This window comes from Callospermophilus lateralis, chromosome 15 (assembly GCF_048772815.1).
Source record: "Callospermophilus lateralis isolate mCalLat2 chromosome 15, mCalLat2.hap1, whole genome shotgun sequence".
Taxonomy (NCBI): Eukaryota; Metazoa; Chordata; class Mammalia; order Rodentia; family Sciuridae; genus Callospermophilus; species Callospermophilus lateralis.
Genome location: NC_135319.1, coordinates 42681170 through 42733217, shown reverse-complemented (window position 1 = coordinate 42733217; position 52048 = coordinate 42681170). Strand labels below are relative to the sequence as shown.

At 45.0% G+C, this 52048-nt stretch overlaps 2 protein-coding genes across 2 annotated transcripts; one reads left to right on the top strand and one right to left on the bottom strand.

Annotated features, from left to right (window-relative positions):
* The first annotated feature begins 3276 nt into the window (after positions 1-3276).
* Positions 3277-10514, top strand: Nodal (nodal growth differentiation factor). The gene is made up of 3 exons (XM_077105515.1): positions 3277-3472; positions 7933-8636; positions 10362-10514. Exons 1-3 carry the CDS (start codon positions 3277-3279, stop codon positions 10512-10514), a joined length of 1053 nt encoding a protein of 350 aa, XP_076961630.1.
* Positions 10515-14514: 4000 nt separating this feature from the next.
* On the bottom strand, positions 14515-38997 carry Eif4ebp2 (eukaryotic translation initiation factor 4E binding protein 2). Its single transcript, XM_077105503.1, has 3 exons — positions 38596-38997; positions 22373-22558; positions 14515-20872 (listed from the first exon to the last, which is right to left on the bottom strand). The coding sequence occupies exons 1-3, from the start codon at positions 38738-38740 to the stop codon at positions 20841-20843; spliced, it is 363 nt and encodes a 120-aa protein (XP_076961618.1). The 5' UTR covers positions 38741-38997; the 3' UTR covers positions 14515-20840.
* Positions 38998-52048: the final 13051 nt, after the last annotated feature.

Genomic DNA, 52048 nt, shown 5'->3' with positions numbered 1-52048 from the left:
AGAGGGCTGCCTGCACATGAAGGCAGCTGGTGTCAACCGGCTCATTAAATATGTGTCCTGACTCCCTGAGAATCTGGTCTGAGTTAACACGAGGAGACTCACCACACACGCAGATTTGTTCAATGAATAAATAAATGAATAACCAAATGCTACCCGCATTACGTTCTTTACACACGTTTCCTACTTAGGACATTTCTGTTAGTGATATGTTATTATAGATCTCCATTTTACAGCTGAGCAAGCGGAAGCTTCAAGATGGTAAGTGACCTCACCCTGGTGGGAAGTGAGGTAGAAGAATCCAGACCCCACGTCCTGGAGACCTAACCTAAGTTCAAGCAGGCAGCCATGCCAGGTCAGCCCCATGGAAAGCGGTTGAGAACAGCAAGGGACTTTGCCCTCATCCTCCATCCGGCTGGGATGAGCTCAAAGGTTATCTCCCAGGTCAGGTGATGCTCTGGTCAGTTTGTCTGGGGCAGGGAAGTGAGAAGGTGCCACTCCCCACTTGGGAAAGGGACACTCACTTGGGCTCTTCCTTGCAGGAAACAGACCCTCAAATAATTAACCTCCTTTAAGATTGAGAAGGATGACTGTTAGCCTCTGTCTCGAAGGGCACCAGAGAAGTGGGTTCTCCACAGGGCCAGACCCAAGAAAGCTTCAAGACGGATGAGCTTTGTCAGACGGTCCAGTTGCTCTTGCTGGTCAGAGAGAAATTCCAGGCCCCCTGCTCGGCTGTGGGCCAATACACATCAGAAATGAGGTCTGTCTGCAGTGACCAGCCCTAGGAAAGGCAAGACTTGAGAGATCAAATACTCTTAGAGGATGAGGAGGTGGCTCAGGTAGAGCACTTGACTAGCATGTGCACGGCCCGGGGTTCCAACCCCAGCGCAGCAAAAAACAGAAACAAACAAAAGACCCCCGTCTTAGTGGAAGGCACCTACTCACCCCTCATTTAGCTAATGGGGAAGCAACAGGGGAAGCAACAGGAGCTGGGTGATGTGCAGTCCTACCCTTCACACGCTGTTCCCGCTCATAAATTTGTGTTCTTGAGTAATTTACCTTGTTCCTTCTGAACTTCTGCTTTCTCATCTCTGAAGCGGGGACAAGGATAAATTCTGTAATTTTCACTCAATTATGGAGCACCAAACTATGTGCCACCTTGTTCAAGGGACACAGGATGCAAAACCTTTATCCTTGATTTCAGGAAGATTCTAGCCAGGATGGAAAGGAGAAGCTTCATTTCTTTGGTCTCTTCTCCAGTGGACAAGGCTGCCCTGGGTGGATCTGCCCTGTTTACAGCAGGGTTGCCAGGTTCCAGGACGGATGGTGATCTGGGAGCCCTGGGTTGCGGAACTGACTCTGTCTCCTGTTGGAACCCCTCCTGTGGTGCCATTTTTGCTGTCCCTGTCTGGGCTAAAGGACCCCACAGGACTAACCACAGTCTGTTTCTGATTTATATGTGCATATGCTGAAGGTAATCTCTGCCTCTGGGGAGGGGTCTGATTTAGAGGGCCAAGTCTCCAAATTCCTAGTGAGCACCCAGGTTAGGGATATTGGACAACCAAGGACACCCTTAATAATCCCCAAATGTATAATCCTTTATAATCATATCAGCTTTCAGAGCTTGCAAAGTATTTTTACATTCATTTCCTTTAATCTGCATGGGAGGTGGTATCTCCAGCTGTTTTACAGAAGACAACTGAATTTAGAAAGGGGAGTTACAAACTGCAAGTAGAACCCTAGCCCACCCAGGTTCCCAGAACAACTAAGAATCATTGGGGTGCTTGCTAAATATGTAAATTGCCACTCCCTCACTCCAAATTCTAATTCTGAATATTGGATGGGATTCAGTAATCATTAGTGTAACAAACATTTCAGGAGATACTTATCCTCTGGCAAGTCCGGACACAGTGAAACTTATGGATTTACTTCACACAGGTTTTTTGGGTCCTGATTTCATGTATATCAGGAGAATGAGATGAACAGGGCAGTCCTAGCTTTGAGGAACCCACAGATGGTTGGTGTGCAGACTGACCACAGACTATGGTTGGAACCTCAGGTCTCTGATTCCGGAGCAGGGCCCTGTCCAGCTGGGTGGGTCAGCCCCTCAGGAGAAGCCAGCCTTGGAACTCCCGGGTGAACCTGCTGAGCCTCTTCCCATTTTCTAACCCTTGCTCAGGTCTGATCTGTTGTTCTTTGTTTTCGGCTGGAGGCATCCTGTGAAACAGCAGCCGGTATGTGGACACCTGGTGCTGAGTCTTGCACAAGGTCAGCTTTCAATGAAAAGGAGGAGCAGGGTGTGGAGCAGCAGAGAAGAAAGCCCTCCAGGAGGAGGAAAACAGACTGGCCGGCAGGAATTTACATTTCTTTAAAGGTGATTCCAGTCCTGTCCTTCCTTTGGGAGGGAGCCCAGGCAAGGATCACTCCAGGGTAGGTGAGGTAAGCAGGGTCCAGGGAGATGGAAGGGAGGGGGCCTGAGGTCTCCGGTGGCCTTGCCACCACTGGGCAGGGACTGCAGGACATGGTAACGCCTTTTTTTCCTGAAGTGATGCCTGTTCGTGGGGGGAAGGGGAAGAGACTGCTGTTACCAGAATAAAGAAGCCCCCCCTACCCCCAATCACCTACACCCCAGGTTCCAACTTCAGATAGAAAAGGCTTCGTCCTGGTCCTTCCTGCCCTCCCTTCCCCAGGAGAACACTGCCGTATTTGAAGCTGGCATTTGTCCCCAGGGCCCTTCCTCTGGAGCTCACCTCTGTTGCTGTAAGTATCCAGTACCCAATCGTTTTCCCGTAGGCTGGCTCCCCAGACAGGCCCTGCCGCAGAAAGCAGGGAAGCTCCCCGAGCTCACCTGCACAGTGCCCAGAAGGCGGCACCCAGCTGGGCTGGGTCACAGCCTCCCAGGTGTGTGGAGCACCGCCTGAGCGCTCCACATTCCCTACCTGCTCAGGAGAGGACGGGGCAGGGGTCCCAGGTGAGGCGGAGGAAGAAAGCCTCAATTCTGAACTGGGGGCCTGCTGCCTCAGCCACAGGGACTCTTACTGAGAAGCAGGGTGCCCGGACCTGGTGTTTGGATCTCAGGCCTCCGCCGGTTTTGCAGGCCGCCGTCCCAGGTTCAGATCTCTCCATCCCCCAGTCGAGGTCCCTCCTCCACCCTCCCCCTCCAGGGGGGTTATAGGTTCTTAAAGCTTCCCTGGTGGGCGGAATGGCGGGGGCGGGGCGGCTGTGCAGACCCAGGATATAAGGGGCGGAGGCGCTGCTTTCAGGTCCAGCCGGCCCATCATGTACGCCCACCGCCTCCAGTTCTTCCTCCTGCACGCCTGGTGGGTGCTGCTCCAGGCAGGCGCGGCCACGGTGGCCCAGGTACCCCTACGGACACTGGGGCAACCCTCGTCGCCGTCCCCTCTCGCTTACATGCTGAGCCTCTACCGCGACCCGCTGCCCCGGGCGGACATCATCCGCAGTCTGCAGGCACAAGGTAGGCTGCGCCGCCGCACCCTGCCGCGCCCCAGGGCGCCTGGGGTAGCCACCCGCCTGCGGGCTCCGGAAGTGCGCTGGGGCTGCGGAGGGGTGCTGGGGACCCGGTGGACCCGGGCGTACCGAGCCCAGGGCTCGGAAGACGCGTCCAGGGTCAGGTTGTGCGTGTTTTTCTGTATCGGCAGGGCTGGTGGCACGGACGAGTGGGAGGGGACTCCAGCGTTCCCGGTATGAACCCCGACAGGGACCACTGCCATCCAGGTCCAGATCTGGGGTGCGCAGAGCGCAGTGCTGGAGGGTGGGAGCCAGATGGCGCAGCTTCTCACCGCCGCGGTGTGAGAAGTTACGCACCTGGGAGCCTCCGTTTGCGCCTCTGTAAAAAGGTAGAATGGTGCCTTCTTTGTAAGACCGTGGAAAGGGGTCGGTGACAGTCACATCACACAACACAGAACTGGGCACAGTAATAACAAAGGGCCATCACTGCTGTGACTATTTTTGTCTTGTCGAATCTCCTTTTTCTTTTTGTGAACGAGGGTGAATGGGTGGCGGAGTCTGGCGGCGGGAGTGTTCCAGGCTGAGGTGTGGCATCAGGGATTGGGGCTCGCAGGTCCAAGATTAGGGATGGAGTGTCACGAAGCCGAGAATTAAGGCAGCCTTAACCCGGGTCGGGGAGACGTCAAGTTTCCCGGGTGACCCAGGACTCCCAGCCTAAATTTGGATGCGGGTGTGCCCAGTGACCCAAGAACATCTTTGCAAGGACCAGGCAGTGCGTCTGGGCCCCGAGCGCAGCGGGCAGTTGGGTGCCGAGGAGGGGGAGCCCTGACCTAGGACCTCTTCCCCGGCGCAATCCACCTCCCGACACCTGGGCAGCCTCCCTGGCCCGCGCCTCCCTCCGCCCGCGGGGGCCAGACCCTCCGCCCGCGGGGGCCAGACGGCGCTTCCCCGGGCCGGGGCGCAATCCACATCCGCTAATCTGATCTGACCTGCCGCCCGCCGGTCCTCCGGGGCCTGGGGGCGGGGCTCCTAGCTCCCTGGCCTGGGCGGCCGCGTCTGCGTTGACACGGCTGGCCGACTGGTGACCCTCTCCGGAAGGGTCATGTGGGGACCGACCAGGCTGGGGACACCTTGGAGGGCGAGGCAATGGGAAATTTGTCCTGGCAGTTCCTCCAGAAGACCAGAAGGTGGCCGGGGATGAGGGATGGGAAAGGGGGAGGGCACACCTTTCTAGTTCACTTCCTTCTGGAAAGTTCTTGAAAATGTGGTTGGTGATTCCACAGACTGGGAATCTGGAAAACTGGGTTCTGCTCCCTCAAACCCTGCTTCCCAATTCCATGTGTGTCCCAGCAAGTCACCCTACTCCTCTGGTTTTCCTTGTGTAGACTAGGGGACTGCTCTCTGGGGAGGGGGTGTGTCTAAATTTCCACAATAAAATTCAGTACAGTTGGCGTGGGATTGCTTCGTTGTGTGAAAGCTGCTGGAAGAGCCTCCAGGAGCGGGGCGGGTGGGGAAGGGCTGTCCTAAGCCAGCTGCCCTCTGTCCCGGTTGTATTTGTCGAGCTGTAGCTCAATACTGCAAAATGGGAGTTGGAGTCTAACCAAATTAGGTTTACATCTGTTTCACCTCCCCCCCAACCTCACTTTCCTCACCTTCAAAGGGTGCTAACAGTGGGGAGGGTTTGAGGAGAGGGTTCTTGTAAAGCTATTGGAAGTTGAGCCCAATGACCACACCTGTAATCCCAGCAATTGAGGAGGCTGAGACAGGAGGATCACAAGTTCAAGGCTAGCCTCAGCAATTTAGGAAAATCCTGTATCAAACTAAAAAATAAAACGGGCTGGGAATATAGATCAGTGGTAAAGCACCCGGGTTCGTTTTAAACGCCCCCTCCCAAAAAACAAACAAACAAACAAAAAAAACAACCTTGGGAAGTAGCTAATGGTAATGACCCTTAAGCCCTCTAGGGGCCGAGCAAGGCACCAGACTTCTTCCAACAGGAAGGAGCGGTCTCTTTCTTGCCCATCCCTGACACTGTCCATCCCACTTACAGGAAGACTATGTGACCTGTCTAGGGACCTCCCTACCTAACTTCTGGACACTGACAATAATGAGGAAGTTTGAAGACAGCCAGTGCTTATTGAAGTTAGGTAACTGCTGGGCAAAGCACTTTGTGTAAAGTTAATCATAACACCCAGTAGGGTGGACACTGTTACTGTTACTGTTTCCTTTTACAAAGAGGGAAACTTGGGCCCAGAGAAGGGAAGCAACCTGAGCAGTGTTGAACAGCAAAACAGCGAATGGTAGAATTTGAACCATCTTGGAGAAACTCTGGGGCTCCTGCTGCTCTTAGCCATTAAGTACTTTCCTCTATAACACCATTTGTATACACTTGAGATTAAATATTTTAAAATTGCAGGCCTGCTGGTTCAGGTGGCCAGGAGTTGCCACAGTGTCTCACTGTCCCCAGATGGTTAGCTGATGCAGCAGTGGGAATGCATGGATGGGCGTCTTTCCCACACCTCTGGGAAGAGCTGCTAGTCAGGGGCCGGTTATTGCCCCCCTACAGGTGCTAATTAGGAGAAAAGTGGAAATTAAGTGAAAAAGGGCAGCTGAGAGGAGGCTGAAGCTAGGAATTACCCTTTTATGATATAGGTCACATTCCAGAGAAACTTGTTACGAGATGGTAGATGCTCTGTGGACAGTAAAAAATAAACTGCTATGTGTGCCACTGTATCTAAATCGGTAACTGCCATGGCTTCCGGGATCTGTGCATGAACCAGCTATAGGTCGCCTGATTTTGTTTCTAAGGAATAACCCCTGATTTTCTTAACAATAAACCATGACATCTCTTTGTTTCCCAGGGTGATAAGACAGAGGTGAGCAGTGTGTCATTATTCCCAATGCAAAGAAGAGGGAAAAAAGTTAAAGATTATTATTATTTACTCTTTTTTTTTTTTTTTTTTGGTACTTGGGATTGAACCCAGGAGTGCTTTACCAGTGAGCTACATCCCCAACGTTTTTTTCAGGTTTTGAGATGGGACCTAGCTAAAGTTGCTTAGAGCCTCACCAAGTTGCTGAGGCTGACCTTGAACTTGCAATCCCCTGCCTCAGCCTCCCTACTGTGTTGCTGGGATTCAGGTGTGCAACCACCATGCCCAGCAAGATTATTAAGAGAGCTGAAATCCAGAAATGTGTGCTAGTTCCAGACATCAGGCAAAATTAGTACAAGACTGAAATGAATGGAATTTGCCCCCCCCCCCATCTCACCTGGTCTGGGCTTGGCTGTCTTGGCCGGTGGAACAAGGCTGTGTGTGGTGTGTGATTGCTGTGTGTGGCCCCAGGTGTGTGAAGGACCTGAAGCCCGGAGGGTGAGCATCTGCAGCTAGATAGGAAAGACCAGCTGAGGTCTCTGAAAAGCCATGCCTCAAATACCTTTAGAAACCTACCTGGAGTCCTGCTGAAAACGAAGTTTCTGCCTTGCTCCTTAGGCACAGGCTGGGGAGAGGGTGGTCAGCCATGGGCATCTATTTCTCTGAGGTTTTCATGACACTTGCATCTAGCTAAATGTGCCTGTGAAACAGATCACCTTGTCCAATGAGAAAACAGCTCAAGAAGATGACTTGTTCCAAGGTCACAGGGCAAGTGGAAGCCCAAGTTTAGCTTAGAAGGTCCAAGCTTTCTTTGGCCTTAGACTGCAAGGGGAGAGAGGAGGGGAAGACAGAACTCACACAGTTTGTGTGTGTGTGTGTGTTGGTGGGTGTGTTTGCAGTACTGGGGATGGAACCCAGGGCCTCATGCATGATAGGCAAGTGCTCTACCACTGAGCTACATCCCTAGTCCTTTATTTATTCATTTTTTTAGTTGTAAATGGACACAATACCTGTATTTATTTATTTATTATTTTTAGGTGGTGCCAAGGATAGAACCCAGGGCTTCACATACTAGGCAAGCGCTCTACCACTGAGCCACAAACCCAGCCCACCCCTAGTCCTTTTTATTTTTTGAGACAGTGTCTCACTGAGTGGCTGAGGCTGACCTCAAACTTGTGATCCTTCTGCCTCAAACTCCTGAGTCCCTGAGATCACAGGTGTGTGCCACCACACCTGGCTAATTTTTATTTTTGAGACAGGGTCTTGCTAAGTTGCCTCGGCTTGTGATCCTCTTGCCTGACTGATCCAGTTCTTACCAGTTTGTTTCCAAAAGGACACTCACTGGCGGAGCAGTGCTTTGGGGTTTGGACTTGGCAATCAGGAAATTAAGATGTACTCTTGACTCTCGACTGTGTCACCTTCCCAGATGGACAACCTCTCTGGGCCTTAAATTTCCTCATCTTTAAAATGGACTCAAGACCATTACCTCCTCAGGGCGGGGGTGAGAGTAAGAGATGGTCGACATAAGTTAGGGTTCTAACATGGGACTGAGGTGGGGGACCCCCTCTCACTCTGCTTCTTTTCTGGTTTTTCCCAGATGTGGAGGTGGATGGGCAGAACTGGACCTTTGCTTTTGATTTCTCCTTCCTGAGCCAAGAAGAAGAGCTGGCGTGGGCTGAGCTCCGGCTGCAGCTGCCCAGCCCCGTGGACCTCCCCGCCGAGGGCCTGCTCACCATTGAGATCTTCCACCAGCCAAAACTGGACACAGAGAAGGACCCAGGCAACTGCCTGAGGCGTCTTCGGATGGAACTGTTCACCATCACTTTGTCCCAGGTCACCTTTTCTGCGGGCAGCATGGTCCTGGAGGTGACCAAGCCCCTCTCCAAATGGCTGAAGGACCCCAGGGCGCTGGAGGAACAGATGTCCAGTCTGTCCAGAGAGTGCTGGCAGCCCTCCCCCACGCCCCCTGTCACTGGCACCAGCGTGCTCCTCCTGCTCTACTCCAACCTGCCCCGGGAGCAGAGGCGGCTGGGTGGCGCCACCTTGCTGTGGGAAGCTGAGAGCTCCTGGCGGGCCCAGGAGGGACAGCTCTCCCGGGAGAGGGTCCTGAGACACCGGCGGCATCACTTGCCAGACAGAAGCCAGCTGTGTCGGAAGGTCAAGTTCCAGGTGGACTTCAACCTGATCGGGTGGGGCTCCTGGATCATCTACCCCAAGCAGTACAACGCCTACCGCTGCGAGGGCGAGTGCCCTAACCCCGTGGGGGAGGAGTTCCACCCCACCAACCACGCATACATCCAGGTGTGACGCCAAGGCAGTAAGCCCTGGGGACATGCCGTCAGAGAGGGGGACAGGACTCCAGCTCTGCTGTCGAATTACCACTTACCACGTTCAGTCTATTATAGCCATTCAAGCACCTACCACATGCCAGATCCTGTGGGAGGGCCTAGGAGGACTCGGGGACCACCCTATAGAGCCCATGTGGAGTCATGCCATATGTCGGGGGGTTACCCTTGACACAGGCTTCCCTAGGACTTCTTGTCTTTCATAAAATTAGGGAGGGTCTCGGGTCCCCTCTAGCCCTGACATTCTGGGAAGGAGTCTTTTTGATTCCTACCCATTAGCTGTGTGAAAGCTGCTTATTCTCTTGGATCTCAGCTTTCCTACCTGTGAAATGGGGAGGGCAGTGCCATATCCCATCGGGTTGCTGTAGGGTTCATGAGATTATTGGCACCCAGCCTATATAGTAGGCGGCAGGGACTAGATGTGTTTGATTCATTAGTGAAACGGTGGCTCTGTTTGTGGGGCCATGGTGACAAACAACACTGTTACAGCCCTTGTACTTTTGCTGCCTCAGACTGTAGCTGAGTACTCTTTTCGCAGGAGTAGACAAGGCCAGAAGCTGCCACCAGGGGCCACTAGTCAGCGCAAGGGCTAGGAGGTGGCAGAGGGAGTGGGACAAGACGGGTGTAGGAGGGAGGATGAGATGGAGAGAATATAGAGCCTGATGTGGCGGCCTGGTGTTAGAGGTGGCCCTGCCCTGCTCTCAAAGGTCGTAAGGGACCGGAGTGTTTTAATCTATTCCGTGAAGCCTGGAGTGAATCTTTGGGACCTGCAGTCCATCCTCTGTGCCAAGTCCCAGGCAAATTCAGGGCCTCTGAGGAGCATGAGCACGTAAGCTGAGCTCCTCAAGGGAGTCGCTGGTGGGACCACAGCCTCAGAGGACTGCTGGGCAGAGGCCCTCCTGAGGCTCAGAGGTGCCGCTGACCCCACTAGCCCCCTGCCTTGCCACCAAGTGGAAACCCAGGCAGTCCCCAGTGCGAGCTCTCACACTCTGATCTGAAGAGATGTCCACAGGAACAGGTTCCTAAATGTCAAGGGGGTGTCACCTTTCTTCTTGTTGACTCTGCCTGCCCTTCGCTGGCCAACAAAACAAATCCTATAAGAGCTTCCACGTGATTGTCTTCTGCTTCATAATTCTGGAACTAAACCAGCAGTTTCTTGGAATATTTTTAAAGTTGGTATTCACTTTAGGCTAGAACGGTAGGACTTATGCTTAGCTACTGCTCTACCCAGAAACATGAGCCTTAGAATCTCTTGGTTAGGTTGCACAAAGCTATTTTAGCTGTTAGAGTTGATATATTGCCATGCTGGATGCTGATTCTTTCGTGAAAATCATTTTTATTCTATTTTTGCACCTACAAACTGATTTTTTTTATTTTTACTTTTTAGTACTGGGGATTGAGTCCAGAGGTGCTTAACCAGTGAGCCACATCCCCAGCCCTTTTTTATTAATTTTTTAAATTTTGAGATAGGTTCTCACAAAGTTGCTTATAACCTCACTAAGTTGCTGAGGCTGTGATCCTCTTGCCTCAGCCTCCTGAGTTTCTAGACTAACGGGCATGTGCTACTCCACCCTGCCAATAAATGATTTTCTACTCTCACTTTCTTACTCCTTACCTAGAAACAATACTCTTCTGACCTACTGGTAGGGATGTGAACTGACTCTCCTCCCCTTCCTTCCAGAGTCTGCTGAAACGCTACCAGCCCCATCGGGTCCCTTCCACCTGCTGTGCCCCAGTGAAGACCAAGCCGCTGAGCATGCTGTATGTGGATAATGGCAGAGTGCTCCTAGAGCACCATAAAGACATGATCGTGGAAGAGTGTGGGTGCCTCTGACCACATCCTGGAGGGATGTCAGATTTGCCTACACTCCAGAAGGTTGGGAAGCTCCTGGAAGACGTTACACTTATCCAGGGAGGAGAAACGGAGGGAAGAAGCAGCTCTGCTCAGCAGAACCGAAGAGGAAGGGCTGCCTGCTCTGTAAATGAAGAGCCCTGTGAGGTTGACCAAGCCCAGAGGCCCTGGTCAGGAGGAGGGAAGAGAAAGCCTTGCAAAGGGCAGAGTGCTTGCTGGATTTTCTCTTTATCAAAAAGACAGTAGCAAGTAAAAGTGCAAGCGCAAGAATTCTTTACCCAATTTGTTTTTAAATTCATGAACCCCTTGAAATTGTGTGCAAAGTTGGAGCAAGTATGCATTTATTTTTGAGGTGGGGCAAGGCGATCTATAGCTTTGGCGTATTTTCCAAAGCAGTCTGTGAACCACTGCTTCTCCTTCAAAGATTAAGTATCAATTTATTAGATTAAAACTATTGGCTCTTGTTGCATCAGGCTGGGGTGGGGGAGCCCTGCACATCTTCCTGGTTGGCCAGTGGCAATCTGTTGGCTGTGTTCAGAGGCTCCCTGGCATGGTCTCTGCTAATGAGTTGCATAAACAATAAAGCCATTGTCTAGCTCTCCTAGGCCAGCTGGTGCCTTTAACAAGAGAGCCAGGAACTCCTAGAGGACTGGCCATGTTGGACTACAGAAGCTGGAACCCTCAGACATCCTTGAGTCAGTCTGCTTGGCAGACACAACTATTAAAGTCGGTGACACTTCACCTCCTCCTCTCAATGTGTGCGGTTAATGAGGGCCTTGCGGTTCCTATTGAGCAGGGGTTAAGGACTTATTCTGGGTGGCAGGAGACATGGGCTGTAGTCACTGAGCTATGTGACCTCAATTGAGTATTCACTGCTCAGCTTCCTCTTGTAAAATGCAAGACGGTGGGTGCTAACATTCATATGGGGTGTATTAGAATACATTCTGGGTATGACTGGGGATGTGGCTCAGTGGTAGAGCACCTACATAACTAGAAAAGTGCAAGGCTATGGGTCTGATCACCACCACCACCAAAAAGTCTTGTTTGGTGGGCTCAGAGTTTTAAGCCATAGGCTGTCCTCTGGGGCCTTATCCCTGTCATCTCCTTCCAAAGCTTGTAAGGCCTGTCAAGACCAGTCCCTGGCATATTCTTTTGCCAGTTTTTTTTTTTTTTTTTTTTTTTGTATTAGGGCTTGAACTCCAGGGCACTCGACCACTGAGCCACATCCCCAGTCCTATTTTGGATTGTTTAGAGACAGGGTCTCCTCGAGTTGCTTGATGTCTTGCTGTTGCTGAGGCTGGCTTTGAACTTGTGATCCTCCCGTCTCTACCTCCAGAGCCACTGGGATTACAGGTGTGCGCCACCACACCCAGCCTTTGTCAGCTGAGACTGGCTTACTTCCAGGTTGCACACACACTACAGAAAGAGGACCCCAAGTTTTCCTACAGGAAGTTGTGGCAGAATATCTGAGCACAAATCTTCATCTTCTGGATGAAAAGGCAGCACTTCTTACCTGCTTAACCTTGTTGAGCACTGCCAAAACAGGGGCTATGTGGCGGGGGAGTACATTTTATGAAGTGTGTGAGCCCAGGGAAACTGATCCCCTACCCTGTTTCCCAGGAAGCCTCTCAGCTGGTCCTCCAGCCACAGAATGATCCCAACTGTATGGGAACTTCACTGAGCTGACTTGACTCATCTGTAGCCTCGGTTGAATCAAGGTGACAATCCTAGCCCAGGCTGGGGCTGGACTTGCCAGAACCAGATCTGGGCCTGAGAAACCTCAGTGCCTCTGCAGCAGTACTGATCTAGCTGCTCATTTCCTGAATGGAAACGTACCTGCTCTGGGGTTAGCCTAATTCAGAATCGCAGTGGGATCCTGCATCTGATTTTACTTTGGAGGACAGTAGGGCTGGGGCAACCCTGTGAGGTCAGCTTGTCCCATTCTCTTTCCTGAATTAGACCCCAGGAGGCCTCATGGGCTGGCCAAAACAGGGTATTGTCTTTAATAGCCATCTACAAATTTTTGCTCACCTAGCTTTGTATCACCTTGGCCTTTAGAATCAAACTCTTGAACCCAACCCTACCACAACCTGAGGGCCTTTGTTGTTTCTAAAGAAGTTCTTAGTTCCTCAGCTGGCCTAAACTTGCCACTCTTCTGTCTCAGCCTCCCAGGTAGCTAGGGTTAAAGGCATGTGTCACTGCACCTGGCTTGGCCTGAAGTTCTCAGAAATGGAAATACCATCCTAGCATGCACAAGGCCCTGGCTTTAACCCCAGCATCTCCCTCTTTCTCTCACTCACACACACACACACCCCATCCCAGGGCTTTCAAGAATCTTTACCCAATGGCTCTTACATAGCCTGGGCCAAGAAAGTGGAAGATGGACCGACTTCTGGCTCTCTAGCTCATGGGAGCATTTATAGTCAGCTTCTCTGTTGACTCAGAACAGACCTCCCTGATAGCAAGGCCTTGCTTCCCCTTGCAAGATGACAATGCAGGCACAAAGTGGTGACTCCATGCCTGACCCCTGCTAGTGCTTCCTGTGCCAGTGACACAGCAGGGTCATTCTGCTGCCCAGCCAGAGGTCTGTGGGCAAAGCCTACTGCCCTAACCTGGGGAGCAGCTCTCAGCTTGAGGCTGTGGGCTGGCTGGTCACTCTGTCTTTGAGCAAGTATTGCCTGAGCACCGCTGTCCTGCCTGCACTGGGGCTTACAGTAATTTTAACTTGCTCTCAAGGCAAAGTTCCACTTAGTGTTCCTTCAGCAGTACCAAGTCAAGTTCTAAGGGGAAAAAAATGGATGCATCATTATTCATAGCTGGCAGGGGGTAAAAACAGAAAGACAAATTTTAAGAGGGCAGCAGAAACATAGAAATCACAGGCAAGGAAGTGGCTGTTGCCTCTAGATGGCACCATAACCAAGAGCTATCTCCACCCTGAAAAACCTCCCTTTTTATCAATAAGACCCTATCCCTCCATCCTAATTGCCTTTAGGGCAGAGCACAGGATGTTTGGAAGTGCTTTCCAGGTTATTTTGTCCCCATCTTCCCTTACAGAGGTTTTTTTGTTCTTCTCCTTTCTTTAGACAGGAGTCAGGCTGGGATTACAGGTGTGCACCACTGCACCCAGCCTGGGTGCCTGTTCAGTGGTCAAACTTGTTCCACTCCTACACCTGCGCATGGAGGGAATGGAGACCCAGCTGAACAGCTAGCTTCTGGGTGTGCAGGCCAACAGAGCTGGGCTTGAGTTCTTCAACAAGAACTGTTTATCCTGAACTTTCTTTATCTGCAACCAGGTTAAGTGTGCTTCATGATCTTACCCAAGCCTCATGACAATCTAGAACCCCCACCCCCCCTTTCACATTTGAAAAACTTTCTTCACTACAGAGAAAACCAAGGCACAAGAGACTTGAATCTTGCTGTATGGAGGCGACTCAGCTCCCAGCAGCAACATTGGAAATGAAATTACCCAACTCCAAGGCCTCTGCCCTGGAAATAAAACTGGACCTTTTACAGTCTGTGAACAGAGCCCACATAATAATTTTCCTACAGGAAAACTTAAGGTCATGTGGGCTCTGTTCACAGACTATAAAATATGAGGACGATTCTTTTTTTTAGTATTAATTTGGGGACTTGCTGGTTTAACAGCAGGAGTCTGATGCTCATGCAGCACACCTTGGTTTAAGACACCAGACATGCACTTGCTAATGAAGGCTCCCAAGGGCCAAAAAACAGCCCTTCAGAGAGAGGGAAAGGCCTGTGGGCCTCCTCAGGGATGATGTACACAAAATTGCCAACTACCTCCACTCTCTGCCCGATCATCGAAGACTCCACAGATGTGAAATAACCCTCAACAGTTCACCTGAAACTGAAAAAACTAAAACACCAAATTGAGGCTGGGTGTGTGCAGGGAGTAGCTCAGGGGTAAAGTGTATGCTTAGCAAGTTCAAAGGCCTGGGTTCAATCTTCAGCACAAGACTCCACATTGATACTCAAGATCTTTATTGATTTAACTGTAACAGCAACCATTGGTGAGAATTGATTTTCCCCCCGCTAATTTCCAAACACCTGCTGATTTGGAAGTACAGTTAAAAACAAAAACTGGTCATGGAATCACAGGGGACTGCCTCAGAACTGCATGGTGCCCTCCCTTAACCATCCCGACAGTGAATGGATGGGAGGGGTGAGGAGACAACAAACACATCAAGGGAGAGGACAGGAAGACCAAGAAAAGTGCTGGCAGTCTCTGCTTTTCCATTTGATGTGGTTGGAACTGGTGGCACTAGACAGGGAAGCTTTTTATACAAAATATTTTTAAAAGATGCTTAAAATGGACACCAGAATACATGAGCATCCTCGGGGCTCTTCTAAACACTTTCTTTAAGGTTTACCCTGGGGTTGTGGAGGTCTCCTCACCCCGGTGGAAAAAGACGGGCTCGTCTGCAGGTAAAAGGCAAGGCACTGGTGCAAGGGACTTGGTGATCTGGATCAGACACCAGGAAGGAGTAGGATGGTTGGCCCAACTGGCCCCTTAGCTCAAACTAGTGTTCCTCCCCCACTCCCCCACTTCCCAGTAAGAACTGCTCTTGGCCTGGGCCTTTTGTTTTTCTTAAAGACTCAGCTGAAGAGGAACACAGCAACAAGAATGAACATGCTGTGCTGGATTCGTGGAATTCCCTTTAAGTTTAATGTCCTGGAGTTTGGTTTTAAGCACCAGAAAGAGCTCCCTTTGGAAATTTCAGCATGGTCAAGTGATTATCAAGCACTGTAGAATCTTTCTGCCAGCCTCCCACCTTGGACAGGTGGCAGAGGAAGAGTTTAAATTCCCTGGCAAAGGTTTCAGCTCAGCATGGTCTGCCAGGGCCACGGGCAAAGGTGAACAAGCAGAGAGAAACCAAAGACCATTTGAACAGGGACTCAAACAACTTTCTGCTCAATCTAAGCTTTGTCAAAAGGCATCAACTTCCAGGACTAGCCTAAAGAAATCAGTGTAAATTCCAGAAGGTGGGAAAGGTGTTATGAATGATTAACTGGAAAAACGAGTACATAGCAATCACCCTTAAAGTCTTTAGTTAGAAATTTCTGTGAGTTAGCCTCAAGGAAACTCCACTACTAAAACAGGAAACAGTAACCAGAATACAGGATGTCCCTAAAGTAGAAGTACTCTGAGTAGTGACCCACCTGCCTCAAGACCTGATATCAAGAGCTAGGAAGGTAGCTCAGTGGCAGAGCACTTGCCTAGTATGCTGGACAGCCCTAGATTTAATTCCCAGTACAGTGACAAAACCAAACCAAACCCCAATTTCATCTCTAATTAAAATCTGAGAGGAAAGGAACAATGGGGTAACTACTCCCCCTTCAAAGTTCTGACAGAAATTGCTCCCAGAGAAACAATGTTCTTTATAACAAACGCTAAATGATTGGGAAGTGATTGGGCTTCGCAGATTATTAAATTGCTTCTACATACCTATAGTCCAAAAAACATGCCAAGGAGGGACAGTCTTGAACCAGAGAGTGAGGCCTTCTCTTGAGGAGAATGCAAAGGGCCATGTCCCAGATTCCAGAAGCTGGCATCCACAATGAATAGCAGGGAAAGAGATCCCATCTCTGGGACATTGCTACCAATGTGAGCCCCTTACATCAGTTACCTTGGATCAAAGCAGGGACTCTCTTTTCTCTGGCTTCAGGAAGGACTAGGGGGAAAACCCCACAATCCTAGCTGAATTCTGATGGAATGTGGGATAAAGCCTGAGAGTTCCAAAAGAGCCAATAAATAAATAAAAGACCACTTACTTTTACTCCACTCCAAATCAGCAGGAAAACCAAAATCAATGGAAGGTGCTTCAGAGATGAGCCCTGTACTTTGCTTATGGCTGCCTTAGCAACAAGGCTTCTTATTCAAGTACAGGATAAAGCAAGCACAGCTACAGAAAAGGAAATGCTCAGGAGCTCAGTGTAAATCCAAACAAGAATTTGCATCTTTTAAGATGTCTGAAATTGCTAAAGACTTGGCTGGGAACAAGTGCCAGAAACCCACAGTAGACATTCACCAGGAATGTGTTGACTGACAAATGGCCTCTAGGTTTCTCTTGAGGGTGAAAAAGAAAACTGCACCATGACATCAAGAAGCCCAGGACAAAATGAGCACATAGAGCTACCTGGGCAATCAAGCACAGAAAGATGGCTGTCATTCTCAGGTGTTCCCTGGTAAAAGTGAAGGTGCTTCTTGGGTGAGAGAACTAACTCAAGCCTGCAAGCTGGTGTAGCTGAAGATAACAAGTATCATACACTGACTCAAGTAGGGACCTGGTTTCCTGACACTATCATCTGTTTCATCCTGAATCTTTCCTGTCTTCGGTTCTATAGCCTAACATCTAATTCAGATTTACTCCCTTTGCTTGACAATCCCCATTTTAATTAAGACAGCTTTAGTGGTTTAGCTGGAAGGCCCCAATTCCTTCCATCAATTACTGGCTAAAAGAAAGTAAAATGGTTAATGAGTCTTAGAGACCAAATCTAAGCTTTGCACATAAGCATCCTTGAGCAGCTAGTAGTCATACGGGGGTGTACATATATTACAGTTCTCCCGGAAACTGCCATTTCTTGCTACCTCTCTCAAAGCCATCAGGTAGCTTTGGGGAATGGAAGAAGGTTTGTTTTACCCTAGCTTGGTGATACATACTTTAGAGAATTGTTTTTGGTAGCAATATAGTTCACTTAGATTAAACCTACCTCCCCTGTTGACCTGTTTTTTGTTTTTTTTTTTTTGTGGTGCTAGGGATCGAACCCAGGGCCTTGTGCATGCAAGGCAAGCACACTACCAACTGAGCTATATCCCCAGCCCTGGTTTCATCTTCTGTTGGGAGTGTGGTTTAAGGGTACCACAATTTCCTCTTTCCCTGCCTCCCTCTAATGACAGGGAGAAGCCAGGCATCATGGTATGAAGACATTTGTGCTGCTCTGCAGAGATCCACGCAGGGAGAAAACTGAGGCAGCCTGCCCAACAGTTACAAAGATGGAATTTGAAAGTGGATTCTCAGGTTGAGGATGCAGCTCAGTAGGTAGTGTTTGCCTAGCTCCTGATGACAGCAAGCCCTGTGCAGATCTTGCCTGCAACTCCATAAGACCTGTGCTAGAACCACTATGCTAAGCTACACCCAAACCCCTACCCTACAGAACTGATAACATTTGCTATATTATTAAATTTGGAGGCAATTTCTTATATAGCCAGAAAACTAATACAGATAGAAAAAAACTTGGCCTGGAAGCCCAACACCTAGAAGCCAGCTAGTTTCTACTCCTGTGCTCTCATGAATGATACACCAAATAATACAGAATATGAGAGCTGGGGAACCCTTTGCTTCTGCAAAGAAGGCAAAACCATAACAGTATATGTCTGTCTCGGTCATTTGTCATGAAGATTGATTGTCCCAGAAGTATAGAAACATGGTTTCCTCATAAAATAAAAAGTATAAATAGTTACTAAGATTTTAAGAACTCTCATTCAGATAGTAACTTATGGTGTTTCCTCCCTAAGAGAAAGTCAGGAATAATATTCACTTAGGGCTTCATCTGGGAGGTTCCTTCTAAACACCCAGAGCTAAACTACGTATTAGATTCTGGCTTGCTCTGAAAGTGATTCTATGAGGCATGACATAAAGATGCCATCTACTGGAAGTTTATCTGTTGTCTCGTGCAATTATTTTTGCCATGCTGGTTTATGGAGATCAGAGTATGCTTAGTAATGGTAGCCTCCAGGAAAGAAATACTCCAAGCAGTGAGGAGGTTCTGGTAGGAAAAGTCAAGGGACTGGGTAGCTCCTGCATGACACAGGAGACACTCCCAAGAAATTCTAGAAACATATCCTCTGATTAAGGATCATGTGCCGAGATTCCCCAAGATGGAGAGAAAGGGGCAAATGGTATTTTGATACTATTCAAATGGTCATATTTTAAATCCATTTCCTGTTGTGGGTGAGTGAGGAGCCCAAGTTTTCGGAGGCAACAATAAAATCAAGAACATACTCTCCTGCTCACTGACACCTGCTTGCTGCCAGTTGGAGTCAGATTCCACAGGGTGCCACCACCAGCATATGAAGAATAAAGAGCTTCACTCCCAAAGAACCAAGCTCTAGGTGCAAATAGGTCCTGAGCAAGCTTCTTACGTAAATGACAGTGCAATTTAAGTTTTTCTAAGACTATGTAAAGCGAAATTTGGAGTTTAATTAAAATCAGAACAGGGATACATTAAACAAACAAACAAACAAAAAATACTTTTCTGATTATCAATTTGACTCAAAGCATCCCCAAAACACTGGAGATCCAGCTTATTCCTGAGACATCAATCATTAAAAAAGATTTTTACTCTTTGAACTATTCACATTTTTGTAGCAGAAAACAGAACAAAGTTCCGCAGATATACTTCTTCTCTTCTTTCTAAAAGGTCTTCACAAGTAGGGTCTTTTCATAGTTCAAAAGAAAAACAGCTTTCTTTCCTAGTCAATGGAACCGTTACTTCCACCCTGGGATCTGGTCTCTTAAGAGAGCTCAGGGCGCCCAATCCAACCACAAATTCCCAGGATACCAGTGGCTACTTTACTTGCCTTCCTCTGAGGGGATGGAGGGATCAGTCTTTTGAGGGAGGCACCCTAGGATTACTGTGCCAGTCAATAGTACCAGGAGAGTGGGGGGTGGGGGGAAGGGGGGTGACAACAAGTCGGGAGAGGGGTAAGGAAAAGAACAAGGCTTTCCTGAACAAGCCACAGCAAGGCAGAATGGTCCAGTTTTATAAACCACTCACAACAAATTCCAAACACACACACCCAAAACTTAAGGGGGAAGGAAAGAGTTCAGAAGGAACTGGGGAAACAAAGGATGGTGACATGGAACAGCAGACTATGGACATTTCTTACCTTCCTAACATTGGAAGATGTTTAGTTAAAAAGTTGCTATTCAAAATTGTACTGGAAACATATCTAAAAATAGGTCTGTAGTCCTCTTAAAAATAAAAGGTCACTCCTCATTTAAGAGGAGTGACAGATATTATCAGATACCAACACTTGAGGTATCTTTGATGTATATTTGAAAGATGGCCTGGTAGAGGAAAGGGAAGGAGGAAGGGAGGAGGGGGGGAGGGAAGGGAAGTGAAAATTCAGAGTATGATGGGAATGGTTTAAAAAAAAAAAAAAAAAAGAACACATTTTTAAGCCCATGCTTATTTATCCCAGCAGCCAAACAAAGCAGATCCAAACAGGAAAAATATGTAGTTCTTTTCTAAGAACATTCTGAAAGTCAACTTTAAACTCAAAATAGAAGAAACTGAAATCTGAGACAACAAATATCACAATGTTGATTGGATTTTTAAACAGCTGACTACTAAAACTGGGTACTGAAATAGTTCAACAGTCTTCAGAGGTCATTCTTAGGCATTATCTGGCAGAATACTAGGATTAGTCCTTACCCACCATGTGGAGACCAAAGTGCCTCAATTCCTTCTTATGAACCTGCTCTGGGAGCAGAAAAAAATCACGTGGCGATCTCAATTCAGAGAACTCTGCCAGCAACAAGATTCAAGCAGGGAGGAATGGCAGAAGAATGGTAAAGTACACCTGGTTACCAAGGACTCCCTTCAGTGGTAAAGATTAAAAGTATCTGCACAAATTTATTTGCACTAAGAAAGGAATGGGAAGACGAACTATAATACCAAAGACAGAAGATACTCCTCCCAGAGGAAAGAGGGGAAGTAGACTTCAGAACAGCGTCACGGGGTACTGCTACCAGAGTTGCACGAACTGTCCCTAAGGACAAACAACTCAAACTCAAAAGAGAAAGCAGCCCTCTTTTTGTAATTTCCCCATTCTGGATCTAAAGACCCCAAACCCAGCACTAAACAACAGGATTCAAGGAAGAGAGACAAAGAAAAGAACACAAATAATGATCAACCAGTCAAATCTCTGTATCCCAGAAATCCCAGCTGGTAGAGTGAGACTTGATTTGGAATAAATCTGAAGTGGAGAGTGGTTTCAATAGAGAAATGACCAGTGAAGCCACAGTTAGTTTTCCTCTATGGACTGCTTAGTTCTAAGGAAACACCCCAAGGGCCTTCAAGCTAATCTAACTGGGCAGGGATAGGAAAGGGAGGAGAAATGGTCAGATGAATCTCATCTTCCCATCATTTGGCACAGAGGAGGAGGGAGAGGTGGAGATGCATTGGGGATGCTGGTGCTGCCTCTGTGTCTCTTCACTGTTGATCCTACAGCCAGATCAGGTACACATAGGCATTGGTGTTGCTGCTTTTCTTCTCACAGGGAAGTCAGATGTCCATCTCAAACTGAGCATCATCCCCTGGGTAGGATGAAGAAACACAAAGTTTAGCACAAAAAGAAAAGCAAAACACTTTTAAATATCATTTCCTATACACAAGGGTCAAGAAAATAATTCAAACAATCCCACTCTCTGCTACTTTAAAGCACTCATTCTGTTTTACTTTGCTTTGCCTAATATTTTTAATTTTCAGTTCATTTGTTTTTGTGGTGCTGGGGGTCGAATTCAAGGTTTTGCACATGCTATGCAAGTGCTCTACCACTGAGCTATACCCTCAGCCCTTGGCTGGCCTTTTTTATATGGAATTAAAAAAAAAAAATCACATCACTTGTGGGGAAGAGAAAATGGGCAAAAGAACGAGTGAACTTTCCCAGAATACCCTTCTCCATAGCTTACAACACAGCAGCTTCTAGGAGCTCTCTGCCAGAGATCAGGTGAGCACACTCTTCTGGAAACTTTGAACTTGAGACCTTCTATGTATTGAGACTTTGTTCATTAAAAACCAAAGTGAACTGGGCTTAGTGGCACATGCCTATAATCCCAGGGGCTCGGGAGCTGAGACAAGAAGATTGTGAATTCAAAGCCAGCCTCAGCAAAGGCAAGGTGCTAAGCAATTCAATGAGACCCTGTCTCTAAATATTAAATACAAAATAGGGTTGGCGATGTGGTTCAGTGGCCAAGTGACCCTGAGCTCAATCCCCAGTACCCCCTCCCCCACGCTCCAAAAAACAAAAACAAAAACACCCAAGTGAAGGCCAGGCAGAGTGGCACACACCTGTAATCCCAGAGACTCAGGAGACAGAGGCAGTAGGCAAGTTGAAGTTTAATCACGGCAACTTAGCAAGACCCTGTCTCAAAATAAAACTAATAAGGGGTGGGGATGTAGCTCAGTGGTACTGTAGTATGCCTAGCATGTGTGAGGCCCTGGTTTGATCCCCAGTACTGGGAGGATCAAAGTGCAACCCCTGAGGTTTACTCAAGAGCTGGCCATTTCTACATCATTATTCTGCTTCTACAGAGGTAAAAAGAGGACCCATTATTAATAAAGGTGTCTGTCTGTGTGGGAAACAAACCATACTGCTACACCCACATAATAAGAAGATATCTTTCTTCTAAAGAAAAAGGTCTATTCTCTAAAGATGATGGAAATGGGAGCTCTGACATCCTTTCTGTATGAGTGTGTGTGTGTGTGTGTGTGTGTGTATGGGAGGGCAGGGTGTTAATCCCTGGCCCGATAAAGCCTCGGCCAGGCAGTCCTTCAGGTATGGTTCCAAGAGTCAACTTTGGGTTAACCATGCCCTGACTTTGGATTGTTTTCCACCCACCAATGAGATTTGATTATAATTCGGAACTCAGGGCTTCCGAAGCAGTTCAATAAACTTTGGGAGGTGAGAGGACTTCAGAGACATATATCTACTAAATATCATTATACCTGTTGTATCAACATTTTTCAACCTATAGAAAACTGACATAAAAATTCCTAGAGCCACCCCCTTGGTCCCCAACACTGGCATCCCTTACCAACTGTATGCTTCCTGTCATGATTGTTCAAGTTGTTCAAATTGTTTACTTCTACTTTGGAGTCTTCAATTAAGGTGCCAGGGCTAGTGACTCCTGGGATATTGGGCAGATGGCAGGGTGGGGTCTGAGCCATGGGAGAATTGCGTCGATCCAAAAGAAACTTCCTATCATAAATGATTCGAGTTCCTGGAAAACAGGGTTGAAAAGAATTTGAAATAAATTAAGGGGCTACCAACATATAACACTAAAGGATTTGGTTTGAATTCCACCTAATTCTAATCTTTAAGGGTTTTATAATTCAAGTCAAAATTCTAACTTCCCAACCTGTGAACAAGCTTCACTGGCATCTGGAATGCCTTTTCTTCCTCTTCTGGCAGGAAACTCCTGCACATCCTCCAACAGAGGTAAACAGGACCCATTATTAATAAAGATGTCTGTGTGGGAAACAAACCATACTGCTACACCCACACAATAAGAAGATATTTTTCTTCTTTTCTGCTCAACACCACTTCCTCTGTTAAGCCATACTTTCTCCCCTTCTTTTAACCATTCTTTTTCTTAGCTTGCACAAAACACTTCACTTAGGACAGACTCCTGTACATCTATTGACTTCTCTCTGTAGTTTACATTCCTGATGACAAAGCAATGTCTTATTTATAAATATCTCATCTGCATCCTAACATTAAAATGTCCAAAACAAGTTTTTAAATGAATAAATAAATATGTGGAAAAACAGACAGTCACCTTTAGGTCAAAGGCTTTTTCCAAAGACTGACATGACATCCTCCCCACAGTAGAACTCTATTCCACAAAACAATTGGCTTGCTGGTAATAAGTACCTGAATGTTTTACAAACAACAACAGTTCTGAAAAGCAAACTTTACCCGATAGTTATGAAAACCTGCTGCTTACAAGTGAATATCAGGTACCTAAAAAAGAACTCAACATCACTAACCATCAGGAAACAGAATCAAAAATCCCAGTGAGCTATCACCAAAGTAGAAACAACTTCCATATAATCCTCCAATATCACTTTGGGATATCTATTCTAAGGAAATGAAATCAGTAGCTCAGAGATGCCTATACATCCATGTTCATTATAGCCTAGCCAAGACATGGACACAACTTAAATATCTGTCAATTAAGTGACTGGATAAAGAAAATGTGGTATAGCTGGGTGTATGACTCAGTGGTAGATCATTTGCCTGGCAATGAGGAGGACCTGGGTTCAATACCTAGAACTGCAAATAATAGTAATAATAATGAAATGTACACATACACACGCTTATACAGAGGAATATTATTCAGCCATAAAAAGGAAATCTTGCCACTTGTGACTACATGGATAAACCTTGATGACAGATGAATCTTCTGAGTGAAATAAGACAGAAACAAATATTCTATAATCTCACTTGTATGTAGTACCTAAAAAAAGTACAATTCATAAAGAGTAGACTCGGGGCTGAGGTTGTGGCTCAGTGGTAGAACACTCACCTAGCATGGGTGCGGCACTGGGTTTGATCCTCAGTACCACATAAAGATAAATAAGTAAAGGTATTGTGTCCATCTACAACTAAAAAATATTTAAAAAAAAAAAAAAAAAGAGTAGACTGGTAGATGCCAGGACAGGGGAAATGGGGAAAAGATGGTCAAAGGGTACAAACTTCCAGTTACAAGTTTAAGTTCTGGGGATCTAAATGTACAGCATGGTGACTATACTTAACAATACTATATTAAAAACTTGAAATCTGCTGAGAGTAGATCTTAAATGTTCTTACCATATACTAAAAAAGGTAATTATATGAGATAATAGATGTGTTAAACTTGATTGTGGTTATTATTTCACAATATATACACATAAAATCATGAACCTGTACACCTGAAATTTATATAATTTCATAAATCATACCTCAGAGTACTATTAGTCATGGTCTTCTCAAGTTACTAATGACCATAAATCAGATACAAAATTAAGCAACAATTAGAGATGTCTGATGTTGGCCCAAAGTAGATGTGTGAAGCTCTGTTGCTGATTCTACGACCTCAGCTGGCTCAGGAAGAAAGAATGTGGTGATCCTTAGTGACGTCTGCTAAAGGGGTTGACAGTGGAAAAAGGAAGTGGTAGCCCAGCATCTCTCTCAACTCTAAGTAACAAAGGCAAATAATAGTCTGTGGCTACCCTGCTTACATTAGGCTTAAGTGTGGAGGGTGATGCTTTCAGGGTTTAGGCATCCAAATTAAAGGCAATATTATATATTGAAGTAAAATTACCTTACAAAGCTATTCAGTTTAAAGAAGCAGAACCTAAATTACTACTGGCACAATGACTTCCTCAACAGGACTCCTAGAACTCAGGAAATAATACCAAGAAGTAACAAATGCAATGATATCAAATTAAAAAGCTTCTGCACAGCAAAGGAAATGAGTGTGAAAAGAAAACCTACAGAATGGGAGAAAATCCTTGCTAGTGACTTTTCTGATAGAGGATTAATATCCAGAATATATAAAGAACTCAAAAAACTTACCAGCCCCCCCCCACATAACCTTATCAAAAAATGAGCAATTTCTTCTCAAAAGAAATTAACATTTTTAGCAATTAGGGAAATGCAAACCAAAACTACACCAAGATTTCATCTTGCTCCAGTTAGAATGGTAGCCATCAAGAATATAATAATAAATGCTAAAGAGGATATAAGGGAAAAAGGACATTTTTACACTGTTGGTGGGACTGTAAAAATAACACAATCACTATGGAAACCAGCATGGAGATTCCTTAAAAGATTGGGAATGAAGTCACCATATGACCCAGCTATATCATTCCTTGGTATCTGCCCTAAAGAACTGGTGTGAGCATTTAACAGTGATAACATGTTTACAGTAGCACGATTCACAATGGCCACATTATGGAAAAGCCTAGGTGTCTGTCAATGGATGAATAGATAAAAAAATGACCCACAGACACACACAAAATGAAGTATTATTCAGCCACCAAGAAGAATGAAATTATGTCATTTGCAGGAAAATGGATGGAAATTGAGAGCATTAGGTTAGCAAAATAAGACAAGCTCAGAAAATCAAGGGTCATATGATTTCTCTTAGATGTAGAAGCTAGGGAGAAAAGAGGAAAAACACACACACACACACACACACACGTGTGTGTGGGACCTCATGTAAATAGAAAGGGACCAGGGGGAGGGAAGGTACTAGGAAATAAAGCTGATCAAATTATATTATTATATTATGTGTATGTATCAAATGTAATAAAAGGTTCCACTATGAGGTAGAATTATAATGCACCAATTAAAAAAAAAGAAAGAAAGAAAAAAAACACTATCGGCAAATAGAGACCTTTAGATTCTCAAGCAGAAAAATAAGAATACTCCTGTCATATTATAATAAAAAGAATAAAACTATGAGATGCTTTCCCCTCATGTTTCAGTCAGCTCAGGCTGCCATACCAAAATATCAGACTGAATGATTCAAACAACCAAAATTTATTATCTCACAGTTTTGGAGTTTAGATGTCCAAAATTAAGGTGTCAGCACAGGTAGTTTCTGGTGAAGGGTGTTCTCACATGACAGATGAGCAATCTCTCAGGTTTTTCTACTTGTAAGGACACTAAACCCATCATGATCATATCTAAACCTGACTACCTTTCCCAGGGTCCCTAATACCATCACAGATCCCCTAATATCATCACATTGGGAGTTAGGGCTTCAACATGCAAATTCTGGGAGATAGGATTCAGTCCATTGCACACCATTTACACCATTTACACCCAATCTAAATGGATTCTAATCTATTAGGGTTTGGAAATCAGCAATCTGCTTATTAGGATGATATGCAAAATAATGGCAAACATGATGAGAGAGGGCCTGACAGATTTCCAAGAACAGGGAAGGGGCTTTAGTGGATGGATCTTGCACACCTGTGTGTCATCTACATTCATTCTCTCTCTCTCTCTCTCTCTCTCTCTCTCTCTCTCTCTCTCTTAGTGCTGGGAATCAAACCCAGGGCCTTTTGCATGCAGGGCAAGCACTCTACCAACTGAGCTACATCCCCAGCCCTCAACTAACTCTTGATTAGATTTCAGAAAGGTGAGCTTTCACATTCAACCTGCAATTTGAAACAAGATCATTCTAACTTCTGCAGTACTTTTATACTGCTACCCAGTTTTTAACCACCTGAGGGTTAAAAAAAAAAAAGCACAGGACAGAAGCAATATTTCTAAATTATATGTAGTAAAGAACTGAACCAACTATGGCATAGGTAGTAGGAATTATGCCTTAATGTGTGAGTTATGACAGAAAGTTTGAAAAACCATGATCTGGCTAGGGTTGTGGCTCAGCAGTAGAGTGCTTGCTTAGCATGTACAAGGCCCTGGGTTCGATCTTCAGCACCACATAAAAATAAACAAAATAAAGGTATTGTGTCCAACTAAAACTAAAAAATAAAATATTAAAAAAAAAAAACCAGGCAGACTTGATAAAATACAAGGTTTAAAAAATAGTTTTACTGGGCTGGGGATATAGCTCAATTGCATGCACAAAGCTCTGGGTTCAATCCCCAGCAGCACCACCAAGAAAAAAAATTTTTTTTTAAAGAGAGAGAGGAGAGAGAGAGAGAGAGAGAGAGAGGGAGAAAGGGAGGGGGAGGGAGGGAGAGAGGGGGAGAATGAGAGAGAGAGAGGGGAATGAGAGAAAGAGAGAACTTTTTAATATTTATTTTTCAGTTTTCAGTGGACACATCTTTATTTTATTTTTATGTGGTGCTGAGGATTGAACCCAGCGCCCCGCGCATGCCAGGCGAGCGCGTTACTGCTTGAGCCACATCCCCAGCACCCAAAAAAGTTTTATAGAGATACAATTCATATATAATTCATCCATAAACAGTGGTGTACTGGCCTGTAATCCCAGGAATTTAGGAGGCTGAGGAAGGAGGATCACAAGTGTGAGGCCATATTCATCAACTTAATGAGACCCTATCTCAAAACAAAAACGGCTGGGGTATAGTTCAGTGGGAGAGTTCCCCTGGGTTCAATCCCCAGTATAAATAAGCATATAAACAGAAAGAAAAAAAAATCTATAAAAATTCAGTAGAAACCATACTTCAAGATGTAACCACATTGTTAATTGAGGAAAATCTGTACTTTTTCCCTTCGACATATATTTGTACATATACATGAGGTAAAGTGGGATGCTTTGCTTTGATTTGTGTACATACTGGGTAGTGACCAACTCCAGGTAATTAGTAGCTCTATCACTTTAATCATTTGTTATTTCAGGATGATGATACATAATACATTATTGTAATTATACAATAATACATTATCGTAATTTCTTTTTTCCTTTTCTGCATTACTGGGGATTGAACTCAGAGGTATTCTACCACCGAGCTACATAAGTTGCTCAGGCTAGCCTCAAACTTGTGATTCTCCTTCCTTAGCCTCCCAAGCAGCTGGGATTACATGTGCAACCTGGCTGCATTTCCTTTTCTATGAATACAATCATACTCCTTGTTCTTAAATTGGAAAGGCATAAAAAACACAATTTACGGATTTTCAATTTTTACAATCAAACTGTTCCAGGACAATGGAGGACTAAGGTTGACAGACTGAGACAGAGTTTAACTATATTTTTATCTCAGTACTGAATCAAACCTATTATTATTTGAAATTTTAGAGGTAACTACAAAAACCAAAATTCAACTACAAAAACTGGTAGTTGGGGCTGGGGATGTAGTTCAATGATAGAGCACTGGCTTAGCATATATGAGGTCCTGGGTTCCATCTCCAGCATAGATAAGAAAATAGGAAATGAGAGGTAGAAAGCAATAAAATACCCTAAATTCCTTGTTTTTTCTAATAAGGAGTCAGTACTATTGTCTAGTATTAGAAATTATGGTATATTATTTATAGCAACCGTGGTAACTAAACAAACATTATAAACAGAAAATGTTGAAAATGGTAGTTCACTGGCAATTTTTTTTTTTTTTTTTTGATGGTGCTGGGGAATGAACCCAGGGCTTTGCCTATACATTAGGCAACTGCTCTACTGCTGAGCTATGTCCCCAGCCACCTGGTGGCATTTTATGTGCTTCTATGTTGTTTTGTTTATAAAATGTGCATATATTACTTAGTCTTCATGTTTAAATTTCAGAACAAATATGAGCATTTATAAATATATATTTTTTCATCCCCTAGTGACCAGATATTAGGATAACTCTATAATACCTTGATCCCACCACATTCTCTAGAGCTGATATTACTAGGAAAAGTCAGGAGCAAAATAGACTCCCTTTTAATCTAAAAACGAATGAATTCTCAAATGGTAGAAAACAACAAGGCCAATGAGAGCTGAAATGATACTTGCCAAGATGGCTGATACAGAAACAGGTCATTCAAGCCTAAGGACCTCTTTCAAAACCAAGCATCATAGATTAAATAATAATTAATCCATATATCAAGCTATATATATCTAAGAAATGTTGGGAAAAAAGCACAGAAAGTCTACAGTATCCTGATTAACTTACAGGGTAGTTGTTACTAGACTTTCACTGGGTCCTCCACCATCCAATTCTGTTTAACCAAGGCTGCTTCCAAAATGAAGCATCCTTTTATACAAATGGACAGCTTGTGGGGAGTGGGAGTGGGTGTTAAATAACTTGCCTAAATTGCACAGCTTGAATAAGCCAGTAACAAAATCCTCTAAGGCTGAGATGGTCCTGTTTTCATAGAATAATAGAGGATGGTGGAGTTGAATGGACTTTCCTCATGGGACTTCTTTCAGCAGAAAGCAAAATCTCATAAAACCTCTAGCAGATTTCCCCCTACATACCATTTGGCCAGAACTGGGTCAGATGACCACCAGATCTAACACGGGGAAGCCATGACTAGCTTAGAGAAGTCATGGTTACATCCCTGCTCTTGGCAAACTGCCACTTAGGAAATCAGGGAATTTATGACAGCATGGAAGAGGAAATAGATGTTGGACAGAAAACTAACGCCAATCACATGTTTAATATTTATCCACATTTAATAAATATTAACCAGAATGGGTTTAAGAAATTGGGAGGATGGAAGGTAAAAGTACACAGAAGAGTGTGCGTATGTGTATATATGTATGTATGTACATATATGTATATTTTTTTCCACCTCCAAGAAAAGGGTAAATATGTCAACTAAAATCCTCATCTTCCATAGTAAGACACTACTTAGGATGAAAAAAGTTCTGGAAAGGGATAATGGTAGGTAATGATTATAAGAACACTGTGAATACACTTACTGCCAATGAACTACAGTCTTAAAAAGGTAAATTTTATGCTACATACATTTACCACCATAAAAATACACTTTAAAAGATCAGTGACAATGCTAAAAGAATTATAAGGAATTGAAACAAAAATGCTTTCCACTTAATTTTATAAACCAAGAGAACAATACTGCTAGGGCAGCAGAGACTATGAAAAAACTGAATTTAAAAACAACAACAACAAAGTACTTGGCAAGTACCACCCACCCCCATAATAGGGAAAATAAGAAGTAAAAATACAGAAAGGACTATAAAGAGTTTTATTCCTTCTATTTAGAAAGGTGATGATAACAAGGTCTGTGTTTGACTGGCTTAGAGAATATCCATGATCAAACTTCAATTTTATTTTATTTTATTTTTAAATATTTATTTTTTAGTTATAGTTGGACACAATATCTTTATTTATTTTTATGTGGTGCTAAGGATCGAACCCAGGGCCTCTTACCTGCTAGGCGAGCGCTCTACCGCTGAGCCACAATCCCAGCCCCAAACTTCAATTTTAAACATTGTTCTTTTTTAAAAAAAACATTTTTTTTAGTTGCAGATAGACATAACACCTTTACTTTATTTTTATGTGGTGCTGAGGATCCAACCCAGTGCCTCTCATGTGCAAGGCGAGCTCTCTATCACTGAGCTTCAACCCCAGGCCTTAAACATTGTTGTTTGTGAAGGTTCTGGATGAATAGACTCCTGAAAAGGTCTATCAAAGAAAACTAAAAGCTGCATGTCTCAATATCCTCCAGGGAGACTGGTAGTGGCCGAACCACATTAGGCATGCAAAACCATCAAATCCCTAAAGTACTAGTAAGATTAACAGAGACAATTTTTACATCAACAAAAGACCCAACTAGAAGCCTCAGGGCCTTTTAACAATATGGCTAAACACTATGGCAAATGGAAGGCACCCAAGGTTTGTGAAATATCTATCCAATTATCCCTTGATTAATTTCAAGTTTCAATAATTGGGAGCAAGATTTCCAAGATATTAATGTTTAAGAATGGACTCTGGGGCTGGGATTGTGGCTCAGCGGTAGAGCGCTTGCCTAGCATGTTCGAGGCCCTGGGTTCTATCCTCAGCACCACATAAAAATAAACAAATAAAGGTATTGTGTCCAACTACAACTAAAAAAATAATAATTAAAAAAAAGAATGGACTCTGCCCAATCACTTAGGCCACCTCCACAATAGAACACACTGGCTAGGGGCTGGGGATGTGGCTCAAGTGGTAGCACGCTCGCCTGGCATGCGTGCGTCCCGGGTTCGATTCTCAGCACCACGTACAAACAAAGATGTTGTGTCTGCCGATAACTAAAAAATAAATATTAAAAAAATTCTCTCTCTTAAAAAAAAAAAAAAAAGAACACACTGGCTAAAAGAGAAGCTGATCAAATGATTTTTCTATTCAGAAGGTCCAGCGTTAGAAAAGAACTTAGAGATCTGGGAGAAGTCTCTCATTTTACAGATGAAAAAACACATCCAGAGAAGTTAAAAGTATTTGCAAAAGGTCACACAGTGACAAAGGTATCACGACACAATACAAACAACACAGGTACTCTAGACAAATCTGGTTTACTTGAATTTAGGTTTCAAAATGAGTTGAATCAGATGCTGAGGGCTAGGTACCAGGTCCAAAATGGTAATATGACACCATCCACCCTTAAATAAACGCCTACCGACTTTAAGTCTATCTCAACCATCAGGAAATCTGAGTCAAAATGAAGTATATCAAATACTCCCACTGCTCTTTGGGCTTGTACACCTAGAAATAAATTTTCTCTCCAGAAATTCCTGGCTCTGATTACAAGAAAATATAGGCTAAATATGTAGACTACATCTTGGATCAATTCTTTGGATTCAATTTCACAGATGTTTTCAAGTCACTGTAATGCTAATAATTAATTAACAATCACTGCTAATGGTATGGAGAAAACACTTTAGGATTCAAACCTGGCTTTCATTCCTACTATTGCTTTCTTTCCTTTCCAACACTACTACTAGTTCTTTTTTTTAAAAGTATCTTCCACTTTTACCCATAGAAGGCGCTTATACTAATCCTAGAGATGTGACAGTTCTAGGTTAATGTTTTTACCTGGTGCCAAAAGAATTTACTAAACAAGAGAGCAATTTCCTTCCAATGTAGGAAGAGCCCAACAACTAACAATCAATCTCTGGTGTTAAAAGCAGCTCCTCTGAGGCCCTAATGATTAACCAGGACATTTAAAGAGGAATCCCAAGTCTCACACTTTCAGATAAGTAGTTGAGAATCTATAGCCAATCCTCTATCTTCACCAGTAAACAATAGTCAGTACTTCTGCTATAAACAGAGGGCATTTTTTCCCCAGTTTTTAAAATTTATGTATTTATTCTAATTTGTTATATATGACAGCAGAATGCATTTCAATTCATAGCACACATATAGAGCACAATTTTTCATGTCTCTGGTTGTACACAAAGTAGAGTCACACCATTTGTGTCCTCATACATGTACTTGGGGTTATGATGTCCATCTCACTCCAACCCCCCATGCCTCCTCCCTTCTCCTCACCCTATCTAAAGTTCCTAACAGAAGGGCATTTTGAAAAACAATAAAAATAAAGTGTGGTATTACCTTAATACCAACACCAAACATATCAAAAGAAAAGTACAGGCTAATAGACTTTATGAATACAGACACCAAAGTCCACAACCAAACCAGGAGTGGTGGCAACTGCCTGTAATCCCAGCTACTCCAGATATTGAGGCAGTGGATTCCAAGTTCAAAACCAGTCACAGCAACTTGAGAGAGATTCTGTCTCAAAAAATTTTAAAAAAGCATAAAAAAATAAATAATGGTTGGCGATGAAGCTCAGTGGTAGAAAATTTCTGGGTACAATCCCCAGAATTAAGCAAACTGAATTTAGCAACATATAAAAAGTATTATATACCAAAACCAATTAAGATTTTATCTAAGGAATGCAACCAACTCAAAATGTGAGAATCAATTAATGTAATACATAGCAATGGAATAAGACACAAAACACACATGATCATTTCAATAGAAGAAAAAATTGGGAGGCCGGGGTATAGCTCAATGGTAAAGAGCTTACTTAGCAGGCACAAGGCCCAGGATTCTTTTCCCAGCACTGCAACACCTTTTTATGATTAAAAACATCCAATAAACAGGACTAGAAAGAATTTCCTCAACCCAATAAAGTAGATTTATGAAAAACCACAGTAAAATTGGGTATGGTAGTATATACCTGCAATCTCAGCTACTTGGGAAGCTGAGACAGGAGGATTGAAGTTTGAGATCAACCTGCACAATTTAGCAAGACCTGTCTCAAATAATTCTCATGAAGGATTGAGGATGTAGCTAAGTGGTAGGGCACTTGCCTAGTATATACAAGGTCCTGGGTTCAATTCCTAGTAATGCAAAAACAAAAAGCCCCCAGTAACAGCTTACTTAATGATGAAAGGCTGGCTGCTTTCCCCTAAGATCAAGAATAAGGCAAAGAACCCATTCTCTGTGTTTTACTCCATGTCACATCTATTCATATGTGTATACTATGGTACTAGATGTGACACATTCTGAAGATACTAGCCAGGACAATTAAAAGGCATCCAGATTGATAAGAAAAAACTATCTTTATTCACAGATGACATGATCTTGGATTTAGAAAATTTCAAGGAATAACAAAAACTGAACAGTTTTTTCCAAACAAGTGAGGTTTTTCTTTTTAAAACAACATAATGAAACAAATTGTTTGTCAAGGTGTTTATCCTAGAGATCTAAACAATTACTTATTTAGATGCAAATACTCAAAATTTCTGAGCTTTTAGCTTTAAGCTGTGGTCTGAGAACCAGGTAAAGGGGATCTTTAAATACTGGGCACACCAGGGGTAGATAGTTGCTGAATATTAAGAAACATACAGGTTTTGTTGTTGTTGTTGTTTGTTTTGTTTTTGTTTTGCGCAGCGGGGTGGTGGGGTGCTGATGGTGGTATCAGGGATTAAACTCAAGAGGCACTTACCCACTGAGCCACATCCCCAGCCTTATTTTGTATTTTATTTAGAGTCTCAATGAGTTGATTAGCACCTCACTTTTTGCTGGGGCTGGCTTTGAACTTGTGATCTTCCTGCCTCAGCTTCCTTGCCTGGCAGAACATACAGATTTTAAGGGGCCTGCAAAAAGCAAAGTAAAACATTGAATATATCTGGAAATAGTAGTCTAGGCCTTACCTACTTACTGCCAGTCTCAACTATAAATAGAGCTACTGTAAATAGAACAGCAAAAATCTTCTAAACATTAATTTGCTCACCTTACAACTTGGGAGCCAAGAACAAGTCCTGCTATTCACCAAAAAACTGCCCTGTGCAGGATCCTTTCCTCTCTTAATGGATGGACATCCACAACTCATCCAGGTGGTGCACATCTGTAATCCCAGCAACTCTGGAGGCTGAGGCAGGAGGAGTGCAAGTTCAAGGCCAGCCTCAGCCAGTTAGTGAGAACTTGTCTCAAAACTTAAAAATAGGGCTGAAGGCACCACATAAAAAAATAAAGTTAAAAAAAAAAATCATATGCCATTAAAGCTTAAAAAAAAAAAAAACTTAAAAATATAAATAAATAAGGGGCTGAGGTTATAGCTTAGCGGTAGAGCACTTGCCTTGCACGTGTGAGGTACTGGGTTCGATCCTCAGCACCATATAAAAAATAAACAAATAAAATAAAAAAGGGGGCTGGGGATGTGGCTCAAGCAGTAGCACGCTCACCTGGCATGCGTGCGGCCCGGGTTCGATCCTCAGCGCCACATGCAAACAAAGATGTTGTGTCCGCCAATAACTAAAAAAATGAATATTAAAAAAAATTCTCTCTCTCTTTAAAAAAATAAAAAATAAAAAAGATATTGTGTCCATCTTAAATATAAATAAATAAACAAACAAATAAATAATATATATAAATAAAGAGGACTGGAGATGCAACTCAATGGTAAAGCACCCCTAGGTTTGGTCCCCAGTACCTACCCCTGCAACTACTTTTAAGACAAATTCTCAAAAAGTTCTCTCCTTGGGACAGGGTTGTGACTCAGTGCCAGAGTGCTTGCCTAGCATGTGTGAGGCACTGGGTTCAATCCCTGGCACCACACACACACACACACACACACACAAAATAAAATAAAGGTATTGTGTCCATCTACAACTAAAAACAACAACAACAACAAAAATCTCTCTCCTTAATAACCTTGGTGTTGCCAGTGTAGATATATCACTTTCCTTCCTATTTTGCACAGGAGTCTTTGGTGGAACAGCAGGGAAGTACATGAAGGTCTGCCATGTATGCTGCATTATCTATCTACCCATAAGGAGCTGTCTCCCCTCATCATACTCAGATTATCTGACTTCGGTCAGGCAGAGGTGCTTCTTCCACATGGCACACTGCCCTGAGGATGAGGACTGCTGCGTTCTCTGGGACTGTAATTTAGTTCTCCCGCCCCAGAAAACACCACATCCAACATAAAAGCTGAAGGAAGAGTTATAGCACGAACAAGATTTCAGACCATCAGTTAGTGACCTTTTGTTGTTCATTACAGCATTATTTTCTATAGCTGATGAGGATGCTATATATGAAAAAGAAAGGCTAAAAGAGGTCTAGGGTCTGTTCATTCCCCAGAGCACAACTCTCCCAAGTCACAGTTCCATGCCTAGGAAAAGAATAATAAAGTAGCAAAATCACACAGCTAGTATTCCAGAGACAGAATAGTCTCTTAAAATGTTTGTGAGGGGCTGGGGTTGTGGGACAGTGGCAGAGCACTTGCCTAGCATGTGTGAGGCACTGGGTTCAACCCTCAGCGCCACATATAGTGGAAGAAAAAATTGGAATAGTAGCCAGTGTACTAAATTTGAGACTACCCACCTAGGTTAATTGGCTGTATGATACAGTCAATTTGGGTTTCTTTGGGTTTCAGTTTCTTTCAAATATAAAACAAAGCCATTAAGTTCCTTCTGACTAACCAATGTTAAGTGAAGCTAGGGCTTGGGGTTAGCTCAGTGGAAGAGCAACTGCCTAGCAGGCTCAACACCCTGTGTTTAATCTTCAACAACACACATACAAACTGAAGCTAACTCTTACCTTCCATCAAAGATAGAAGCATCCTCCCAATGCAAGAACTGAATATTATCTACAATCTATTCACTTATTTGTGGTGTTGGCACTTGGATCTAGGGCCTGCTGCATGTGCTCTACCACTTGAATCCAGCAGATAGGACAAAAAAAAAATTTCCCCTTTTTAATAATGAATATTTTTTCTTTTTAGCAATACGAGAAATCCAAGATGTTATGGCAAATGTATTTTCACCCACCTCTCATTTTCCCAAACCACAGGAAAGCAATTTTGAGAAACTTCCAGAGTAGGATATCCTGTGATATCCAATGAATAAAGGACTCTCAAAGGGGTTGAGAAATACAAAGTTGGCATTGTTGTAAACACATCTGCCCAGTCTGATCATCTAAGGTATACAGCTCATCAACTGTTATCCACTCCAGGTTTCCAGAAGTTTGAGACAGAAAAAGTATTCCCCCCATTATTTTCTTTCTGCTGGAGACTGAACCTACTGATACTTGACCAGTGAGCTACATCCCCAGTCCTTTTTTGAAAATGGGTCTTGCTAAGTTGCTTAGGTCCTCACTAAGTTGCTGAGGTTGGCCTTGAACTTGCAACCTTCCTGCCCCAGCCTCCTGAATGGCTGGGATTATAGGCATGTGCCACCATACCTAGTCTAGATTTCTAATATAAGCCTACTGACTCTTATTTGTCTAAATGTAAACCAGCACTTGACTAAAAATCTTATCTGCACCTCCTATCTCTCCAAATCAGGATTTTAAGTCCATTCAGAGCAATTGTATTTCCTACTTTTGAGTATTGTTCTGTTTTGTGCAAAGCACTGCACTAAGCACACAAAACTCACTGAAGATATGTATCCACGTTAGTTTGGGAGTCTAGAGGTGACCAAATAATAACTTCACTTTGGTTCTGGGAAATAAAATTACATGGTAAGAGGGAGAAGAAGGGTGTAGCAAGAGAGAGGAAACAAATCATTAGAGGTCAGAAAATCTCCAAAGGAGAAAAACTTCGTACTACACAAGCACAACTAATCAGCACTAAGTTAACTGTTAAAATAGTGATTAAACCCAACTGCAGTGATATTGTATTCTGTTAAGTATTAAACAAGCTCTTGTGTATCCAAAAAAAGATCACTTCGTGCATGCGGATCTACCAGTAAATACAAACTCAACTTTACAGATAAGCCAATGACAAGTATTTAAACGTAAAACAAAAGTATGCATATAAGCTGTGTGGAGGCAGGTTAAGTGATATTTGATGAAGCAGTAGTGATAGTGTGTTGGGAGGGTAAATGGATCAGTATTTCTGGCAGAAATCTTCCCAAGCATTTTAGGAACTAATCCAGACTATGAGACAGGCTTCTATCTTTAAAGCCTTTGTTTTGAAAGTACAACAGTTTAGCTTTTGAAATATGGCATAAGGGGTTCCCTCTGTGGCTCTTCCCTCAGGGAAAATTAATATATAGCTAAAAGTTTAGTTTCTTCTCCAAATAAAAATCATAGCTGGTTGTGTTGTTATAGCAACACATGTTCTGAACTGCTGGAAGCACAGCACGGATCTCTCAGCATTACTGAGCCAGGGGAGGGAGGATGAGGAAGACTTTTGTGTGCATGTGTGTTTATTTGTCAATCAACACTACTTTCCTCGAGTCAACTTCGGCTTCCTATCCATAGATATATCCACAGTAACTCTCTCTCCTAGATTTAAAATTCCTTGGTGTTGGCAAGGCAGCTCCCTTACTCTACAAGCTTTGCCATTGTGCAACGAATTCAGGGATTGGTTGTAGTACAACTTGCCATCCCTGCCCACAAAAAGAAGACCAGAGATCCTGTAGACCGCAGGGGCTGCCAGCAAAGTCCCCACCCTCTGTCTACAAGGGGATGACTGCCTGGTCACTAAAAGAAGGCAAAGATCTAAACTTAAAAGGAAGCCTGGTTCCAGTCTTTTGCCTTTGGAGAACAGCCCTGGCAAGAGAAGACAACCTTTGAGCTCCCTTCTCCCGTGACCAATTCAACAAGCTTCACCTCTACCCCACTGTTGCTTGTAAACAGTTCCTCGTCCTCCTTTGAAAAGCAATGCCAGGAACCTCCCTGTGCATCGCCCCTTTCTACAAGCCCATTCCCCAGGATCAGGCAACCTCACTTGACCAGGGTGTCCTGCTTGACAAAAAGCCCCCCTTCAATCCATCTCCAAAGGCGGCGACTCGGAAACTCTACCCTTAAGGCTGCCAGCGTTCCACCATTCTCGCCTCCTTCCCCTTGGCTATGACTTGAGCATTACTGTATCACACTTTCCTCGCGGCCTGGGGACTCCCCCACCCGTGGGGCCTCGTCCAACAAGGTAAACAATGCTGTCAAAGCAGGATAACACTGGGCGAGGCTTCGGGACTCTGCATTCCAGCCTCCTCCTGACGTTTTTAAAAACAGCAAAACATGTCACCGAAGGGTCCCAGAACTGAATCCCGCTCTCTAACTTCCTTTCTAGGAAGGCCAGGGGGACACCCGCGAAGTCAAGCATTAACGAGCACAAACTGCAGGAGGGGAAGGTAACGCAGAGTGCCACGCGCGGCCGAATCCGCCTGGGAAGGAGGTGAAGGGGAGAGAAACTGGGTCGAGTTCGTCAAACTGCCACGAAGCGGGAACCGGGGCATTCTCTGAGACGCTCGAGCCACGTTCCCGGGTGGGCGGGTGAGCAGGCGCGCGCAGACTCGAGTCGCGCGCCAGCCAGAAGGCAAAGCGCAGGGTCCCGAAGCCGCGAGCGGGGTCCAGGGGGCGGCGCGGGCACGCAGAGGAGCTGCAGGGGACGCGGTCTCACCTCCCGGCGTGGTGGAGAAGAGCGTCCCCCCGGGCGTGGTGCAATAGTCATGAGGTAGCTGCGCGGCGTCGCTAATGGGCACGGTGCGGGTAGGGATGGCGCGGCTCTGGCTGGGCTGGTGGCCGCTGCCGGCGGACGAGGACATGGCTCTGGGCGCGGGCTCTAGGCTTTGTCCGCGGGCGGGCAGGCGGGCGGCGGCGGCGGCGGCGGGCCCGGAAGGCTCCGGCTGCTCAGGCGGGCGGCAAGGCGCGCTGCGCTAGCTCCTCGCTCGCTTTCTCTCGCTCTCTCGTCCCGCTCCGCTCCCGCCGCCGCCTTCTCAGCCGCCGCCGCCGCCGCCGCCCGGTCCTCTGGCCTCCGCCTGCAGCCTCAGCAGCAGCAGCAGCGGCAGCAGCGGCGACGACGACGACCGGAAGCGGGCGAAGGCGGGAGCCAGAGGGAGTTCGGGGAAAGCTTGTCGGCCGGAGGTGACGTAGATGCAGGGCGGGACCTGCGGGGCGGGGTTAGAGGGCGGGGCTTAACTTGGGCCTGAGGGAAGTGGGTTGAGGGAGTCTGTGTGAAGCGTTACTGAGCCTGGCGAAGGAAGACGAGGAGGACTTTCGTGTGCGTGTGTCTGTCTGTCTGTCTGTCTGTCAGTCAACGTGTGTCTGTCTGTCAACGTGTGTGTGTCAATCAACGTGTGTGGGGGGGGTTGTCAATCAACACTACTTTCATTAAGCCAACTTCCGCTTCCTATCCATTTATACCCCCAAAAGTGAAATTGTGGGCTGGAGCTGTAGCTCAGTTGGCAGAGCATTTGCCTAGCATGTGAGAGGCATTAGGTTCAATCCTCAGCACCACATAAAATAAATAAAATAAAGGTATCTGTCAACAACTGAAAAAATATGTGTGTGCGCGCGCATAAAATAAGTAAAGCGAAACTGTGCCTGTAATCCCAGTGGCTCAGGAGACTGAGACAGGAGGATCACGAGTTCAAAGCCAGCCTCAGTGAAAAGTGAGTTGCTCAACAACTCAGTGAGACTATCTGTCTCTAAATAAAATACAAAATAGGGCTGAGGATGTGGCTCAACGGTCAAATGCCCTTGAGTTCAATCAGTAACACCACAAAAAAGTGAATTCGTACTTTAAATTGTTTATTATTAAATACAAGAAATGCATGCAAGATGCATTAAAAAAAAAATCAAGCACAGCAGAAAGATTTATGGTGTCATTTTCTCCCAGATTCTCAATTCCTCTTTTCAGGCACAACCATTGGTATCAATTTATTGTGTATGCTTCCAGAGACAGTCCCTGCACACACACATAAAACAACATATGACCATTAGGAAAAGGAAAAGACCAATAGCCACCCACATCACAAGGATGAATATTGCTTTAATGAGTAAAGCCAAAAAAGATTAAGGGTTTAACATAAGTAAAACACTGATGATTTCGCTGTTTAGAAAGCCCAGCAGGTGTTTGACAGGGATGCAGACAAAAGAATGTGCACAGAGAAGTTTGGGCCAGATCATAATGTGGTACTGATTTTGTGGTGAGACCCCCAGAATTTAGAGCGAAAAGTCTTCTACCTGCCCTGCAGTCTGGAGCCCCCAGAATTGGGGTGGGGGGAGGAGGCCAATCTTAACTTTGAAAACTCTACCACTTTGGATGTGGCAAGAGAAAGACGCATTTTCAAGTGGAAGGAAAAGGCAAAAGATAGCAGTTTACATTTGTGGAGAGCTTACAAAGTGTGTGGTTTACAAAATGTATCCGTCTTTGATCTGTCTTTAATTACAGAGTTCTTGTGTTCTAGGGACATCGGTGGCTGTGGGCTGGCTTTCTGGCTACAGCAGAGGGTGAAGATAGTAGAAGAAGTTAGAGGGCAAGATGCAGATGGGATGAAGTGAAACCAATGAAGGCTGAATTAGAATACAGTCCTCAGGTTTGGGGGAGAGTGAAGTATCACCCGCCTTTTATCTATCTTACAGTCCCTCCAGCAGTATGTGAAGTTCCAATTTCTTCATGTCCTTGACCGACACTTGTTAATGCCTGTGTGTTTTATTTTAGCCATCCTAGGTGGTGTGGAGTGGATCTTCATTGTGCTTTTGATTCGCATTCTCTAATGATTAATAATGCTGAGCATCTTCATGATGCCATGAAGCCATTCCAAGGTCTATCTTCTTTGGAGAAATGTCTATTCAAATAATTTGCCCATTTGAAAATTGGTTATTGGACTTATTATTAAATTTTAAGAGCAATTTACGTATTCAGAACACCAGAACTTCACCAAATATATGAGTTGCAAATTCTCCTCCCATTCCGTGGGGATCAGAGTGGGCACAGGATAAGAAGGCTTGTCTCACTGGGCACGGTGTCGCATGCCTGTGTTCCCAGTGGCTTGAAAGGCTGAGGCAGAAGGATTAAAGCCAGCCTCAGTAACTTAGTGAGGCCCTAAGCAACTCAGTGAGACCCTGTCTCTAAATAAAATACAAAAAAGGGCTGAGGATGTGATTAAATGCCCCTTGGTTCAATCCCTGGTACCTTACCTCCTCAAAAAAAGAAGGCTTGTCTCAGAGTAGGGTCCTCTTAGGGTAGTTGGGTCTTGGCCAGCCATTTAACTAGGGGAGCCCCCAATGCCAGTATCTGTAGATGTTTTGTCTTTTGATTGTCATTGTTCCCCAGAGCATCCTTGATTTCCTGCCAGGGCATGTAAGTCTGAGTACCAGGTATCTAAGGGCCAAGCTGGAGCTGAGAGAGAGCAGGGACCCTCTCTCCATGCTGACTATGGGCTTCCCAATGCAGACTTCTGATGACTCTGTTTTTAGTACAACTTCCTCAGGTCACAGCTGGGATGTGTCTCAGAGTCCTGCTGGACTGTGCCTGTTGTTCACCCTCTAGAGAAGACAAGCCCCTCATCCCCCAGGGGCACAGAGGAGGTCCTCATCCATATAGAATGGTGGAGGGGTGCAGGGGGTGGGGTCCAGATGCTCCTTTCAGTGATATCAAATCGGTTCTTTTTTTTTTTTTTCCCAGCTCCATCTCTAAACCCCGCTCCCCCCATAACAGAAGTACCAGGATTCTCCGAAGGCTGAGCCTTCCTGGAGTCCTGGATACCAAGTGGTCTTTTTCTTATTAACTGCTTCTTCACAGTTTCCAGTCAGCCTCGTCTCTTGTCATTTGTCTCTACTTTCTAGCTTCCAAAATTGTGTTGCCCTCCTCAGGCATTGACATACCCTTTCCTGGCTTCTTAGTCCTTAGGGGTTTTTAAAAGATCATCACTGGGGAATGAGATTGATCAAATTATGTTATGCTCACCTACAAATATGGTATAATGAGTTCAAATGTTATGTATGATTTTTTTTGGGGGGGTACCAGAGATTGAACTTAGGGGCACTTGACCACTGAGCCACATCCCCAGCCCTTTTAGTATTTTATTTAGAGACAGGGTCTCACTGAGTTGCTTAGTGCCTTGCAGTTGCTGAGGCTGGCTTTGAACTCATGATTCTCCTGTCTCAGCCTCCCAAGCTGCTAGGATTACAGGTGTGTGCCACCGTGCCTGGCTATTACATATAATTTTAATGCACCAATAAAAATAAACTAAAGCTGGGCTCAATGGTGCATCCCAGTGTCTCTGGAGGCAGAGGCAGGAGGATCGTGAGTTCAAAGCCAGCCTCAGCAACTAAGGGAGGCCCTAGGCAACTCAGCAAGACCCTGTTTCTAAATAAAAAGGTTGGGGATGTGGCTCAATGGTTGAGCAATCTTGGCTTCAATCCCTGGTACTACTACTACTAATAATAATAATAATAATAAGTAGTAGTAGTAGTAAATAAATTTAAAAAAAAAGCCTCAAGATTAAAAGAGGATGCTGGGGGGCTGGGGTTGTGGCTCAGCGTTAGAGCACTTGCCTAGCATGTGCGAGGCCCTGGGTTCAATCCTCAGCACCACATTAAAAAAAATAAACAAAATAAAGGTATTGTGTCCAACTACAACTGAAAAATAAATGTTTAAAAAAAATAAAAGAGGAAACCGGGCATGGTAGCACATACCTGTAATCCCAGTGGCTTGGGAGGCTGAGGCAGGGGAATTGCTAGTTCAAAGCCAGCCTCAGCAACTTAGTGAGGTGTTAAACAACTCAGTGAGACCCTGTCTCTAAAATAAAATATAAAAAAGGGCTGGGAGTGTGGCTCAGTGGGTAAGTGCCCCTGAATTCAGTCCCCAGTACCTAAAAAAAAATTGTCTACTCTCATTTTAGAGAGGTTTAATGGGAGAGAAGACATAAACATTTTGTTTAATCTTTGTTTCACTTAAACAACATATTCCATGTTTTTAAATAGTGGAGCGGGCAGGAGTGAGTTGCAATAGCAAAAAAGACATTCAGAGAAGACAAAAGTAGGTGCTTAAAAGAACTTAGAGAAAAGGGGCTCCAGCCTAGGCCTCCAGGAGTGATCTTTACAACATTGTAGAGAGACTTCTTGGGAAGTTTGGAGTCTGAGCCAAACGCAATCAAGAGACTGGGGACAGACAGCTCTGCCCCAACACAGCCTAAACTCAGAGATGGGGACCAAAGCCTCACAAAGCCTGCTGCATCCTCATCAGCACCAATGCCTGGAGCAACACTACCTCTCAGCCACTCAACTCAGTTCTGAATGCAAGTCCTGTGGGAGGACATCTCATTGGTGTAACTCAAAGCACTGGCTATAAGGAATCATGGGAAAATATCGTTGAGCTTCCCAGCCTGCACATTGTGAGGAAGAAAGAGGAACCAGAAGGCAGTCCACTGACCTGTGTATCCACCAGGAAAGGTAGGGGTAGCTCAGTGGCTGAATGAGTGCCTGACCAGCAAGCATAAGCCTCTGGGTTCAGGCCCCAGCACTGGAGGAAAAAAAAATCTAGGAATTTTTTTTTTTCTGTAAGCTGGACAATGGAATTCACTACACCATCTTTCTCACCTCTTCTACTTTCCTTCCTCCTAGCCTCCGTGATTAATTTTTTACTTTTTATTTTTTAATTTTTTTTTTTTTTTATATCGGGGATTGAACCCAGGAGCCCTTAACCATTAAGCCACATCTCCAGCCCTTTTTGTTTGTTTGTTTGTATTTTTCATTTAGAGACAGGGTCTCTCTGAGTTGCTTAGGGCCTCACTAAGTTGCTGAGGCTGGCCTCCCAACTTGCGACCCTCCTGCCTCAGCCTCCCGACCTGCTGGTATTACAGATGTGTAACCACCATGCCTGGTTCTGGGATTAATTCCTAAAAGCATCCCCTCCTTGCCTCACCTCAGAGGTCAGCAAACATTTTGTATAAATGGTCACAGGGTAATTGTTTTAGGCTTTCCAAGTCACATGGTCTCTGTCACAGCTATTCATTTTGTCTTTGCAGGGCAAAAGCGGCTATAGACAATACACAAACAAATGAGGTGAGTCCAGTCATACTTCATTTACAAATACAAGTGGCCGTGGCCGGATTTGGCCTGCAGCTGTCCTCTGTCTTTGCTTTTACTGCCCATGAACTCAGCAAGTACTTAGTGAGCATCTACTGTGTGCCAGACCCTGCTGATCACCCCTAAGCCCCAACTTTCCTGCCTAACTCACACTGGTACTGGCAGCCCAGCCAGGGAGCTGCCTGGATCCCCACTGGCAGGATTATACAGCCCACCCATCCACTCACCCACATAAGAAATAAGGGATCAATGTAAAAAAGAAAAGTGAATTTTATGCACTTTGATCAAACTGGAAAGGAGCAGCTACTAGATTGTGTCTCCTGTGTCCCTTCAGGAGTAGTTACAATTCACAGAAACAAAGGCCAGGTGACTACGTGTGTAGATTTCGCTAGGCTGTACTAGCCAGAAAATATGTTTTAACTTTCTTGGTGACTGTCCTTAGCTGGAGGAACTTTGGGAGATATGTTTCAACACCACCCCTATTTAATAGTCAGTTTGGGGGCTGGGGGTGTGGCTCAGGGGTGGAGGGCTTGCCTAGCATTTGCAAGGCCCCCGGTTTAATCCCCAGCACTGCAAAAACAAAACAAAACAAAAACCTCTCTGGAAGCTGAGAAAGAGAAATTAGACTCAGTCCCAAGCAGAGTGTTGGGGGCGTGGAGAAGGGCCGTAGCTTTTCAGGTTTCCCATTCAGACGTGAATTTGTGTGGATCATCTGACTCATGGTGTACTTCACACGCACTACGCCTTTCAAGTATACGTGTGGATGCATTTTGATAAAAGTTTACACCCTTGGGAACACTGCCACAACCAAGATACGGAGCATTTTCATCATACCCCAAAGTTGTTTGTACCCCCCTACAGTCAGCAACCCCCAACCCCAACCCCAAGCTCCAGCCCCAGGTAATCAATGATGTACTTTCTCTCCTTTGTTTTGTTTTGTTTTGTTAGGAGGGATTGAACCCAGGGGCACTTAACCACTGAACCCCTGTCCCCAGCCCTTTTACTTTTATATTGTATTTAGAGTCAGAACTCACTGGGTAACTTAGGGCCTCACAAAGTTGCTGAGGCTGGCTTTGAACTCGCCATTCTCCTGACTCAGTCTCCTGAGCCACTGGGATTATAGGCATGCACCACTGCACCCAGCTTTTCTCTCATTTTTGATTAGTTTTATTTGTCCTAAAACTTTATAGAAATGGAACCATATTGCATATGTTATTTTATGTCTGGCTTCTTCACTCATATATGCACAGCTTCTATCAGTAGTGTGTTTTTTTATGGCTGGGTAGTATTCCATTTATGGATATACCAAAGACTGCTTATCAGATGAGAATTTAGAGGAAAGACATACTTTTGTCATCTCCCCTATAGCCTACCATGGGAGACTAACAGAGCCTCTAGTGATCTCAGGTTAGATATTCTCTCTAAATGAGGTTATCTAAATAGTTGGGGACTGGGAACTGCTGAGTAATTATGACCCCACAACCAGAGGACCCTCTAGAGCCATACCTGATGTATTGCCAGTGTGGAAAATGCAAAATATACTGCATACGGGCAACCCTGTCTTGGAATTTTAAAAATTTATCAATATACCTAGAGTTTCAAAAATTTGAAGTGACCTGCTGTCCCAACCAGGGGTACCCTGCCTGTAGTCATCCATCCTGGTATTTTGCCACCTTAATTTCCCCAAACTCATTCTTGTAACTCACCTACATTCACCTGCTGCCTGTTCCCTCTGGTGCTGTCTTTCCCAGGGTCTGAGGGAGGCTGGTCCCCACCCTTGGCAATGCAATCACCCTCATGAGATCTGTATCACCATGAGGATAATGGTTCCTTACATCCGGATAACATTTTTCCACTTTACAAAGCACTTTCACAACCATTATCTCAGCTGAGCCACAGCCTGTGATGGGAGCAGGGTGCTTGTTATCCTTATCTACAATTTGCAGATGAGAAACTGAGGCTCAAAGGAGGTCACCCACTTCTCCTGGATCATGCAGCCAGGAGCTGGGGGAGCTGGGCCAAGAGCTCTGGTTGGTCCTGTGGACTCTCTCCTGCAAGCACCGATCTCTGGCATTCCTAAAGAGTACCAGCTATCCCTAAAGTGCCCACCCTTTATCATCACATCTGCTGAAGTCCAATGAGTTCAGCAGTATCATTTCCTGAGCTCTTGAAATATAAGAAACAGACTGTTGAGAAAGTGATAATAATACATAATAAGTAATAGATAACATTTGTAAGCATCAAGGCTGGGTCAGGTGCTATGCTAGATGCCTGTTAGAGATCTTTAATACCTCAACAGCCCACGCATGGTAAGAATTATCATGCCTATTACACAGATGAGGAAACCGCCTCAGAGAAGCTAGCTTGTCCGAAGTGTCCTCCAGAAGTTTCTCCAGTCTTTCATGGTTGCTGGGAACAGTTCACCAAGCACAGGTTTTGACATGCTTTGGTTCAAATGCTGGCTGTACCACCAGCTTGCTCTATGATCAGGAACTCTGGGCCTGTTGCCTGAAAAAGTAGGAGGAGCAATCCTTTATTTAAGTGTGCTCTTCTGAGGATTAAATGTCAGGCCCAGCCAAGATTTGGCTGATGGGGATGGATCAGGCATCAAACGGAATCCAAGAAGGTGCCAGAGTCCATCAGGGCTGGAGGGGACAGGGGGATGGCCGTCTGTCCAGCTATTTCATGAGAGGGCCATGCTTTGGTCTCAGTATTTACTCCTTTGGAGGCCTTGTTGGAGGGGTCTCTTGTCTGTCATTTTAGACTTCAGACAATTAAGGCCAGTTGGGCGCCTGTAATCCCAGCAGCTGGGGAGGCTGAAACAGGAGGATCAGGAGTTCAAAGCTAGCCTCAGCAATAGTGAGGCACTAAGCAACTCAGTGAGACGCTGTCTCTAAATAAAATACAAAATAGGGCTGGCTCAGTGGTTGAGTGCCCCTGAGTTCAACCCCTGGTACCAAAAGAAAAAATAAAATTAAGGATAGCTTGCTTCAAGCTACTTAGGCATAACAAGGTGCTCTGTTGAAACCAGTTTATTATCTGCCTGCTTACTACACTTCATCACCTGTCCTTCCTGTCTTTCTTCCTCTCCATCTTGGTATTTAGCGGAAGATTCTCCCTGGGTACAACTCCCCCTCTGTTGCTCCTGGCTGCAGGGTGGAAGGAACGTCATCGTGGGCAGTACTCTTAAGGTCACACCACGTCTGGTGGAATGTGCTGAACTTGAGAGTTTGAGCTCCAACTCCAGAGAGCACTTTTGAAATGGAAATGCAGTCATCCAAACAGTGAGTGGTGAGCCACGCCCTGCACAGCCCAGCCCCAAGGCAGGGGACACTGTGTACAGAGCCCTAAGCCAAAGGCCCTGCTGGCCAAGTTGAGGCAAGAGGTGCTCTGCCCCCGGAGCCCTGGCCTCTCTTGGGTGGAGTCCAGGGCTTCCAGTGGGAATCCTTTTGTGGTGACTGGGTAGGCACAGTTGGGATCAGAGAAGAAGATTGAATCTGTTATTGGACAAGCTGCCTGGCTTCCATCTGTCCATCAACTAATTTATTCCAAACCATGTGCTCAGCTCTGAGTGTGGCCCTAGCTCCCAGTGCGGGTAGGGACCACAGCAGACCTGGAGGAGCTCCCACCTAGCCGTCCGGTCCGCCTGCCTGGGACAACTCCTTGCACCAGGGCCTCCCGCAGGATTTGGGTGGGGCTATTCATCCCTCCACGCTGCTGAGCCGGACTCAGAAGCCCTGGGGTAGTGATAACTGGCTGTGAGGTTGGGCCATGTCACCAGCCCCTCTTCCAGGGCATCCTGGTCCTCTTTGAATCTTGAATAAGGGCCAGCATGGTCTGGTGACATGCAGACATAGAGGTGAACACGTGGAGTGCTGGACACTGAATGGTGTTCCCTCAAAATTCTTCAAAAAAATTTAAAAAAAATGTTTTTATTTGTAGATGAATACAATACCTATATTTTTTATTTATCATTCATTCATTCATTCTAATTGATTAAACATGACAGCAGAATGCATTTCAATTCATAGTACACATATAGAGCACAATTTTTCATGTCTCTGGTTCTACACAAATGACAGTCACACCATTCGTGTCCTCATACATGTACTTAGGGTGATGATATCCATCTCATTCCACCGTCTTACCTACCCCCATGCCCCCTCCTGTCCCCTCCCTCCCCTTTGCCTTATCTAGAGTTCTTCCATTCCTCCTCTGCTCCCTCCATCCCCATTATGGATCAGCATCCACTTATCAGAGAAAACATTCAGCCTTTGTTTTTTGGGATTGACTTACTTAGCATGATATTCTCCAACTGCATCCATTTACCTGCGAATGCCATGATTTTATTCTCTTTTAATGCCCAGTAATAGTCCATTGTGTATATATACCATAGTTTCTTTATCCATTCATCTATTGAAGGGCATCTAGGTTGGCTTCACAGTTTAGCTATTGTAAATTGTGCTGCTATAAACATTGATGTACCTGTGTCCCTGTCGTATGCTGATTTTATAGACCAAGGAGTGGGACACCTGGGTCAAATGGTGGTTCCATTCCAAGTTTTCTAAGGAATCTCCATACTGCTTTCCAGATTGGTTGCACCAATTTGCAGTCCCACCAGCAGTGTAAGACTATGCCTTTTCCCCCACATCCTCACCAACCCTTATTTTGTTATTAATTTATTTTTATGTGGTGCGAGGATTGAACCCAGTGCCTCAAAATTCTTATGGTGGGCTGGGGTTGTAGCTCAGTGGTAGATTGCTTGCCTCGTATGTGTGAGGCACTGGGTCCGATCCTCAGCACCACATAAAAATAAATGAATAAACAAAGATATATAAAAAAAATTCTTTTGGTGAAGTCCTCACCCATCCCCTGCTGCAGTCCGGCTGCAGCAAAATAATGGGGCGGGGTGGGGGGGGGCGGTGATGAGCAACTTGTGCAAATTGATACAGCAGGAGTGGGAGCCGTTTATTGTAGGACAGGAGGGGTATATATGCATTCCACACAGCTTATCTTAATTAACATAAACTAGATACAGCAGTCAACCAATAAGGAATCTCCACACTTAATGGCTCCCCTCCATGTGAGGACACAGCCAGAAGGCAGCCATCTACAACTGGGAAGATGGCCCTCGCCAGGAACCCAGTCAGACAGCACCTTGACGTTGGCCTTCTAGCCTCCAGAACAGTGAGAAAATAAACTTCTGTTGTTGATACCACTCAGTATGTGGGATTTTTTTCTCTTTTTCTTTCTTTCTTCTTCTTCTTCTTTCTTTTTTCTTTTTTTTGATATAGCTTTCCCCTATACTACCCAGGAGGACCTTGAATTTGCAATCCTCCTGCCTTAGCCTCCCGAGTAGCTGGGATTACAGGCCTGCGCCACTGTGCCTGGCGCAGTCTGATTTTGCTAAGGCAGTCTGAGGAGATCTAAGGCAGGGAATTATTCAAAAAGCTCTATTTTGTTCTATAAAAAAGAAACCTGAGGGGCTCCAGTGTTCCTGGGCCCCTGTTCTGCGTTTCTCCAATGAACTTTGTTCCCCCTGGTTTACTGCCGTCAGTTTGAACTGGCCCACGTCCAGGCCCTCTCCAGGCCCTCTCCAGGCCCTCAGGCCCTTCTAGCTACCACTGTTGTCCTGGGCCTCTACTCAGCCATTCATTGCACACAAACTACTTTGATGTCACATTCAATAGACACTTTTTAGTCCCTGTCTGACTTTTTTTTTTTTTTTTTTTCAATGCTAGGAATGGAACCCAGGGCCCTGTGCATGCTAAGTAAATGCTCTCCAACTGAGCTACACACCCAACACTTTGTAAGATAAAAAAGAAAAATTGAAGACAGAGTCTTGCTAAGTTGCCCCGGCTGGGCTGGAACTGGCAATCCTCCTGCCTCAGGCTCCTGAGTAGTTGGGATTGCAGGTGTGCGCCATCATGCCTGGCAATTATTTTTTTAAAAACCCTTTCTCCTTCCTTGCATTTCTGGACCCTGGTCCCTTCTGTTTCTCTTCATTCCTTCTTGGCATCTCTTTTTCAGTCTTTAGCCACCATCTGCCACCCAGCTGCCCCTCACAGAGTGGTGCTGTTAGCCAGGTCTTGCCTCTTTGTCCTCTTCCTTGCTGGCTGCCTCCGAAATCTGTGGGTACAGCCCAGATTCCTTGCTGAACCCCTGACAGGGTGTCTCTCAAGCACATCACGTGGTGTGTCCATTAAATGGAGCCTGCTGTCTCCTTCTCTGCTCTCATTTCTGCTTCTTACTCTCATGGACAGCCCGAAGAACTATGAGTATTTATTATTTCTATATGGCTTTTTTTTTTTTATAAACATACAAAAGAGAAAAGATCAATGGATGCCCAACACCCTTTCTAAAGCTGCGGCGGAGAAGTGGACCCTTGTCTAGGAGAGCAGGGTGTAGCAGATTTCTAGTGATGTCTCTGTAATGGATGGTTTTTGGGAAGGGCTGGGGCAGGCTTGTGTGAGACACTGAAGTGTGGAACACTGCTTTGTTATGAGATGGGGCTGGACCAGAGATGGCACTTTGGTGACCACATCCAGCTCATGGATGCATTTTGTTTGGCCCATCTGAATTGTTCAAAATTGACTGATGGGTTGCCAACATTAAAAAAAAAAAAAAAAAAAAAAAAACACCAACAACTGGGTATTCCAGCCGGGCGCAGTGATGCATAGCTGTAATCCCAGAAACTCCTGAGGCTGAGGCAGGAGAATTGCAAGTTCAAGACCAGCCTCAGCCCTCAGACTTAGCTTCAGCAATTTAGTAAGCAACTAAGCCCTAAGTAAGATCCTGTCTCAAAGATTGAGGATGTAAACTCAGTGGTAAAGCACCCCTGTGTTCAATCCCCAGTACCAAAAAAGGGGGGGGGCCTGGATATTCTAATATAAAAGATATATTTCTAGCATTTTAAAAAGTCAGGTTTAGCCATTCTAGGCCACAGCACAGCAGCGATATTTGGAGCTGGTTTACAGCTGCCCCATCAGAGGGACCATTCTCCAGTCTTCACCTGCCTGCTTTACTCTATGTAACTACCTGGGTCCTGGAAACATATGAATTTGTTATACCTGACCTAGATATTCTCCAGTTTTCATTTACCCTGTGATTTTTTTTTAATCATCATATTTAGGTAGCAGAGAAATTTTCCTTGGGACTTTCTTGAACTTCCCCCATATGACTCATCCTTTGGTGAGAAATGCTCTGACTACCTGCTGTCTGCCTCTCTCTCCACATCCTTGTCCTGTTCCTATACTTCCCCGGTTCAGGTCTTGAGCTCTCTCTGAGGCTCATTCCATCTCCATTCTGTGTCTTTTTTTTTTTTTTTTTTTTTAGTACCAGGAGATTGAACCCAGGGTGCTTGACCACTGAGCCCTTTTTATTTTTTTTATTTGAGACAGGGTCTCACTGAGTTGTTCAGGGCTTTGATAAATTGCTGAGGCTGGCTTTGAACTCCTGAGCCTCCTGCCTCAGCCTCCTGAGTTGCTGGGATTACAGGTGTGCACCACCGTGCCCAGCATCCTCTGTCTCTTCAAAGCCCAGCCTTTGCAGGCATTTAGGTAAAAAGCATGTGTGCCTTTGCCTTTCCAATACTCTGTCAGTTTGCCTGATATTTATTTGCACATTTATTTACTATTTGGTGGTACTGGGGATTGAACACAGAAGCATTCTACCACTGATCTACATCCTCAGCCCTTTCTATTTTTTAAAAAATATTTATTTTGGGGGATATCATGTTACCAGCTATGGCCCCCTTCTCCCTTGTGGGAGAAGCCTATGTTACCCCCTTTTAAATAAACCCTGCTTCATATATATATTTAATTGGAGTTGGACACAATACCTTTATTTTATTTATTTGTTTTTATGTGGTGCTGAGGATTGAACCCAGGGCCTTGCATGTGCTAGGCAAGTGCTCTTTCACTGAGCCCCAACCCCAGCCCTCTGTTTTTTATTTTGAGATAGGATCTCACTAAATTGCTGAGGTTGGCCTCAAACTTGTTATCCTCTTTCTTCAATCTTCCTAGTTTCTGGGATTACAA

What these genes read in the sequence shown, in the direction of transcription:
- Nodal (XM_077105515.1), top strand. Translation starts at nt 3,277, where the DNA reads ATGTACGCCCACCGCCTCCAGTTCTTCCTCCTGCACGCCTGGTGGGTG. An exon ending in CCGCAGTCTGCAGGCACAAG is followed by an intron (nt 3,473 to 7,932) that starts GTAGGCTGCGCC and finishes GGTTTTTCCCAG; the next exon opens with ATGTGGAGGTGGATGGGCAG. An exon ending in CCAACCACGCATACATCCAG is followed by an intron (nt 8,637 to 10,361) that starts GTGTGACGCCAA and finishes CCTTCCTTCCAG; the next exon opens with AGTCTGCTGAAACGCTACCA.
- Eif4ebp2 (XM_077105503.1), bottom strand. Translation starts at nt 38,740, where the DNA reads ATGTCCTCGTCCGCCGGCAGCGGCCACCAGCCCAGCCAGAGCCGCGCC. An exon ending in CTTCTCCACCACGCCGGGAG is followed by an intron (nt 22,559 to 38,595) that starts GTGAGACCGCGT and finishes CCTGTTTTCCAG; the next exon opens with GAACTCGAATCATTTATGAT. An exon ending in TGACAGGAAGCATACAGTTG is followed by an intron (nt 20,873 to 22,372) that starts GTAAGGGATGCC and finishes CATCCTACCCAG; the next exon opens with GGGATGATGCTCAGTTTGAG.